This window comes from Furipterus horrens, unplaced genomic scaffold (genome assembly GCF_987537825.1).
Source record: "Furipterus horrens unplaced genomic scaffold, mFurHor1.1.pri manual_scaffold_3, whole genome shotgun sequence".
Classification (NCBI taxonomy): Eukaryota; Metazoa; Chordata; class Mammalia; order Chiroptera; family Furipteridae; genus Furipterus; species Furipterus horrens.
Window position 1 is genome coordinate 11,926,488 of NW_028327173.1, and position 70,898 is coordinate 11,997,385.

Genomic DNA, 70,898 nt, shown 5'->3' on the forward strand with positions numbered 1-70,898 from the left:
TCATTAAAGTTAAGCCACATCCGAGAAACAAGGAGGCAGTGGGAAATGGCTTTTAAGCAGTTTTCTCATCTGGGAACTTGAGGTGGAGCTGCCTCCAACGCCCCTGTTTGGCTGGAAACTACTCTGTCCAGCAGAGGTTTCACGACCACGGCAGAACAGATCTATCCAGGACACTGTATTTTGTCTGGGGGGTAGGGAGGTGGCTGTTCCCTCTCGTGGAGAAAAGCACAAGACCTCCATTCCTCATGCTTTTTATTGAGAAGGATACATATGGGAGATACAAGGTCAAAATTCATAAATCACCAATAGCTTTAGGTGCCTGGATTACAGTTGACAGTTACAGATCACAAGTACCAATATAGAGGGCACAGTGACCAGTCTGTGTCAGGGTCTATTAAACATCTTGATGCCACACTGGCATTAGGTGCATGGTTTCATACATTCCTTGCTAGAGATTGTTTATAGTTAACGGAGAGATAAGAAAAGCAGAGCAGGGTCCAAAGCATAGTAAGCATTCTTTAAACCCAGTTCCCATGGAAACCCTCTGAGTGGCCTTTGGTCTTGTCTCCCACACAGCCTTCCAGTGTTCCATTGAGACTTAAAGACTTCCTGAGGGGTGAGAAGCGTGGCTTATGGCCGGGGTGACAATTCCTGAAACCACAAGGAGCAGTTCCCCACAGGAACTATATTAAGCCACTAAAGAACCAGGTGAATAAGTCTAGTTTGTTATTTCAACCCATTGAGTGATTATGATCTTGGTGGTTGTAGAGTTTCTGGGGCAGATCAAAGTGAGCAGTAGCATAAAAAGTTTAAACATAATATACGTAGCAAAATTCCAATTACAATCATGGATCATGTTTGAAGTCTTGATCTTAACCAAGCACCTGCCCATACATGAAGGAAGCCAACTAAAAGTATCTACAGGGAACCAAAGTGTGTCATTAAAAGACATTGAATGGGAGATGTCCTGTGCTTTTTTTCTATTTTTCTCCAGTTCAAATTCATTTTCATCACAAGTATTGATCCAGGTATAGTAGGAGGTGGCATCGACTTTGCCTTGTTCATCAAGAAGACAAGCAATTGTTATTTAATTATCTAACACAATCCTTGCTAGGGAGCCCAAGAGTCCTTGTTGCTGAGCCAAGGCATAAGCAATGGAGTTTCCAAATGCAGCTATGGTTAGGGATAAATTCTTTGTCAATAGGTCATTATGGCTTGCACCAATCCAAGGAACAAATCTTTTGGCAATGATAATTAATGGAGAGTAGATGTGATGTGAAAAGAGGATTGTCACGTCTTGTTTAAACCTGAGACTGGGGATGTTTTCTTTTTAAACAAAGACTTGAAATAGAATGCTATGGTAGCTCAAAAGACATTGTCCTGCCATACACCAACTATCTAGCCATTTATAAGCATGTGGTTCCCCTTTGTAAATACATGTAATCACAAAGATGTAACCAGAAGGGGCATATAGTACATGATGAAGATAATGTCAGAGTATGGACTTAGGAATATGTTTTAACCAAGGACATGTGCAGTCATTGCAGTTTATTACAGGGCCAGCTGATAATCATCTGGACCTGGTGTGACAAAAAGCTTGACAAAGATGGTTGAGATTACATCCGTTTCAGCTTTGGGTCTGCCATTCATCTGATGCTAGAGGAAAAGAAAAGGGTGAGAGGGTATACAGGGGGTTGGAATGTTAGATGAGTAGATCATTTGAGAAGGTTTTTTGGGGGGGATATTAACCAGAAAATGAGGTGAAGAGACCCAATCAAATAGTCTTATTATGTTGACAGTTTTAAGACTGGACTTGAAATCTGCTCTAGTGTTGGGGACCAGGGCGAGATTGGGATGGGTATAACTAGGGAACATCTTTAGGTGTGGACGATCGTGCTCTTTGGAGATGCACCCAGCATTTGAAGAGATTTTTCCCAGTTGCTATATTTTGGGAATAGTTCACTAGAACATTATTTTCCGATTTGCCAACAGAATTGCCCTCAGAGGAGGAAAAGACTCCAGCTAAGATTAAACAGATTTTTAACAAAGCACTGTCTAGTCACCACTTTGGACATAATACAGGAAGTCGCTAAGGGATACTCCCAAACCACCAGCTAATAAAGTGGACCTTCCTTAGCAACGCAAAAGGCCTAAGAACAGCAATTAACCACAATATTCCAAAAGCCTCATGGACAATAAGCATATCAATCTTGACAATTTGGAAATTGTCAAGAATGTTTAATTTTTAGGTATCTAAGAGGCTCAATAAATTTATCAGCATGATAGAACAGGTGTATCATGAAGAGGACCAGTAATAAGGTTAGGATAGCATACATGGTCCCAAATCTTGGGAAGGCTGTCAACATCAGATGTCATCTGCTTGACTTCCTAGTTAGTTTTAACTTTAACTCTCCAGTCAGTTCAGAGGTCCATCTGGAGTCTTCTTTAAATGAGAAACATGAATCCAAGAATCAACACTGTTAAGTTTTGTGACACGAGGATTAGTTAAGAATACTTGATACGGTCCTTTCCATCAAGGTTGCAAAGAATAATATTGAAGATATCTTTTCCAGGAGACAAAATCACCTGGTGTAGATTGTGATGTTTGTTGCCTTATCTCCTGGGAGCACATTGTAGGAAGAATGTTCTACCAGGGTATGGTTTTTGTCTAAGGCCCTGATTATTAGTTTTCAATAATGAAGCATGTTCCCTTTAATTAGTTGAATACAAAAACAGGGAGGGCCAACGGCATGGGTCAGCTGGTAATTATTTCAAATAGTGACAGTTTGTGTTTCTCAAAGGGAGCAGCTCTCAGGTTCAAAAGGACCAGAGGAGGTGCTTTAGGCCAAGCTAATTTTAAGGTCTTCCCAAATTTTCCCAATTGAGGTTTAATAATGCCATTTGTTCTATCAGTCTAGAGGATTGAGGGTGATAAGCACAATGGAAATGCTATAGAATACGTCAAACCTCACAGACTTGTTTTATAATATGGCTGGTAAAATCCAGGGGTGGGCAAGAGGAGGTTAATAATAATAATAATAATAATAATAATAATAATAATAATAATAATAAACAATGCAAAAAAAAACTAAAATAACTTCCAGCCAAGATGGAGGCCTAGACAGACATGCTGCGTCTCCCTCCACAATTAAAAAGAATACAACTACATACCTCAAAACTAGAGACAACCAGAAGTTCCAGAAAACTGAGCTGCATGGAGTCCAACAAACAAAGATATAAAGAAGAAATACTCATCCAGACAGGTAGGAAGGGAGGAGCCGGCACGGAGAGGATGCGGTGTGGTGGTGGTAGCAGTGGCAGCGCAGTCACACATTTTAAAAAGCAGGGAGGGACACCTGGGGAGCACTCCCAGCACCAGACCGCACAGCTCACGGTCCCAGCGCTGGGGAAAATCAAGACTCATTGCTTCTGACTGCGCAAACCAGTGGGGGTTGGGGTGGAGGAAGAAAATGCCACTCTCTCAGCAGAGTCTACTTGTTTAAAGGGCCCCCATGGTCCTAGAACATCCACAGACCTACGCACTCTGGGAACAACAGCCAGGGCAACAGCTAGAGATGTGTCAGTCCCATATGGAAGTGGGGGAAGTGCCTGGAAAAGGGACGAGTGCTGAGCAAGCAGTATTGTTCACTGCAGCACCCCCCCCACACACACACACAGTGCCACAACGTGGTGAAACGGTTGCCCTGTACTGATGAACACCTATGGCTCCACCCCTTACAACATAACAGGTGGGACAGCTCTACCTAAGACACAGAGGCAAACAAACACAGGAGCCTATCAAAATGAGGAGACAGAAAAGTATGGCCCAAAACGGGGAACAGATCAAGGTTCCAGTGGGAGAACTAAGCGATGAGGAGATAGCCAACTTAACAGATGAGGAGATAGCCAACCTAACAGATGTAGAGTTCAAAGCACTGGTGATAAAGATGCTCACAGGCTTGACAGATATCCTTAAGTATGGCAAACACATACGGGAAGAAGTGAAGGCTATGCTAAATGAAATGAAGGAAAATCCACACAAAACCAATGATGAAGGGAATGAAACCAGGGTTCAAATCAATGATTTGGAACATAAGGAAAAAGAAAATTCAACCAGTACAGAATGAGGAAACAAGAATTGAAAAACATGAGGAGAGACTTAGGAACCTCTGGGACAACTTTAAACGTGTCAACATCTGAACCATAGGGGTGCCAGAGGGAGAAGAGGAAGAGCAAGAAATTGAAAACTTATGTGAGAAAATAATGAAGGAAAACTCCACAAATTTGGTGAAGGAAATAGACATACAAGTCCAGGAAGCACAGAGAGTCCCAAAGTGACCACACCAAGACACATCATAATTAAAATGCCAAAGGTTCAGGATAAAGAGAGAATCTTAAAAGCAGCAAGAGAAAAGCAGAGAGTTACCTACAAAAGGGTGCCTATAAGACTATTCGCTGATTTCTCAAAAGAAACTTTGCAGGCAAGAAGGGGCTGACAAGAAGTATTCAAGGTGATGAAAAGCAAGGGCTTACAACCAAGATTACTCTATCCAGCAAAGCTATCAATTTAGAGTGGAAGGACAGATAAAGTGCTTCCCAGACAAGGTAAAGCTAAAGGAATTCATGTACCAGTCTGGGCCTATGCAGCCTATTGGAGACTTCCAGGGATCTACTGCCTTTGTCTGTCTCCTTTAGTTGTTAATCTATTCAATCTGTGATCAGCCTTCAGGCTTAAACACCAAGGGTGGGGCAGATTAATTCCTGTGGGTGGGGCTTTTGCTTCCCTTCAGGCTGATGCCACTTGGAGGAGAATGGTCTGCCTGTAGTATGGGGAATGCGTCAGCACTGGGACCCGCTTGGCTGCGCCCTCAGTTCTCCCCTCAAAGCCACTGCCCCAAACTCTCCCCAAGCATCTCCAGCCCTCTCTGCCCTCCCTCTGGTTGAGCGGAGGGTAAGTGGGTGCCAAAATACTTTCATACATGATCCCTTTAAGAGCTCTTTGTCTCCAGCTGTTTCTTTCAGGCCAGCAAAAAACCCTGTGGCTTTTTGCTTTTCACAGGTGGATGTTATTTTACTTTCCTCTATGTTGCTGTAGGCTGGGAAGCCCAGCTGGGGGTTTAGACCCTGCCCTTCTCAGGGGGAACCCCCAGCTGCTGAGATGTTTCAGCTGCCACCCATGGGAGCCCAGCCAGCCCTTTCGCATCTCCGCACTTCCCACCAATCACGTTGTGATGAAGTGGCCTTTTCTGTCTCTCCATGGTTATAAGACTTCTCTCCAGCTAGTGTTCAGTTGGTTATTCCAGATGATTTCTTCCCAATGAAGTTGTAATTCCAGATTGGTCCTGGGAGGAGGCTAGTGTAGATTCTACTTACTCCTCCACCATCTTGGATCCCCCTTTGGGAAGTAATTAATGTTGGTTATGAGGGCCTTGGGTATGATAGATTTTAAGAGAGCAGTCCTCACTGTTTGATTAGCCAGATTGTTGCCTTTAGTTTCTTCTAAGTCTAATTGTGAATGTCCAGAACTTTGATAATGGCTAAGGTATATAGAAGTTGGCTTGAGACTAGCAATTTATTAACAAAGAATCCATTCTTAATTTGAGATCCTCCAGAGATTAGAAATCCTCTCTGTTTCTAGATCAAACTAAAATCACGAACGGCCCCAGAGGTGTAAGGACTGTATGTAAATGTTTGCACTTTTACCGTTTGCTAAAGCGTGAGCTCCAGTCAAGGCACAGCGTTCAGCCTGCTCAGCTGCAGTGGCTGTCGGCTGTGGAGCTACTTTGACTACCTAGAAAGAAGTTGTCACAGCTTACCCAGCCCAATATGTTCCTTCATCTTGGCATTCATAATAGGAGTTTCCTATAAGTTAGCTCGAGGTGTCAGTATTCGGTCAAAGCCAAAGTCAAAGTCAAACTGTCATGAGATGTCTCTTCAAAGGCAGAGGGAAGTGAGTTGCAGGGTGGAGATTATTAAAGTGAGAGTATGACGTGGGGAGAAATTAGTAACAGGATTTCGTAAGAAGTCAGCCTGCAGAAAGATGTTGAGTGTAGTGGGAATTTAATAAAATTTCGACTGTGCGAGGGACATAAATGGTGAGGGAAGAGCCTGTGGCTATTTCTTCTGTTATTTGGCAAGAGCTCTTGTGGCTGAAATGGCTGTCATGCAAGGAGAGAATCCTTTGGCTACTGAGTCTAATGAATAAGGGCTGTAATAATAACCACTTTTCAAGAAAAGCAATATGCTTATTACAAGTGCAAGTTAGCTGATAAAGCAGGTCCCCAAAAGAACACTATAGGACTTCAATTTGAAGCAATAGATTTTGTTAGTCCACTAAAATAATTTTATTAATTATATACATAATACACAATTACCTTGCCCGCATTAAAAAGAATTACAAATAAAGATAAGGTCACATGGACTCTTTCCCCTCTCCTCACTCTTACCAATTTGGGTTTTATCTTTCCAGATCATTTTCTACACATTTAAGTGCATATATATATATATACCTGTAGAAAACATACAGCTCTTCTGTTTTACATAAGGGCTACCTGGAATGGCTCTCTGCCAAATGCTTTTCCATTCAATCACGTGTCTAAGGAAGCTACCCATGTGAGCTGACATAGGCCTACCTCATTTCCCCTCCACCTCAGTCTTTTAAACTGTTGTAGACTATTTAATAAGTGGTCGGTTTATAATTTAAGAAGCCGTTTTTCTATTGATGGATATTTGCCTTGTTTTTAATTATTTACTTCTATACACCATTAAGCCTTAAGCATCCTTGGACATACCTCCCAGTGCATGTGTAAAAGTTTTTAGGACAGAAAGTGAGATATATGAGATATGTATTTCTGGGTCATCGGGCTCCTAGAATGTTACCAGAGACTGCCCAAATTGCCCTCCAAAGTGGCCAGACTAGTTTTCCTCCTAAGAGCAGTGTGTGAGAGTTCTCATTTCCCCACACCCCTGATGGTATGTTCTTGCAAGTCCTGAAGCTGCATTTCTTCACTAAAATTCTAGTCACATTTTTTTTATGAATTTGTACTAAATGCCACACAATGAAGTTTAATCATTCTTTTTTTAAAAGATTTTATTTATTTATTTAGAGAGAGGGGAAGGGAGAGAGAAAGAGAGAGAGAGAAACATCAATGTGTGGTTGTCTCCTGTGTGCCCCTAACTGGGGACCTGGCCCGCAACCCAGGCATGTGCCCTGACTGGGAATCAAACCAGGGACCCTTTGGTTTGCAGGCTGGCACTCAACCTGCAGAGCCACACCAGCCAGGGCTGCTGGTTCTTTTAATTAACTCTGGTGAAGTGGGTAGAGCATTCAGTGAATTCACAAGTACTCCTCTGCTTTGGCTTTTAGATCTGATTTACAAGCAATGTTGATTTGCACTCAAAGGGAGACTTGGTCTAATACGCGCTTCTGCTGGGAGAAAACAGCTCATTCAAAATTCCAGACAGAGGCTGGCAGGCCAAGGGCTTAGGCAAGGAAAGATGTCTCCAGGAAGGACAAGCATTTCCAGGTTCTGCATTTCCAGTTTCATGGTGGCAAACCCTTCTCCCCTGGTTTCTGACGTCTGCAGTGGCAGTGTTTACCCCTGAGTTCTCGAACCTTCCACAATCCGTGGAATGATTCGAAGGACTTCATTAAGCTGCTAGTTACTGGGGGCCTGGGACTTTGCATTTTTATTTAATCTTTACAACTCTCCCACCCATTCTTATGCCATCATAGACATTTTGCAGAATTGAAACTGAGGTTCAGAGGTTAAATAACTCATCTAAGGTGAAGTCAGGATGGAAACGCAGGCCTACCAGGCTCTAAATCTTTATGATCTGCTCTAATGTAGAGGAAGCTGAATAGAAAATCAGGCAACAGTGACATGGGACACTAGGGATGGTAGAAAGACTGTATCAGTGACAAATATGGGAAGCATATGAGAGTTAATAATGAAACAAATTCATGTGTAATGTAGAGCTTTTGCAGTTTATAACCGATTACATGTACAGCATAATATAGTGGTCAAGAGGCTATACTCTGGAGCCAGATGGCCTGGCCTCAAACCCTGGTTCTGCCACTTGCTAGCCATGTGACTTTGGGAAAGTTACTTAACCTCTCTGTGCCTCAGTTTCCTCCTCCATAAACTAGAAATTAAAAATAATACATATTTCATTGGGTTGCTGTAATGATTAATATGATAGTATTTGTAAAACAATTAGAATAGTGCCTGGTACATAGTAAACACCATAAAAGTTTGTCATTATTACCTTTACTATTGTATTTGGTCTTCATTGCTGTTAGTCCCATTTTACAGGTGAGGAAGAGGGAACTAGGGAGGTTAAGCCACTAACCCAAGATTATGGAGTCAGTCAGTCATAGACCTGGACCAGAATCTGGGTCTCTGCCATCCTGGGCAGGGCTTTTCCATTACTCATGCTGCCTCCCAACTTCACTGAATCCAAGCAGAAGGGTCAGTGCAGGCCTTGGAACGTCTGTGCAAGAAAAGTCAGAGCCAGGCACAATTCAATCTTTTTCTTCCTGAGAATCAAAGAAGGATCCATAGAGAAAGAATTTCAGGAACTTCAGTGTAGCATGTAAAACATTGCACAACAATTCAGTTCAATTATGTTTCATAAATTTTTACTAACATGTGAATCTACCTTTTCAATCTGCTTCTCCTCCACTTCATCCCAGTCCCCCCCACCCCCAACACCAGCACCATCACCTGGAATTCCACTTTTAAGCCATTCTCCCCTCCAGAGCCCAAGACATATTTCTAAACATAAGCCTGATCACATATGTCAGTTCCCTGTTGAAAAGCCTTCAATGACACCCCATGGCTCTAAGGACTTGGAGTAAAACCTTTCCATATACCCTAGGAGATGGTCCAGAGCTGAGCCTTTCTTCTGCTTCCTGCCTCATGGCTCAAGCCCTGTGCTCCTGTTAGACTGCCCTTCCTTCCGTTCCTCTGAACTGAGCTCTGGTGTTGGAGACTCAATGCCCTTCGCTCTGAAATTTCTTAGTCAGGCCAAGTCCTACTCATCCTTTAAGCTTCTGCTTAGAACTCAGCTCTTCTGGGAAGCCTTCTTGCATTTTTCACTCCATATTTTCTTACAGTCGCCTCCTTCCGGCTAGCCTTTGTCATGGAGTATTATTGCGATTGCCGTGTCCTGGGCCATATGTCCCATTAGAATATGAGCTTCCTGAGGACAACCGCCATGTCTCTTGGGTTCAGTGTTGCACATGGCACCTGGCGCAGGGCCTGAAATGAGAGTTATTTACACATCAAAGATCAATACAAAGGCTAATAGAAACTCAGGAAGTGGAGGCTTTTGCCAAAGAGGAACTTCTAAGTGGAGTGAGAAAATGGGATTATTAAGGGCAGACAACATCAGGAACATCCAGGGATGGTGACAGATTGCTTAGATGGCCAAGAGGACAAGACAGTGGCATCATGATGGGGAGAGACAGTTAAGACAGAGAAGCTGGGATGAGGGAGAAGAGGCCATTACTGATGGAGTCAACTTCTAGAGCAGGTGGGTGTGGAAGAGGGTGACCAACAATCCCGGTATGCCTGCGTCCCAGCAAGACCGTTAGTCCAGGCAAGTCCAGGTTGATCACCCTGGGTAGAATCAAGATGACCAGAGGAGCCAGCAGTTTGGAACGAAGGCTACCTCTCTCTCCCTTGAGTTATGAGGGAAAGTAGAGAGGCCGGGAAGGGCACCTTAAACAAACAGTGTATGGCTTTTGGAACCCGGGCACAAGCTCTGCTTCTAAGCTGTGTGATCTTCCTGAAGTTGGTTAACCTCTCAGATGCCTGTCATTTGGGATAATTAAAGAAGACTATGAAAGCACCTATCCCAACCGTAGGCTCACAGCTAGAGTTAAAACTTTTAGTTTCCACTCTTTCCTCACTTTTGCCGGGGATCCCATCCCACTCTTCCTGATCTGTCTCGCTTGACGTTTTCCTGCTTGGGTCCCCGGAGTCACCGGCTTGTCACTTAGAGTACTACCTACCGCGAGGGGGAAGAGTGGAGCAAACAAAGATGCGTGCGCCTCTAGCTCCCGCAGGCGGATCTCCACGGCGTCCGGCCATCAGGCTGCGCGCAGGGGGCGGGGTTCTGTCACATGACCCGAGAGCCTGGTGTCGGCGCAGCCGTGGTGACAGCGTTGCTGTCGCGGGGCTCTGTCCACCGCTGCGCTTCGCCTTCCGTGCAGCGAGAGTTGGCCGCCCCGCGGTCCTGCAGCTTCTCCTCCCGCCGCTGCGGGCCGCGGGGCCAAGGCCATGTCCCGAAAGCAGGCGGCGAAGAGCCGGCCGGGCAGCGGCGGCAGGAAAGCCGAGGCCGAGCGCAAGCGGGACGAGCGGGCGGCGCGCCGGGCCCTGGCCAAGGAGCGGCGGAACCGGCCCGAGTCCGGCGGCGGCGGCGGCGGCTGCGAGGAGGAGTTCGTGAGCTTCGCCAACCAGCTGCAGGCCCTGGGGCTGAAGCTGCGGGAGGTGCCGGGGGACGGGTGAGGAGGGCCCGGGCGAGCGGGGGGGGCGGCGCCGGGGGACGTGCCGGGGACGTGCCGGGGGATGCGCCGGGCTTGGCCACTGTCCCCTGCTCTCATCCGCCCACTCGTGCAGGCGGCCCCGAGAGCCAGCCTCAAGCCAGCCGCTCCCCACGGCAGGGGGTCCAGCGGCGGGGGAGGCGGCGAGGTCCCTCCCCGCAGACGCTCGAGAAATCTCACGGTCCCCTAATTGTTATGGCAAAGGCCACAAGGAAACTGAAGTGGTGCAGAGAGAGAGAGAGAGAAAGAGTACCGGAGCAGGTGGCCTTTACGTCGGTGTCCAGGAAGGCCTCTTTGAAAGGTGACATTTAAGCTGAGACCTGCAGGGATGAGATGCAGCCAGTCACTTGAAGAGCGGGACAGCACGTAGACCAGACATAATAACGGTCACATAGAGGCGTGGGCCTCGCTTGGGATATAGCCCTTTGCCTCTTTTGAGTCCCTTCTTGGGGTCTGCCCACCCACTTTGGGAAATTAGGTCTGTGAGGGCCTGTTGTTGGCCGAAGGCAACTTCTCTACTTCTTATTTCCATGCGCCTCAGTTTCCCCTCTGTAAGCAAAGGTGCTTACCCAAGCTTCCTTGGGGTTTGGACTGGAATCTAGGTCCAGCCTCCTTAGGGATAAATAAAGGGGTGGGACGGAGAGAAAGGGAGAAAGGAAGGGAAAACGGCTTCAGGAAAGGGGGTGTGGAATGGAGCTGGATGGAAGCAGGAGAAGGTTAGGGGGGAGGGGAGGAGAACAGTTATTAATCGAGACTGTTTTATGAACTGGCCCTGATTTACCTTTCTTATCTTTCCTACCTAGGCTCAGTGCTGTAGGTTCATTGGATTTAGAGTTCGATTATATTTTAATTTACCACCACCTAGCACAGGGCCTAGTGCATAGAGGCATTCAGTGCATTTTTGTTGCATGAATGAATGATAGAAATAATCGTAGAGGAAGGCCAGCTAGACCTTCACCAGCACCTCTCAAAGGGGCCTTTCCTTAGTGGAGTCACTACAGTTAAAGACCTCCTTTGCTGGATCTTGCCTTTCACTTAGTTCTTTGATGTTTTCAAATATAAAGTTTATTAACTATTCAGGGCCTTACTTATTTTAATCAAACTCAAAAGCACAAGACACTGGTATATAAATAAATGCACCGATTAAATACTTTATAGTGGGATGGGGGTGGAGCTGATCCTTGCAGGTGATTGGATTGCTGTGTCTGCTATATGGGGTATCTCAGTGTTAGGAAGCCCAGGACACTGAATACTCAACAGAGGTAGGTTGCTTATGAGCAGGAATCACACCGCAGGCAGTTTAAGATCTCGAGGGAGCTTTCCTAATGCGATGGGAAACTTTGGGGTGGTGCCTCTCCACCCACCCCGCAGAGAGGACATACTTCTTTAGCTAATTCAGCAAACATTGGTTAAGCAAGGAGGCTGGGACTACACTGATGACTGAGATACTTACGGAGTTCGTAGTCTAGTAAGAGAGAAACGTAACAACAGGTCTCAGACATTTTGGTCCTAGGACCCCTTTACACCCTTAAAAATGACTGGGGACTCCAAGGAGCTTTTGTTTATGTGAGTATAGCTAGCAATATTTACTACACTAGAAAGGAAGAGAGAAAAATGTAAAACAAGAGTACGCAGACACATTGCATTAGCTATCAGAGTGATAACCCCATATATCAGCTTCTGGAAAACTCCACTGGTGAGAGAATGAGAGTGAGAAAGATCAATCGCATCTTACTGTTGAATTCGCGGAGCCCTTGAAAGGGTCTCAGAGATACTTTACCCCCACACTGGGCCACACTTTGACAATGGGTTATATACGTAATTAAAATAAAGTTTGGTATCTTCTTAACGATTGATTGCAGTAGTACGGCCAAGAAGGAAGTGGCTGACACTCCCTGAAGTGGTCAGGGCGGCCTTCTCCCCATTCAGCAAATTCTCATCCAAACGGGTACTGTGCTGGGTGCCTCTCAGAGGACGTCACCTGCAGATCGGGTCATGAAGGACCAATAGGACTATGCCAGCAGAGCAGTAGTCCAGGATGAGGAGTAATACATGTAAAGGCACCGGAACACGTTATTTTAAAGAGATCTGCAAGTTGCTAGGGTGACAGGAGAGTAGAGGACAGTGTTAGAAGTCAGTGACAGTGAGGCTGTAGAGGCCGGAGGCCAGCTTGACCGGAATGCTCCTGTTTCGCACTTCCAGGGTCTTTATGCTTTAGACCGTGTTAGATAAAATGATAATTCCTCTTGTGTGGCCTCTGTGAAGCTAACAAACTCTTCCCGTGGTTTCCATGTGATGGACTGTGGCTCAGCCCTCCTCAGCATTGTGGTGCTTTTGGATATGTGGGAGCAGGCTTTACCACTGCAGCGGACGGTGCTTCCCATGTATGTGTGGGCTGGCAGGTGTCAGCATATCCTTTTATTAATATTTATTGAGTACTCTTTGGTGAAATATGATACAGTTATGGTAATGTAAAAAAAAAAAGTTGACAACCTTCACTTTTCTTTCATTCCATTCTGGTCTGATTACAATATCAAGAAGCCCGAGAGAGTGTCTTGCTGTATAGGCATATTCATTGCGAGTGGCGTGGTCCATGTGGCACTCTGGAAGCTCCGGGTGCTTGGGGATAAATTAGCTGGTATCCTCTGCCTCTAGTGTTTCTGTGAGTTGAGTCAGTTTAGCACAGTTTAATCAGGAAGCTATTTATAGGGTTTTGTAATACATTATGGGCCATTTTCATATTTGTTATGTTGTCTGGAAAATGGACTCACGTAAATTGGATTAAATTTCAAAACAAGAAAGATATTTTAACCTTGATGTTGTCCTTAAAAATGGCATCGGCTGTAGTGTAAAAAGAATCTCTAATTGCATTGGGCAATACAAACCACATTAGCATCCTATGGACTATATATCCAGTTGTATCTTACTAAATGTACCCTTAAATTACATAACTAATTAGTAATGTTCTAAAATCTAAACATTACAGAATCACTAATTTTAGCCATTTAGCTATGTCTCGAAACAAGTTGTTTTATTTTTTATTTTGATTTTGTAACTGTAGGATCTTGGTGATGGAAGGGCACTCACACCTCACCTTGCCTCTCTATTAGCTCCCTGCGTCGTCTGTACAGCAGCCCCACCTTGTGTGTCTTGCGCAGTGGTTTGCAACCCTGGTGACACAATAGAATCCCCCGGGGGGCCTTTGGGAGCGATACTGTGCCTGAGCTCTCCCCTAGGTCAGCTACACCAGAATCTCAGGCAGTGGAGCCTGCTTATTGGTAAGTTTTTAAAAGATCCAAAGGTGATTTTTCTGTGTAGCCATAATTGAAAATGATGGATTTATTCGAGTTTCTCTTTTAGACTAGTGTTTCTCTAACTTTAGCATGCAACAGGGTCACCCGGAGGGCTGGTTCAAGCACTTGGAGTGACTAGATTTCTGGTACCCACCCCCAGAGTGTCTGATTCCGTGGGCCTGGGGTGGCTTTGGAATTTTCATTTCGAACAGGTTCTCGGGTGATGCTGGCGTTGCTCGTTTAGGGCCCACACTTTGAGAATCTGTGATCTAGAGCAGCACTGTCCAACAGAAATACAACAGAAGTCATGTATGTAATTAGAAACTTTTTTGGTAGCCACATTAAAAAACTACAAAGGAATAGGTGAAACTATTTCAATATATATTTTAAGCCACTCTAAAATATTGCAACATATAATAAATATAAAAAAGTTTAATGTGAAATTTTACATTAAAAAAAAAAATACTATTCAGCCCTGGCTGGTGTGGCTCAGTGGATTGAGTGCTGGCCTGTGAACCAAAAGGTCGCTGGTTCAATTCCCACTCAGGGCACATGCCTGGGTAGTGAGCCAGATCCCTGGATGGGGTACTCCCTTTAAAAAAAGTATATTCAAAATGCAGTACTTTACACTTATAGCACACCTCAATTTGGACTAACCACATTTCACACGCTCAGTAGTCACATGGGGCTGGTGGCTACCATATTGTACAGCACAGATGTACACAGTTCTTGAGGGTTGGCAATAGAAATTTACAAGATTCTGGGTCCATGAATTTTTCTATGTCCGTAGAGCTGAAGTAAAATTGCCTTTTATTTGCTGAAAGCTATGTCTGTAGCTTCAGTGCTTTGGTTTTATATTATTGTGCATCTGTAACATAGCTTTCATCTAAACATCAGTAGGCCTTTATGTTCTTCCACTCATGCATTTTAAAACCATATTATATCTTCCTGGCTGGTGTGGCTCAGTGGATTAAGCACTGGCCTGCGAACTGAAGGGTCCAATTCCTGGTCAGGGCACGTGCCTGGGTTGTTGGCCATGTTCCTGGTTGGGGGGAGGGTGTGCGAGAGGCAACCAATTAATGTTTCCCTCTCTTTCTCCCTCCCTTCCCCCCTCTCATAAAATAAATAAAATCTTTAAAAAAAAACCAAAAAACCCACATCATTTCATCTGAACACTTCTCTCTTAAAATGCAGTAACCAGAACGGTACCTAGTGCTCTAGCTGTAATCTGACTTCAAAGAATAGACCAGTCCAGTGCCCCCTCCTGTTTGTGCACATGGACTAGTAGTCCTGCAGTCTGTGGGCCCCTGAGTTTTCCTGGTATCTGTATTACAATAGTGGCTCATACTAAATGGTGGAGCCCTGAAAACTCTTGCCTGCTACTTGTGTAATTGGCTGTTTTTGTGAACTCAAATGCAAGACCTTTACATACATCCCAGTAGCACAGCGGTTCTCAAGTGGGGATGACTTTGTTCCCCTGGAGAACGTTTGGCAACGTCTGGGACATTTTTGCTTGTCACAACTGGCATTGGGGGAAGTGGTGGTGGCGTTACTGGTATCTAGTTGGTGGAGGCCAAGGATGTGCCTAAACATTCTGCAGTTAACAGGACAGCCCCCACAACAAGACTTATCCCCACATGTCAATAGCTGGGGTGCTTGAGAAGCCCTGCGGTGTGTAGTGGGTGAGGGTGTGCACTCAGGAAACATCGGGGCCCCTTAGAGGTCCTTTGGGCAATGATTGCTTTGTTCTCAAGAGCGTCCGTGTGCTCGCCGGGCTCCCTAAGGAGCTCAGGCTGGTGAGAGTGACTGGTCACATTTCCTGTGCCGTTACCTTGCCTAAGTCAGAGAAGGGAGTGATTTGCCTGTCTTGGTTTTTCATTTTGACTATTCTTAGCGAGCTCAGGAAAGTTTGATAAATATTGGAAAGTCTATGAAAATAATATGTAATTTAACCTTCTAGTTCTACTACCTGGGAGTAACTATGGCTGACATTTTGGTGCCCGGGTCTGACTCCTGGATCCACCGCCTACTAGTTATGTGACCTTGAGCGAGTTACCCTAAGGGGAGAGTAACAGTACCTCGCTCAGGGTTGTGAGGACTGAGCACACTGAATACATGCAAAGTGTTCACAGCAGTCCCCGGCTCACGGTAAGAGATGTTTAAGTGGGGGTCTCAGTGTTTTCTCTTTGCCTGCATTTGCGTGTGGCGTGCAGGTGAACATGTTTGAGCTCACGCAGTGTAGTTCTGTATGTACTTTTTTGGCTTCCATGGGGAACATTTGCCCATGTTACTAAAAGTTCTTAGTCTGTTGCTTTCTGTGGAACACCATGAATTTTGATATATTAAATGTAAAATAACTAAATACACAATTTTGGACTAAATCACACCTCTTAAGCTAGATTAAAGAAGAGACCTAGTGGTGGCAGATGCTAAAGGTTTAAGAAAAGTTTGAGAGAAAAGCTTAAAATTGAGAATGCTTTATTCATTATCTCTCCCTCTCCCCTGAGGCTGAAAAAATACTGTTAGGTTTTAGTGACAGACACCTCAATCTGGTATAGAACTGCTGTATCCAACCCCTTCTAGAACCTTGCCTCAGACTGATGCAAAGCTTCTTGGTTTCTAGTTTACAGAATCTGTGATCTTTAAACTTTTCCTCCCCCGACCTTGTAAAAAAAAAAAAAAAATCCTTATACATTTGAAGAGACTCCTGCTTCTGTAACTTTCTATTGAAAATTTATTTTTCTGAGTTGAAAAATAAAAATAACAGCTCTCTTTCTCCTATGCATTTCCATTTGAAGTCCTTCTGGATAGTGATAAGTTTACATTTTGGAATTAGAGTATCGTAAATTTTCATTTGGAAGAGGAAACAGTTTGGTGCGAAACTGGGCAACTGCTCGGCTTCAGAACGGCTCGTTTCCTTAGTTGGAAGGACACTGGGTTGTGCGTGTCTCGTTTCACGCTCTGCGTGTCTGGCTCTGTGTTTGTGATACAGTTTGGAATTTTATTGTAGAAGCCTTCCAGGGGTTTGAAAGTAATGATAACTCTTAAAGTTTTATTAGCAGCATTTTGCTTTTAGAAACAAAACAAAATAAAAAGCGCGTTTGAGGTTTTCATTTGGCAGGAGTAACCGTGGCTCCCTGGCTGAGCTGTGAGGAGCTCAGGGGGCGGGCAGGGGGCGTGGCCAGGGCAGCCACATGTCCCCGCACCCCCAGGCCCTCAGGACCTACACGGGATGCCCAGTTCAGCTGTTTGCATTGGGAACTTGACGAACGATCATCCTTTGGGTACTGTCAGGTGAATGATTAGTTAGCTGGGCAGCTGTCCTGAAACTTGTTTCAGGAAAGAGGCAGTAGATACGATTTACCATTTTGCAAGAGCATCTGGGCATCAGAGCCCTTGCGGAATGCCCTACAATGTCTGGACCCCGTCTGCAGGCAGTTAGTTTATCACCGGCTTCACTTGCTGAAGCAGCTGAGGCCCAGGGACGTTCGGTGACCTTCCTGAGTCAGCCAGCTGGTGAGTCGGGAACAGCATTCTAGTTTGTCCCCTCTTACGCAGGTAATGGAGTCGGACCCCTGCCCTAGTGCCCTCCCCTCAGATCCGGGAGGAATCGTGGAGTGTCAGAGTGGAGGCGCCCTCTCTTCTCTGTGTGCAAGGTTTCCACGGGTGGCCTAGCGGGAAGCGTTGTTGTTTTAAATGAACCAGATTCGTTTTGTGAAGATTTTGACCATTTTTGTTTTGATAGCAATTGCCTGTTCAGAGCCCTTGGTGATCAGTTGGAGGGACACTCACGAAATCATCTCAAACACCGACAGGAGACGGTGGACTACATGATAAAGCAGCGGGAAGATTTTGAACCCTTTGTAGAAGATGACATTCCCTTCGAGAAACATGGTAGGTTCACCACGGGACACTGGATCCTCCAGGAGTAATACGTTGGGTAACTAAATCCCTAGCCTCCCCCACCCTCCCAGCCAGGGATTTGGTTACATAAACCATGGCACGTATTCAACAAATACTTACTGGTCTGCTCTGTAGTGGCAGCATGCTAGGCAATTGGGATTCCGTAAGTTTAGATGCGTATGCCCTTCATAAAAAGGATGATGCTAACTGGCTTGAAAAGCTGTTGATGTCTTCCTATTCAGTGGGGACAGGGGACAAGCAGGCTATAAAATAGTGTGTATAGATTGGTCCTATTTTAAAAGGTATACACACAGAGAAACACAGTAGAAAAATTCTGGAAAGATACTAACATTTTATGGTTGTTTATTCTGGGCTCCACTTATTTTTAGAAACTACTTACTCTTTAAGCATCTGTAAAGGGGAGATAATAATAGAACCTATTATAGGCTTTTTTGGTGAAGATTAAATTGAATGATATGATTAAAATAAGTTAACTGGTAGCCATCTGGGGATGATGGGTCTCTGTGCATTTTAAATGATCTGTAGATTTTTCTGATTTTATTTTTATTTTTAAATGTTTATTTCTTGATTATATGAGGGGAAGAAAAGAGGGAAGGAGGGAAGGGGATAGAGAGAGAGAGAGAGAGAGAGAAAGAAAGAGAAAGAGACATCGATTTGCTGTTCTACTTATTTGTGCATTCATTGGCTGCTTCTTGTATGTGCCCTGACTGAAGATTGAATCTGCAACCTTGGTGTCTTGGGGCAACGCTCTAAGCAACTGAGCTACCTGGCCACAGCCATACATTTTTCTGATTTTAAATGATCATGTGTTACTTCTATAATTAGAAAAATCAATAGTCATTTTAATCTCTCACCAAAAACCCAAACACAGCCTGTTTTCTTTGAAGCAAATTGTTTAGTGATTTTAATTAATTCCTTAATAGGCACAAATCTGGTAAGAAAATGCATATGAGCTTTTAAACTTTAATTTGACAAGTATTTACTGAGGATGTACTATCCTAGGTGCTGATATATTTATGTTTTACAATAACATTTTCATCCCAGGGCTCAGTCTTATCTGTCTCTTATCAGGAAAGAGACAGTATTTCCTGCGTCTTAGAGTGCTGCTCTGGGAACCATCTCAGGAAAGAATGGGGAGAGGGACTGAGAAGGGAGAGGAGTTAGTTACAGGGCTCTCCACACTGGCCAGGTGACAGAGGAAGAGGGTCCCCACCAAGGCCACTGCTGGGGGTGATGAGAGGGGCCCAGACCAAGACACAGCTGGCAGTGTGATTGACAGGACTCACTGGGGGTAGAAGGAAGGGAGAAGGAGACAAAGGTGATTGTGAAGATTCTGTTTGAGGAACAGCAGGGGAGCTGTGCTGTTAGCAGTGTAGAGAGGGCAGCTATCAGTGATTCGTAATTCGTCAGGGAAGGACTCGTTCCCTAGACCCCAGCAGCAAAAGACTCGTAGCAGCCGAACTCCCGCGGAGTAGTTGCTGCCAGTCACTGAGGTTGCTGCCTCTCCCTGGGTCCCTTTCTGTCTAGCACACAGGCACAGCTTACCAGATGGTCAGCAGTTTACAACTTAGGTTTGGGTATATGGGGCAAGTTTTGTTGTTTAGCTGTATAAAGTGAACTGTGTCATTGATCCAATGACAGTAATTTGGATGAAGTGAGTTTTTAGTTTGTGACTTGAAATTCCACTTTGAACATCTTCAGTGAAGGTCATGGGGTAGATTTGGGAGTAGGACAGGGCAAGGAACTCGTGTCCAGGGTGACAGTCACTTTAGATGTCAATGGGAAAGCGTTTCCTTGAAATGTCACTGTGCATGCCTGACCGTTGTTTGGTGCTTCACAAAGAATTTGAGCTTCTAAGGAAGCAGTGGCTCTGACTGTCACAGTGCAAGTGAAAGAGACTCAGACGTCTGCACATTCTGTTTGTGTGTCACATCACGACTAGACTTATGTTATCACTCGTATCATAGTTACGTGTTTTTAATGTCTGTCTACCTTGTTACACTGCGATATTCTTCAGGGCAGGGGCTGTGTCTCTTCCCCAACATGGCAGTGCCTGGCACATGGTGGGCACTCGTAAGATGTTTGTTGACTGAATAAATGAATGGCTCATTTAGCTTTTTAGGACCTGGTTACCCTTGCATCTTTCTGTATCTTTTAGGATTATTCTTTGCCTTTAGACTGTGGCTTTGGAGAATCAGCAGCAACATCTTTTTTCCAACTGTACAAATGTTCAGATCAGAATCCTGAATGTTCTTTTTTTTTTAAAGTATTTTACTGATTATGCTGTTACAGTTGTCCCAATTTTCCCCCCTTTGCCCCCCCCGCCACTGGGTACCCCCTTCCCTCCAACATCCCCCACCACCTTAGTTCATGTCCACGGGTCTTACATATAAGTTCTTTGGCTTCTGCATTTCCTATGCTATTCTTAACTTTCCCGTGTCTGTTTTGTACCAACCGATTATGCTTCTTAGTCCCTGCACTATTTACCCTTATTCCCCCTTCCCCCTCCCAGCTGATAACCCTCCGAATGATCTCAATCTCTACGATTCTTTCCTGTTCTGGTTGTTTGTGTAGTGTTTTTTGTTTGTTTCTTTTTTTAGATTCAGTTGTTGATAGTTGTGAGTTTGTCATCATTTTAATGTTCATAGTTTTGATCTTCTTTTTCTTAAGTAAGTCCCTTTGACATTCCATAGAATAATAACTTGGTGATGATGAGCTGCGTTAGCTTTACCTTGTCTGGGAAGCACTTTATCTGCCCTTCCATTCTAAATGATAGCTTTGCTGGATAGAGTAATCTTGGTTGTAGGTCCTTGCTTTTCATCACCTTGAATACTTCTTGTCAGCCCCTTCTTGCCTGCAAAGTGTCTTTTTGAGAAATCAGCATGTAATCTTATGGGAACTCCTTTGTAGGTAACTCTCTGCTTTTCTCTTGCTGCTTTTAAGATCCTCTCTTTATCTTTAGCTTTTGGCATTTTAATTATGATGTGTCTTGGTGTGGCCCTCCTTGGGTCCAACTTGTTTGGGACCATCTGTGCTTCCTGGACTTGTATGTCTATTTCCTTCACCAAATTAGGAAAGTTGTCTCTCATTTTTTCACATACGTTTTTAGTTTCTTGTTCTTCCTCTTCTCCTTCTGGCACCCCTATGATTCAGATGTTGGTATGTTTAAAGTTGTCCCAGAGGTTCTTAAGCCTCTCCTCATTTTTTTGCATTCTTGTTTCTTCTTTCTGTTCTGGTTGAGTGTTTATTTCTTCCTTTTGTTCCAAATTGTTGATTTGAATCCTGGCTTCCTTCCCTTCACTGTTGGTTCCCTGCAGATTTTTCTTTATTTCACTTAGTATGGCCTTCATTTCTTCCCTTATGCTTTTGCTATACTCAATGAGTTCTCTGAGTATCCTGATCACCAGTGTTTTGAACTTTGCATCTGATAACTTGGCTATCTTTTTCTGGAGTTTTGTTCTGTTCTTTCATTTGTGCCATTTTTCTTTGTCTCCTTAATTTGGCAGCCTCCCTGTGTTTGTTTCTGTGTAATAGGTAGAGCTGCTTTGATTCCCTGTGTAGCACGCCTGTTAAGTTGTATGGGGCAGAGCCTTAGGTATTCACCAGGGCAGGGAGACATGCTTCCCTGCTTTGTGGTTCTTTATAGGGGGACGGATTGGAGAGGTGACAATGCCGCTGCCTTGCTTCTGGCGATTTCCCGAGCACTTGCCCTGTTTCCAGTCACTTCACCCACTTCCCATATGTGACTGGCACCCTTCCAGCTGTTGCCCTGGTGCTGGATCCCAAAGGGGTGGGTTTACGTATGTTCTAAGTCCATGTGGGCCCTTTAAACGGACTCTCCTGAGAAACTGGCAGTTTCTTCCGCTGCCCCAACCCCCACTTGTTTTTATAGCCAAAGGTGATGGGACTTGAACTTCCCGACTCTGGAACTCTGGGCTGGGCAGTATCCCTCCTGATGTTTATCTACCACGTGTGAACATGGGACTTCCTATCTGCTGCTGCCACTGCCTCTCCACACTGCACCACGTCTCCTTGACTGTGCCCGACTCCATGTCTCTGCCCCTCCTACCCATCCGGATAAACATGACTTCTTTAAATCCTTGGTTGTTGGACTTCCATACAGTTTGATTTTCTGGTAGTTCTGGGGGTTGCGCGAGGAGGCAAAGCGTGTCTCCCTATGTCCTCCTGAATGTCGTCAGAGCCTCCTCTGCCCCTCCTCACACCCAATCATTCGTTAAGGCTTGTCACGTCTACTGCAATGTTTTTTCTCCCCTGCTAGCGCCCCATAAAATCAGGCTTCTGTGGTCATTTGCCTAGACTTGAACTTCAACACTCTTTCGACTGGTCTCATTGCCACTTGACCCACTCAGTGTATTTTTGCAGAGTAGTGGCCTAAATGTACATCTAACACGCCTTTCCCCTAGCTGCAGCCCCTGGTGGCTCCCTGCTGACCTCGGGGCAAAGTGCAGCCTTGAGCCCTTCTCGATCTGCTGTTTTCTTTTCTCTCTCCTCATTCTCCACCCGCTACCTCAGCACTGTGGGTTCCCGCGGGCTCATCTGTCGGCCCCTCTCATCTCTCCCTCTCTCCTCTCTGCCTGGAATGTCGTTTCTCTTCTGTGTCTCTATCTTCTACTTGTCATTTGGGAATTAGCTTTGTTGTCTAAGTCGGGAAGTTTACCTGATCACACCTTACCCCCTCCTCCCTACTACCACACTGGCTTATGTTCCTGACCTGGTTTAGCAAGCTGCAGGTTTTAGGGCACAGTCTTCCATGACTCCCCTCCCTTCTGACCCCAGCTGCAGGTGGGGGGCTTTCTGAAACTACTCTCAGGTTCCATGATTTGCTACAAGGACTCACAGGACTCACTGAGGGCTATTATACTCACAGTGATAGTTTATTACATGGCAAGGTTATGGGTCAAATTAGCCAAAGGGCAGAGTCTGGAAAGTTCCAAACATGAAGTTTCTGTTGTCCTCAGGATGTATTATCCTCCTGACATCTGTGTGTGATACAGAGAATTGTCAGCCATGAAGGTCCTCCCCTGAACTTCGGTGTCCAGACTTTCGTTATGGGGGCATTACTGACTGATCGCCTAGCTCCCCAGTTCCCAGCTCTGGCTGATATCACGTGGCCAGAGTTGAGGAGCCCACTGTGAATAACTTAGAGATTCCTATTGCTTGGGAAATTTGGAGAGTTCAGAGGTTATCTCCCAGGAGCCAGGAGCAAAGGTCAGGCCTTTCTTTGGGCAAGGCCAAATTCTTTAACATACATCCCTTTCCTGCAGCCTGCTACATATCAGTAGTGCCTATTTTCTTGTTTGCCCCCCCCCCCCCCCCATTGGTTGTAAACGTCTCAAGGTCACTGTGACAGTCTATATAATGGAGTGACCAGAAGCCAGGATTTTGGAGTCAGGCTGCCTGGGATATAATCTCAGCTCTGCTGTGTACTGGCTCTGTGACCTTGGGCATAGTTACAAATTACTTCATGCCTTGGTTTTCTCATCTGTAAAACCATGTGCATGATAATACCTCGCAGAGGATTGTTTGAGGATTAAAAGTGATAATCCATGAGGAGAGCAGTGCTCTACGCAATATGCATTCATTCATGCAAACTATTGTAATCACTGTTTATTGTTACATTCATTTCCTGCGTCTTTTATAAAGGTAGGCACATAGGAAGTATTCAGTAAATCTTTATTGAACGGATAAGTAAATGAATCCTTTTTTCATGAATAATTGATGCACTTTTGAGTAGCAGTCTACATACTGTTCAAACACCTAAATTCCTAGGCTGACAAAGCTAATGAACTTTTTAGATGTATACCCTTGTTTCGTTATTTGGAACTAAATAAATACTAAAGCATGTCTGCATTTGGATTTTTCTGTTATAAAGACTTCATTCTCTCTCTCTCCTATTTCCATGCAGTGGCCAGTTTGGCAAAGCCTGGTACGTTTGCTGGCAATGATGCAATTGTAGCCTTTGCAAGAAATCATCAATTGAATGTGGTGATTCATCAACTTAATGCCCCACTGTGGCAGGTAGGTCATCTATTCAAGAGTTTATCTTAAGCTCTTCTTCATAAGTTAGCTTTGGGGACGTCCTAAGATGACAGGGCATGACCTGTTTTGCTCTTGAGCTGTATATGGTAACTTAAACTGTGAGCCTAACCAAAGACCTGAAGCTTGTGGTGGCTTGGAGTTACTCTGTGCCAGGTTCACTTGGCGTCTGGAGTATAATTCAGAAAACTTTACATGCCAGAAACATTATTCAACATTCAGTTAATTGGGTAGTTTGGGGGCAGAGAGCCTAATGTAGATATTCTGAAAAATACCTAAGCGAGAATTTAAAGGATTAGTGCATACAAATTTAGTTTTGAAGTATACCTAGTCCCACATGTATGTTTGTATTTTTAGGTGGAAGTAAATTGGGTCTAAATTTACTATAGCCATTGCTAAAAAGGATGTTCTGAACAACAAAATGTATTTCCTGACCTAGGATGGCAAGTTCCATTTCTCTGGTTGGCTCTGTTGGATATATGGTTCCCGTGTTTTTTCTGCAGCAGTTAAGATTTTACAACAGATGCTAAGTTTGCGCTGTAGGATGGCAGGGCACACTGTTGAGCCATTTAGTTTTTCCTTTACTCCCCTATTGCGAAGTAGCTGTGGTACCCTAAATTAACCTAATCTTCCTCCTTCAAACCAAGCATTCTGCATGGAGGGCCAAAGGCCGGTGGCAGTGTATACAGGCCGCCCCCTGCCCCCCGCCCCCGCTCTTCCTCCTTGCGTTCAGAGCGCTTCCTGTGCTCGGCAGCTCTACTCATGCAGGCGGGGCATGTGATTTATGTCGATTCTTCCCCTTCCACCACTCCTCCAGTTCTAACTTTATTTTTTAATTAGAAAGGTAAACATATTAGTTGTAGAAAAATTTGAAAATTCAGAAAACCCAATAAAAGCCAATAAAAATCACCCAGATTCACATTCCCCAGAGATGATTACTGTTAACATTTTAGTGTGCATCCCTGTCAATAATACATACTCTTTACTATCAAAACATTCTTATGTAACTGGAAAGATACGTATCATGATGTTTTTTATACACCCTTCAAACACATCTACACACAAATCGACATGTGCATGTATATATAGACATGCACTTATGTCTCCCTATATTATTATTTTAAAGGTAACTGTGGCCTTTTTTCTCACTTTTTTCATATACTACCAACATATATTATTTTCCTTTGTAAGTTGTTTATTCACAACTTATAGAAATACAATTAACATACAGGAAAATTAACCCTTCTCAGGTGTATTTTTTTTTTTTTAGACACCACTGTCAACATATAAAATGTTTCCATTACCCCCCAAAGTTTCCCCAGGCCCCTTCGCAGTCACTAGTCCTCGCCCCGTACCCCCAACACCTGTAATCACTGGTCTCATTTGTCTTTTCAGTTTTGCTTCCCAGAATGTCATCTGAATGGTAGTGGATAGCCCTGTGTCTGGCATAATGCCCTTTTAACTAAAGGACAGCAAAATTAGTCAGTTACTCCAGGGGTTAGTGAGGAATTTTGCCAGGAGGGAAACAAGCCGTGAGCGTGTTCTTTGAGGCCGTGTTGTTGGAGATTCTGACCCCAGGGAGAGCTGTCATTTTTAGTGAGATGCTCTCTTTATAAGGTGGTCTTTGGGCCAAGAATACTGTTACCTTCTTCACTGTCCCAGCCTTTTCTCCTTAAATGATTACTGTTCAGCAGAAGTCACCAAAGTCATTTGAATATACTGCATAATGACCCTATTCTTGCTTGGGTCAGAGAAGTACTCAAGGTCAGCTTAGTAACCATAGCCTGCTTTTTCTCCCATTGATAACATAACTTTATTTTAGTTTCTTAATTATCTAACTCATGGTGGAAGATAATTCTGCATAGTTATAATTTTTTCAAATACATTTTTATAGCATTCTCATTCATGGATTGCTAAACACTGAAAGGACATGTTTTAAAATAGATACATTTGCTGTATAACGGAACTATTCACTAGATCTCCCCCATCTCCCCCCGCCCCAGTGAGCACCTTACGAAATTTAAGAATTGAAACTGCTTTGGTTGCTGCTCTCATGAGTGACAACTCCTGTATTAATAATGAGCAGGCCCATACAGCAATAGAGATACTGAAACCTATATGTTTTTTCTGGTTACAAATGGAGTATACGCTTCTGTGAACTGTATAGACATGTGTAACATAGAAAGTGGGGCGCTAAGCCCCAAAGTCTGCAGGTACCTGTGGGCCTCCCCGCTTGGGAGGGACTAGGGACATGCTGTGCAGGAAGGGAGGTACTAATGCCGAGGACCTTAAGCCAGTTTAACTTCACTGAAATCTGCCCTTGGGTTTGAGCGCATGTTTTCCTGTGGGTTTATTTCCATATAGTTCCATACCGAGCACATCGAAGCTTATATGCATGGGTGGGAGAAAGGGAGGTCAAAGCCGCTCTGGTCACAGCCAGTCATATTCCTGGGCTTCCTGGGCAATCCAGCTGGCATTTCTCCCCAGGAGCTGCCGCCACCCAGGGCCTCGCTGGCATCTCCCTTCTGTTTCCAGATTCGTGGCACGGATAAAAGCAACGTGCGGGAGTTGCACATCGCCTATCGGTACGGAGAGCACTATGACAGCGTGCGGAGGATCAATGACAACTCGGAAGCCCCTGCCCATCTACAGACTGATGTGAGTGAGGCCTGTTTCCTTCTTCAGTCTCAGCTCTGAAGGAGCCAGGTCAAGAGCTGGGTGCCCAGAGCTGAAAGCCAGTGAGGGTCTCATGTACATGTGCCTTTAAGACTCTGTGGGCTTTTTCTTTTTCTTTTTTTTTTAAATGGTTTTATTTATTTATTTTTAGAAAGAGGGGAAGGGTGGGACAAAGAGAGGGAGAGAAACATCTAGCAGCCTTTTGCATGCCCCCAGTTGTCCGCAACTGGGGACCTGGCATGTGCCCTGACCGGGGAATTGAACCCGTGACTTTTCAGCTTGCAGGATGGTGCCCAGCCCACTGACCCACACCAGTTAATGCTTGATTTTATTATTATTATTTTTTACCTTTTTAGCTTGCTTGTCATTCTTTTGCTTTCCCTGATAGCTGATAGCTATGGCTACATGGATAGAATTTATATAAAAATTTAAAATTACTTTTATGTTTTAAAATTAACCCAAGCTTTATATCTAAAGTTTGGAAGCTATAGAAAAAGTAAAGACGAAAATAAAAAGTGCATAAAAATCAACTACTAGAGTGCAGCTCTTGTTGTTGTTCTGGTATTTATAGAGCTTTGTTTTCTGCTTTAAAAAAATTAACATCGTGTAAGCTTTTCTCATGTTATTGCACACGTTTTCTGTAATTTAAAAAATAACTAAAAAATTATTTTTGAGTAGTTACTATTTGCCCACAGGTCAGAATTTAAAGTGTATAACCAGATATATAATGAAAGTCAGTCCCCATGCTCGTCCCCTCCCTGGCTGCACCCAGTGTTCACAGTATATCATACAATGTAGAGGTACCTTATATGTCAAGCAAATAGGAGCGTTAGCACGTGTCCCACTTTCTAGTAGTGGCACCAGTACTCTGCTGTGTGGACGCGTTGTAAGGTGTGTGACCAGTCCCCTACTGGGGGACTGCTGGGAGGCTTTCCGACTTCTGCTTTTATGCACAACATACATCTTTTCACACACGTCTGAGTGTACCTGTGGGAACAATTCCTAGAAGGTCCTCACTGCACCGGAGGACACGGGCATCTGTGATTTTCACAGCCATTGCCAAGTTGCTCTCCAGTGAGGTTTGACCAGTTTATACTTCCTCTTGCATGCGTGTCTCTTCTTGGAGCTCTGCCAGCAGAGCAAATGATCAGATTTTTAAATCTTTGTCAGTGTTAGGGCAAAAATGGTTTTCTTAACACTTTAAAATTTGTATTCCTCTGCTGGGGAGTTTATAGATCTTTTCCGGTGCTTAAGACCTATTTGTATTTCCCTTTTTGTGAATATTCATTTTCTTTGCTATTTTTTTCCTATTTAGTTTTCTCAAGATTTTTCTGGAGATCTTTATATATCAGGAAAATTAGCCTCTGTCTGTGGTATGAGTGGCAAGTATTTTTCACAGTCTGTCTCTTACCCTTCTATTCTTTTTCCTTTGGTCTTTGCTCTAAAGGAATTTTAGACTTTTAGGTGGTTAAATTTATTTATCGTTTTCTGGGTTTTGGGTCGTAATTAGGGATATCTTTCCCACTTTGAAGTTAAAAAGAATTCCCCCATAGTTTATTGTAGTACTTTTATGGTTTCATTCTTTTAAAAATTAAACCTTGTCTTTATTTGGTATTTACATTCACATAAAGGTGTAATGGTATGGATCCAACTTCATATTTTATCTTGTGGTTACCTTGTTGCACCCAAACCATTTAAAATGATACATTTTTTCTTCACTGATTTAAAGTGCCACTTTATCTTTTTTTTTTTTTTTTTTTTTCATATTCTAAAGTCCCATATGTATTTGGGTCTATTTCTAGACAGTTGGGTTTGTTCCACGGGTTTCCCTGCTCATGTGCTAATGTGCTCATTGTTTTGATTATTGTAGTAACTGTATTCTAAAATCTGGTGTAATTTTTCGCTCAACATTACTTGTTTTATAATTTTCTGTATTCCTGCTTTTTTTTTTTTTGGTTTATATATGAATGTTAGAATAAATGTTCATATTTAATTAAAAATAAGTCCAACTCATATTTATTTTTATTGGACTTCAATTAAATCAATAGATTAACTTAAGGAAAAACTGAGATCTCTGTGGTGTTGAATCTTCCGAATCAAGAACCTGGCGAACTTTATTTGCCTATTTTGGGAGCCTTTTCTTCGTATAGATTTTGCCCACTTTTCTCAGGTATTTTGTCTTTTCTGTCCCTGTTGTAAGGAAAAGGTCTTTTTCCCCTTTCATATGTCCTAGCTGGTTATCATTTGTATACGTGAGGGTTGTTAGTAAAATTTTAATTATATATATACCCAGTTACCCTACAAGATTCTCTTTTACTTTTCAATTAATGTAAAATGCACATAACATAAAAGTAACCACTTTAAAGTATGCAGTTCAGTGGCACTCGGTACACCCACAAAGCTGCGAAACCACGTCCTCCAGTTCCAAAACATTTTCATCACCCCGGAAGAAAACCCCAGGCCCGGTAGTCAGACACCTCCTGTCTCTCTTGTACCCCAGCCACCCCCAGGCTACCTTCTGTCTCTGTGGTTTTCCCTATTCTAGATTTCCTATAAATGGGATCATACAACACATGGTCATACTGCTTTCAAGGTTTATCCATGTGTCACCACCTTGTTCCTTTTTGGGGGGCCTCATCACATTTTGTTTACCCCTTTATTTGTGGATGGGCATTTGGGTTGTGTCTACCTGCTAGCTATTGTAAATAGCACGTCTATGAATATTTGTGTATAAGATTGTTTGAGTACCTGTTTTCAGTCTTCTGGGTTTATACCTAGGAGTGGAATTGCTGGGTAATACGATAATTCTGTGGTTAGCATTTTGAGGAACCGTCACACCGTTTTCCACAGTGGCTGCACCAATTTACATTCCCACAAGCAATGTATTGAGGGGTCCACTTTCTCTGCATCTCCACCAATACTTGTTATTTTTCTTTTAAAATTACAGCCATCCTACTAGTTGTGCAGAGGCACCTCATGGTTTTGATTTGCATTTCCATAATGACTTGATGAGGTTGAGCATCTTTTCATGTGCTTCTTGACCATTTATATCTTTGGAGAAATGTCTAATCAAGTCCTTTGCCCATGTTTTAATTGGGTTATTTGTTGTTGAGTTGTAAGAGTTCTTTATATATTCTGGATATTAGATTCTTATCAAATATGTGATTTGCCAGAATTCTTTTTGTTTGTGGTATGTTTTTTCTAGGTATCGAATAATTATCTGCCAGTAATGATAATTTTTCTTTTTTTTAATTTTATACCTCTAATTTTGGGGGTGGGGGGTTAATTGCATTGACTGTTGCCTTCAAAACACTGATAAATAATAATGGTAGTAGTGAAGGTCCTTACTGTTTTCCTTACTTGAGTGGGAAGGAAGCATCATGGTCATTTACCCAAACCCACGCTCTGGAACCTTGAGCCTGTTTCCCATTACTCACCGCTGTTAGCAGTGTGGTGAGCACTTTTATGTAAATCCTTTCTATACTTGACATTATTTTCTTTGGATGAATTTCAAAGACTCTTGATACACATTGTCAAATTGTTAGAACATAATTTTATAATAGGTTGGTTTTTATTAACACTGAAATATGACACATTTCTGGGTTCCACTTACACTTCTACATGCAGAAAATTGAAACGTCCTCACCCATTCCCCCTCTCTCTGCATTAATAGCGAGCGGAAGGAGCAGGTGGCTGAGCAGCTACAGATGGATGATGTTAGCTTCTCTGACTTAGGCATAGGGTGTAAAGGCCAATGGATTCTAAGTGAACTGCACTTTGTGGCCTAGAACTTGGATTAACAGACTCCCTTCAGTGTGGCGGTGCGTACACGTGTAAGGTTGGAGTAGTCATGCTCACTGTGACCGTACAGTTGGAACAGGAGCTTCAACATGTCATAGCTTGCTGATGATCACGCAGGACCTAGGGAGCCAGATGAGAGGGTTGTGTAAGTTTCTTCAGGACGAGCTGTCCTGCGGCAGAGCCCGTCAGGTGCTGAGGTAGAGGATCTTTCTATTGTTAGGGTCAGCCCTCTGGCAGCAGCTGAGACCAATGCATGCCGTCTGCGTCAGCTGCCCAGGCCAGAATGCAGGTATCCAGATACGTAGGAGCTCCAGTGCTGTTCTTACTGAACAGCTGATCCCATTTCTTGGGATCCCATTGTCTTTAATACTTCTGTTGTGGGCCGGAATCTCAGTACCGGGGTGAGATTTAGCCTAGTCATAGCTCTTAAGATTGTTTCTGGAATCTTTTCCCTATATATTTGAACGTTTGTTCATAAGTTGAAGATTCTGAACATAGTTTATGAGTTCCATGATGATTACTCTGAATATTTCTTTCAGTTTCAGATACTTCATCAAGACGAATCAAATAAAAGAGAAAAGATTAAGACAAAGGGCGTCGACTTGGAAGATGACCTGCAAGATGAAGTGGAAGATGCTGTCCAGAAAGTTTGCAATGCAACTGGCTGTTCTGTTAGTATTTCTGCCCTGCAGTGACCCTGGTTTATAAACAAGCATTGCTGTGCCTACTTCAATGCCTGCTAGTTTTATAGCCCCGTGCTAGCAGCTCATGGCCAAATAGGTCCATGGTATTTGTAATTGATGAGGTTGTGTGATATGAATCAATGAGAGCTGTTTACTCATTTCTCTCGTTTTCTGGACTTTACCCAATACTGCTCAAAATCCCAAGGAAGTATGTGGATTTACTTATTTTTTTTCTGATTAGTGATTGTACAAGTAAAAGCATTTTACAAAAGGAATTTATTTATATTAACTGGTTATTCTGGTGACCACCCTTATTGAAAACCAACATTTTCTGAATGGAAAAGGTCTTGAAACTGTCACAATTCTATTACATCATGTTGTTTGTCAAATTGTTGCCATAGAGAGAAGTACAAAAGTATTCCCAGAGTCTTGAAGTGTTTCTTTGTTTCTTGGATAGGATTTTAATTTGATAGTCCAGAACCTGGAGGCTGAAAATTATAATATTGACTCTGCAATAATTGCCATGCTTCAGATGAACCAGGGGAAAAGAAATAGTAAGTCCATGATTGATATTTATAAGTTTTCAAAATGATTGTATTGGTGATCTTTCAAATGTTTACTTTTAATCAAGTCCCAGGTAGTGATTATACTGTCCTTTTACTTACTCACTTTGCAATTGTTTATTGAGTGCTTTCCATGCAGGCTGTTTCCTAGGCTCTAGTCCTGCGTCAGGGAGGGTGTAATGGTGGTGGGGACCGATGAGCGCGCTGGCGCAGGGATACGTAGCGGGGCTGCGGGTCCAGGGTGCGCGGGGAGTGAGCGGAGAGGCTGCCCACCCCAGTTCTGGAGGGATGGAGGCTGCCAGGGCAGACTTCATCCCTTTAGAAATACAATTCCTTTATAAAATCAAAACGGTAACTAAAAGCGAACGGAGAGAAACATGCCTTAGTGTTCTGATGGAAATATTTGGATTACTAGCATCCTTCAACTGGTGATAATTCAGAATTATTTTTACATGAACTGAGCTTAATATGGTGACACAGAGGAAGGAAAAAAGATGTGCTGTCTTTACTGTTTCCTCAAGTCACTTATTTAAAATGATTTCAGTATTTATTGCCAGATAGTATGTGCCGGATGTTGTTCCTGGCGTTGTAGTTTTCTATGTGATGGGGTATTTCATTACTCCCTTTAAATAGTTGCCGTGCCTTCTTAGAAAGCAGTAAATAACTTGGTCTTGTGACTTTCAGGCAGCACTGTCTGTGCTGCCTGGTATGCTGTGGACTTGCCATGTGGCTAAGGGAGGCTGAGGAGCCACAATTTAAATTTCATTTAACTTTGACTAGTCACATGTAACTAGTGGCTGCTGTACTGTATAGCAGAGCTTTAGGGCCTGTTCTTTTTCTGATTTGGGGATGCAAATGAAAGATTTCCCCCTAAATATTCATGTCAAAAATATTCCCATCATCTAATAAAACAAAACAGTCTGCTGTTGGGGGGGGGGGGAGCTGATTGTGAGGCTGGTCAACAGGTCACTTTAAAATTTATCTCCCAAATTTTACCCATATTTTCCCCTATGTTCCCTGCTGTATTGACTTGATATTAGAATTTGCCTCAAGGAAACTTGTTTTCCAAATGACAGTGAACCAGGGACCCTGATAATTTTGGAGTCGTTTAACAGGAATGGATTTGTGTAACTCTCTTAGGTTCTCAATTTTAATACAATATCTTTCTTTGGAAGCTGCAGAGGAGAACCTGGTGTCCAGTGGCCGAGTGCCGGAGCAGACTGGCCCTTTATGGGAGGAGGGTGGCAGTGGCACCAGGATCTTTGGAAATCAGGGCTTAAACGAAGGCAGGACTGACAACAATAAGGTGCGGGCCAGCCCCAGTGAAGAAAACAAGGCCACTAAAAGCCAGCCCCCGAAGGTGCGCAAGACGGGTCTCAGGGGCAAGCGGTGGGCTGCTGTGATCCGGTGGCAGTGGTGGGAACTCGGGGCTCATTCTAAGGCATCATTTTCTTTGGGTTTATAAAGTAGACCCGGTAGAAAATATGGGGAGTGCATAAAGGTACAGCAGGAAGCAGAACGAAGGCCTCACTTGTCCTGTGTGGTGTGTGCAGTGAAGGCCGGAAGGAAGCACCCGCTGAAACTGTACTCTCTGTGTTCACATGCACCCCCTTCCCCCCGACGTTGGCTGCGGGCGCGGCCGCTTTCCATGGTAACTCAGTCTGTGAAATCCCATTTTTAAAAAGAAATTTTAGGAAGACAGGAAAGGAGAAAGAAAGAAAGAAACATTGACCAATTGCCTCCTGTATGCGGGATCAAACCCATACCCTTTTGGTGTGGGGGTCAGTGCTCCAACCAACTGAGCCACCCGGCCAGGGCTATAGAGTTCCATGTTTAAGTAAACACCATCATCCGCAGTGAACACCTACATCATTTATTTGTATAAATCTGTGTATTTTGTGTTACTTTCTTGGCTAAAAGCCCAGAAAAGGACCTGACAGGTTAAAAGACATGGATATTTGAATTGTTTTAAAAGGCTTTTTGGTAAATATTCAGGTGCTTCCCAGAAAGACTGTACATCTCCCTCAGCACGCCCCATGCCTACATGACACTGTTTTAAAAGACATCCTTCCACCAAGAAGTTCTGAGCTCAAAATGCAGCATGATGTAAAAAGCCCCGGGTGGAGGCAGAAATGCAGTAAGCTTCTGAGGGGTTTGTCAGGACCACCCTGGGCGTTAAATTCTATAGAGAAGGGGTCCCGTGGCGGGGCTGAGGGTTGTCTCTTGCTGGATCAGGGTGAACTTTTTTTTAGGTCGTTTTGAATCGGTTTGAGAGGAGAAGAGGATTGATTTTGTTTGCTAGCTCGCAAGGGGATGTACGATACACGTAAACGGAAATTTGAGCAGTAATGGAAACTACACCGTGTTTGCTCTGCAGTGGGGTTTCTCTGTCCGGGGCTTGCTGCAAGGCAGCCTGCGCCCGCTGTGGCCGCCACCGCGAGCCGGGCCTCACCCCCCGTCTGCCCTTCCAGGTCACCAGCAGGCAGCGGAGGGAGCAGCAGCGCCTGGAGAAGAAGAGGCGCCAGGAGGAGAGGCACCGTCACAAAGCCCTGGAGAGCAGGGGCGGCCACAGGGACAGCAGCAGGAGCGAAGCGGAGGCGAACGCGCAGGTCACCTTGGTGAGGACCTTCGCGGCTCTCAACATCTGACTCAGCCCGGCCGGGCGTGGAGAGAAGCGAGTAGAAGACGCGTGCGGGGCCCGGGCTCCCCGGGGAGGCCGTCCTGGGCGACAGACAGCCCGCAGCGCGCACGCAGGAGCTCCCCCTCCGGGCTAGTGTCCTTCAGCCGCCCCTGTATTGTTCCAGATTTTGTTAGTGGTGTGTTTTCTTTACGGAAGTTCAGCGAAGCCATCATGTTCTGTAATTAAAAGGTTGAGTTCTAGGGTGGATCGCTAGATCAGGACAAACATTTTAGGCATGGTTCCATTTGTTCTGAAAATTCTGAAATTCAGAGTCCAGTGACCCTGGGATCTTTACTTAATCTTTGGGGTGAGTTTTGCTGTACTTTGTTCATGAAGTAGTTTAGATTCATTGCTGGAAATTCAGAATGACAAGTTTCCTTTGTTTCTCTTTCATTTTCAAACAGATGTATTAATATACGGGATAGTTTGTAAATGACCTCCAACTCAGGAACATGCTTAGACTTAATTTTCTTTTAATCCAAGTTAATCAGAAAATACTTCAGGAAGTGTCCTCCCAAAGTACTAGGAGACGGGGGTTGTGGCCTGCAGGCAGGGCAGGACGCACCCCACGCTTCTCTCCTTCTGGTTCTGCTGCTATTTCAGACGGGGTGCAGGTGCTGTTAGTTTGTTTACACTCAAGCCATATGATTCCTGCGCCTGACTGTGAGTGAGGCCTGGGCTCTGCTGGAAAATCGAAGGTGGTGTTGAGTTTTTGGTACTTGTGTCTTGACAGTGGGGAGATGGCGTGTTGCTGCTGATGACAGAGGTCTGCGCTTCTGACAGTATGGAGGGTTGCAGCAGGAGAAATCGAGGGATTCTTGAGTGTTTGCCTAGGAAGAGTCTGGACGGCTATTTGAATTTTGTAGGGGAGATTGTTTGGAAGAATATATACAGTTGTTCGTCTTCACATTTGAAGGAACTGTTTTCTTCCTTACTTTTCTAGACTTAGATGCCTTCATAGACATAAAAGGTAACTTGACCTGATGCTAAATATTTTTTTGTGTTAAAACGAAATCCCACAAAATGCTGCATTTATTTCTCTTTCTTTAAACCCTGTTTGGGATTCTGATGTTGGAAAACTCTCTAGCGCTCACCACAAATTGCCAGTGAGTTAGGTTAGCCCAGCGGCAGAGAATGACCGTGGCCGAGGACTTTGGGTGACGCCAAGTTCTGAAATAGGCAGATTTGGGCAGTGGAGGTGTGTCATTCCTAAAACTCAGTTAGGTGCGTGTGAACTTTAAAACTGTGATATCTGAGTGGCCAATCTTGCGTAGTCTTTGCCTTTGGGGGACCTAATATTTAGACACATAAGATACACCGGTCAAAAGGGAGATTGTTACCTCCCCCACCTCAGATTCGAAGTTTGAGGCGAAGGGAAAACTGAAAACGTATTGACAGATGTAGACAGACCTATGTCTTGGCTGGCCCTGGATTCATTGAATTGTGTACCAGTAGGTGATGTGCTTTCTTTGGTTTAATGATGTGTTTTAATCTTTTGTTTTCTTTTCTTTGGGAACTTTTTGGTGTTGGGGTGTCAGTCCCCTCCAGGAATTGCTCCCAGGACATTATGGTTTGGGCACCTTCCTGGCACAGCACGTTGCGCTGGTTAGCAGGTTGAGACACTGCACAGCCTGCTTTCCTTGCGCCTGCAGAGCCCTGAGTCTGGGCCCAAGGGCTCAGTCCAGGCAAGGGGGGGGGGCTCTCTGCTGCCTCATTGTTGCCGCTGGGCAGATGCCGAGCTCCTGCCGAGCTTTTCTGAGTGAACAGTCTTACTTACCTGTTTTGTACTCCGAGAGTGCAGGAAACCAGATTCTCGCAGAAGATCAGCATTGCGTGCCACAAGTTCCGCAGAATTGGAAGTCAGAAATAGCTTAAGGGAGACCCATTGTCAGAAGCGGTAGAATTGCTTTATTTACTTTGTTAATGAAAGTGGCTTTGGGCCCTAGTGAGTTTTAGAAGTTTTAGAAGCTGCTAAAAAGTTAATAAAGAGTGTTGGGCACATTTATATATAAATTACAGGCTTCAGCATTTCTGGGGTAAAAGAACAATGGTTTTAAAAATGAATCAGATGGCTTCAGTAATTTTCTGTGATTACTATTTCATAGCCTTCCAGTTATAATCGGTCTGTGTTTAGTATGTTAATTATTAGGAATGGGGTACACGTATCTAACTTTAGCGCTGTCTTCTAAGGGTTTGAATTTAGTCTTCACTGCCTCAGTTTTGCCTAAGAGTGAGGTGAGTGGAATCTGCACACTTAGTTGCCTTCCTAGTCACTTGAAAATTACTTTATTGGCAGCCCAAAGGGAAGCTGTGTTCAGTCCTGAATGGCTACTGTCAGTAATTGTCACCTAGTACGGTTACCTGTGTGTGCTCCCTGTGAGGTAGGCGTCTTTTTAACCTCTGTGTTCCATCTTGGCTGTTACGTGGGATTTCTCAGTAGCTTGTGGTGAGGCCAGAAGAAAAGGGATGGGGCAGTGATCCATAGCTGCTTATTAGTCTTCTAAACTGTACATAAAGGTTTTATGAACTAAAAAAAAATTTTTTTTTAGAAGTCAAAACAAGACATAAAATCGCAGTGGCAACAGCTTTGTACTAGAGAGGTAGATGTATTCAAAGAACATAGAACCCCAACTTCTAGGTAGTGCCGTTGCCTCCAGGAGATATTAGAGAGATAGAATGCGTGTGCATAATTAGGGTGATGTCTCAATAATATGAACATATGCTTTCAGCGCTGGTTGAGAGGTTGTGGCAGAAGAATTTTAAATGTGAGTTGAAGTTGTCTGTAGTTTCTTTTTTAAGCTCTGACGACACTTCCAACCCGTCTTGGTTCTGATCTCCCTTGTGGGGCACCTAGTGCTGGGCTTGGAGGGTATGCCTGCACAGGTGATTTGAGATGCCCCATTTCCCCGGGAGCTCCTACAGTGCGAACTGATATGGTTTGGGGCGGGGGCGGGGTGGGGGGAACGCCAGGTTGGGGAGGGTGGCTCCCACAGCAAGAGGGCGGCTATCAGATGGACTCAGGCACTGACTGTCCTCCTAGGGAGTCCCTGTCCCCAACGTGCAGTTTCACTGAGTAACTCTAGACGCTGCCAGGGTTTTACTGGGTTAACACAGAACGCTATCACTTTTCCTCTGTGAAATGTCCAACCCATACGTTCAGTCGGTCAGAGGAGACCTGGATTCCTTTTCGGGTTGACTGAGCCACCTGACCGAGGGCCTCTGTGGGCTGGAGGGGAGTGGAGCTGCCTGGTTCAGTCGCCACACCTGGGGCCCTCTCGGGCCCCCCCTGGGTGGACGCATAGCTCTGCCTCTTTACCTCAGGACCCTGGAGCAGGCCCTCAGCCTCGGTGCCCAGCGCAGCCCTCCCTGTGTTTGTCGTCCTCAGTGCCCCCTGCGCTGTCCAGACAGGTGTTGCCCAGACTCGGGGCCCCTGACAGCTGCTCCGGGGGCTTGAATCACAGCGCTTTTTCCAAGGTGTGTGTTCCTGACTCGAAAGCAAATCGTATTTTTCTACTCATGTTGGATTGGAGATCTAGATGGCGCATTTAAATTATAGCAAGTCTTCTGCCATCTCCCATGAGAGGGGGAAACGGACATTCCCTTGGCAGTGCAGACAGTGAGCACCAGTCACAAAGGGCTTGCGCAATGCGGACCCCACAGTGTGCCCCGTGGAGCCGGGCCACGTGAACTGCTTGGCCCTGCTCTGTCCCAAGGTAAAACCCCTGGAAAATCGTTGGGCTCTTAACCATTTCCTCTTAAGGGGCTACCTTCCAGAGTCTTTCTCTCTCTCTCTCTGTCCTCATTAAGATGACTTTGCAGCTCAATTAAAATGTGTAGCACCTTTGCAAAGCTACTTGGGAAGAGGGAAGTACCAGTGAAGAATGTATTTCTGTGAAAGCACGAACTTCTGCATGGTGACCTTGTTTAAGCAGGGCATACCCAGGATCCAGAGCTTCCTCCGCTCACGGTGCTGGTGGGAGGCCTGGGAAGGCAGTGATCTCTGGACAGAACCTCTGTGGTCTGCCCCATCCGCTGGGTGCCGGCGTCCAGTGGGTCGCTGCTGCCAGCTGTCCGTGGCGAGCAGGTGCGCTGTCACAGGCCTCGGCCTGCAGTGTGAGCCCCTGGCGGGTCCCTCGGCCAGAACTCGAGTGCTGGTGTGGGCTCCTCACGTCTTCCCATTCCTCGTTCACCTCCCCTAGATGCTACCCTTCCAGCATCTTCCACCAGCACTGAGCTCAGGGAGAAGAAAAGAGCCAGGACTTCAAACCGACACATTCCTCTTCCTGAGGCCAGCGTGCTGGTGGGCATCAGCCCCCCCGTGAAGGCGGCGCGTGTGTGTGGAGGTCACGGGCCTTCACAGGCTCAGGAGCTGCCGCTCTTCTAATTGCACTGTACTCGTTCTAGCTTCAGTCTGGAGATACATGTAAGACCTCCGTGGGGTCATGACCCATAGTCCAGCAAGCCTTGCCTTACCTACAGAGCTTGGCAGGAGCAGCACGGCCCCTGTCTGGCGTCCACAGCCCGTTTCCTCTAGGCTGCTTCTGTCCACAGACTATGTTAATCCGAACCCTTTTATTTTTTATTCACCAAAGTACTGTACTTGGCTATTTGCAGTGTTTTCAAAACCAAATGTTTCTTTTATTGTGTTTTTAATTTTCAATACTTGGTGCAATAGAAGCTGCAAAGATGTGCCACTTTATCTATGAACGATTTATTGTATACCAATAAATTCTAGTTTAAAGACAAAGTTGCAAGCTGTTTTTGTCTCTCCGACCGTCCCCGTTGGGGTGCGTGAGTCTGAGAGAGCATCCCGCGGAATGTCCTTGCTAGGGACCCAGCATGGCAGGCGTGTCCCCACCGAGCGTGGTCTCGGTGCCCGGGCCTGCGGGGTCTCGCTGAGCTTGAGGCGACAGACTGGAGGCAGTACAGGTGAGTGCACGCTGGCAGGGCCGTCTGGAGGGACTGAACGCCGAGGATTTCTGCTTGGCATCTAGGGCCGTCTGATCGTCTGGAGCACCGAGAGAGGCAGCACCGTCTGTGGCCGCCACCTTGGGGTTTCTCTGGGACTCTGAGGGTCTGACCCCATTCTAGGAGGGGGCACCCTCCGCCAGACACACAGGGACAGCAGTGTCTCGGCTAGGAGAGGGCCTCAGAGAGGGAAGGGGGAGCGCGGTCCAGCCCCCACCAGGGCTCTGGTCTATCTGAGGTCCCCTGTCTCACCAGGCCTCGCCTTGGCTTCGCACCTCGACTCCCACTCCTCATTTTGTCTCATCAAGGGAGCCCTTGAATTGTGATACTTTGGTAACAAAAGTGGTAACAAAAGTGTCCAGCACCAGAGGAGGTTCTTCCCCAGTCACTCGTAACCAAGACTTCTGGATGCACAAACGCTATCCAGTGCCTCAGCCCTTGGGGCCCCGCTTCTGGACCCTGTCAACCCAACAGAGATTCTTTTTGAAAGGTCCTGCCTAAGACGACTTTAGTGGCCTCCTTAATTCTATCTCTTCAACAAGTCCGCTGGGGCTGAGCACGTCAGGCCTGCGTCCAGGTGAGCTGTAAGTCTCTGAGACTGGACGTCTGTAAGGACACAGGACTGTTCTCAGGCCAGGAGGGGAATAATCAGAGGAGACAAGGTTTGTTATTTGTGTTTTCCTCTATCCTACAGCACTGCTGATGCTGGATGAGTGACAATTTATGAAACCAAAGGTGGAAATATTCTAAGGGGTGGAAATGTGTCAGTCACTGCTCATGGCTGCCTAGGAGAAAGCTGGGCTGGGAATCCAGGTTTAGGTACCCGTTCCCCAGACACACCACAAAGCCCTTCCCTGTAACACATGGAGGTGTGTGTGCGTCTTGAGGTACAATCCAAATGTATCACCAAATGCTTTGCTCCAGGACGGCACTGGATGGACCGCGGGACAAAGCAGGCACTCGGATGACTGTGAGGCAGACACTTGCCCTTCTTTGGTTGTAAGGGTCAGGACCAGTCCTGCCACTTCATCCATTCTGGCTCAGCAGAAGGCAACATTGTCCACTTTGGAGAGACTTGTCTGGCTTCCCTGTGACTGAGGGACTTGGGTATTTCAAGATGATACTCCATCTGTATTCAGTGTATTCCCCCACCCAGACATCCGGGAACCTACCCACATCTACTGAGCCTGTACTGCATGGGTCCTCTTTTCTGAGCATTGATCAGCCGGGCCTCGGAAGTGTCTGGTCCTGGAGTGAAAGTGCAGTGACCACGGGCCCTGCAGAAGGTGCTGATGGGGGGGCTGTGGTTCAGAAGGGGACTCAAGGAAGGCCTGAGGTGGCCGTGGCGCTGGGGCCAAGCATGGGAGGGGGCAGGATGTGGAAGTAGGGAGCAAAGGCATTTTGGACTGAAGGACTAGCACAAAGAAGACCCTGGAATGGGCTGCCCCGCGTGTTTTGGTTTGGATTTAGGATGTGCAACTCATTCGGGGAGAGGCTGCACCACCAATGCCAGTCCTGTGCCTTTTGCTACTGGAGACTGATGCTTTTCCTGCTGAGCGGATCCCCAAGGTCAGGCCTACTTCATCCATCCTGACTGTGTCTCAGTGTCAGGAGTGGGCCCGCGTGTGCCTTTTGCCCTTGGCACACATCACGGGTAGAAGCCCTCTGGGAAAAATGCTGCGCACCCTCCCCAGCCGGTTTTGCCCCTGCCTCTCTGGGACATCAGCTCAGGGTGCTGAAGGTGAATGATTTTCAAACATGTGTCCCCTTAAGAGAAATGAGCGCTCAGAGTAGTGCCCATTCAAATAAATTAGCACACTAGTTATCATGTGTATGATGCCACATCCCTAAAATAATTCCAGTTGCGTGTCCATGGATTCGATGGGACAGATTTTTTTTAGCATTTACTGTGTAATGAATACAACAGGGGAGGCAAAAACAAGTCAAGCAACCTAGTCTGGATGGAGCTTCTATATACACCCCAGGAACTTTGAATAAGTTCTTTCATTTAAACCTTAAAACCATCCTAGAGGCTGATGGTTCTATTCCCATTTTACATGTGAGGGAATAAAGAACTCGTCCAAGATCAGAGATTTGAGCCCAGGGCAATCTTCCTCCCCTGTACAGGAAGCTAAAACAGGAACCCAGATGAGTGGGGTATAAACATGATGCTCCGCAGTTCAGAGGAGGGCGAAACCTCCAGGGGGAAATGTGTTATGGAAAAGGTGGCATCTGAGATGTGCCTACCCCGTGTGACTTGAACATGGCTGCGAGGAGCCCACAGATAGGGCAGCTTCTAGGTGGAAGGAAGCTCTGTACAGAGCTGTGAAGGCAGGAGGGCAGTGGGCACATCCGGGGGTGGGGGTGGGGGGTGGTAAGGAGCACAGAGAAATCACTGGGTAAACCAGGCTGGACGAGCAGATGACACCAAGCTTGAATGACGGATTGACAGACAACGGGAAGTCAGCAATGGCGCAGGGGGCGGAGGAGTGACGTGATGGAAATCAGGCTGTGGGCAGATGACAGTGGCATCGGTTGACTGGATGGAGACTGGAGGGCTGAAGAGCCTTTGGTTCCGAAACTCCAGTGTGGCCTGCGTGGGTAATGGGGGGCCTGTCTGCTGGTTGGACACGTCCGATTTGTCTCTACCTCAGCCTTCAGCAAGGAGCCGAGAGCACAGTTTGTAGAAAAGCCCACTGAAGGAAAGAAGGAACTTGGGTACAGGATTTATTCTCCAGCAGTGACACTGCAGAGGACCCCGGAGTAAGGTCCACGAGGTCACATTTGGACTCCTGTGGCGTTAACTTGGGAATGCCAGTGTGATTTCTCATTTATTCAGCAAGTTATTTGACTGAGTACTTTGTTGATAGTGGCTAAATGGGGGGGTGGGGGGTGGGAGCAAAACCAATCCAGATCCCATTATCAAAATCAGAGGGGCAAGCTATGAACCATTCAGGCAACCAAGTCCCTTCCCCAGCATTGCTGTAACCCCTGTGTCCCTCCCTCCCGCCCGCCGTCCTTCCTTCTTTCTTTCATTGAATGAAAAAATTCTTAGAACAGTGCCTGGTAAACTCCACATGCTTAATAAATGTTAGCTAATACCGTTATTATGACATTCATTTACTTGTAGGCCGCGAATGCTTATTATGTGCTGGGCGCTATTTTGTGGAGTTCCACACATGCTACCTTATTTAAGGCTTGCCGCAGTCATCCTGCTGGGAAACATCATTGTTGCATTTTATAAAAGCAGAAGCTCAGGGTATGTTCCTATGCCCATGATTTTTAGATTTAGTGTGTTCATGAATCACCCTGGGGGTCTTGTTAACCTATAGATTCTGACTCGGTGGGTTTGGGATCAGGTCTGAGATGCTGCATTTCTAACAAACCTAATGCTGCTGCTGCTGCTGCTGCCACCGTCAGTGGCCACACAGCAGCGAGGCTCAAGAACAGATGCATTGCTGCTGAGTGGCAGAGCAGAGGGTCTGTCCCTGGACCCTCTGACCTCAAGTTCAGACTTCCGTTTCATTTTTTTTTTCAGTCCTTTCTACAAGTCTGCAACAGGAAATCAAGTGTGTGTACTATAGACACACACACACACACACACACACACACACACACAGAATTTACACAGACCCATTGATTCATTCACCAAACATTTATTGATCCCTGAGAAAGCACAGGTTATGTACGACCTGGTCTGTGGTCAGAAGGTCATAACAGGTGTACTGGAGTCTTGCTTCCAAGTTCCATCTTCACTTCGTTGGAAGGTTACACAGCTACTAGATCACCCATTGCTACCTTAAACTCATTCCACTTGGAACATAACATTTCTCCATGTCCCCCAAGTCAGTTCCTTCTTCCCAAGTTTCTCATTTATGCAGCAGCAGCAGCATTCTCAGATGTCTGTAAGGACTTACTTTGTTATTTCTTAGCCTGTTTATTACTGAAAATGCAGGGGGGCTAATTTCACTAGCTCAGAAGCACACTTTGCCAGCATTCCTATGAAGGGAAATCAAAGTTCAAAGGAAGCCTAGGTTTCCTCTTCGTAGCCTGAAAAAAATGGCCACCAGAGGGCGCCTAAGGACCACTTTTTCCAACAAATGCTGCTCTTCCCCAGCAACCCATTTTTGCTTTAGACCTGATTTGGTGATTCTTTACTAAGCAAAGCCCGCACACCTGCCCCCTCCTTTTGCTAGCACAGAACTTCATCACCTTTTAAAGTTTATAACGACCATCCTTTTTATTTCTTCACTTTATTGCTGTCCATGGTGAACTTTGCCCTGGGAAATGCCTTTCTGCATCCTTTATCTCATTGAATAGGCTCCCCCCAATACTGAAGATTTTGTCAGCGTGTTATAGATACTGGAGATCTTCTCTCCATATCTAGGAGTAGAATCTTCCAAAGCACATCGCTTCCAGGATAGGCTACCTGGTGGGAATCCTTTGATGCATTAAATTCTTCATGCCACCAGAGTCAGCCCCATGATGTTCAAATCTTTTCTTCTTCCTTTCCTTTATCAGGAACCTGACCTGGCCAGGCACCCTGGTCCATCCAATATGATAACCAGAGAGTCATGTGTCAGGGGCTGATACTGACCCATGAAGAATTAGAAAGCATACTGGTCTGGGAGTGAGGACCCCTCAGCTAGAACTTGCCCTCTTTGGCCCCTGGATGCCTGTCTGTCAAAAGATGAATTTGGATAAGATGATTCAAAAGCTCCTTTTTTAGTCTTAGCCTGTCTACTAATGGGAGGGATTTGGATGAAGCCTGATGACCTCTAATGGGGACAATATTTTTAGGTTGGTACTTTTCATGCTTCTATGTCCCACCACATGACCAGAGATTGCCATTACAGTCTTGGATAAGATTGCAGAATATTAGAAAACCGATCACAAAAACTTACTGTAATGGAAAACCGAAAGGACAGACTGTTGGAATCTCATGCAGGGGCTACCCATGTCTGATTTGTTCCTGCTGTTTCCAGTGCTTAGCTTCTTGCCAGTGGCACATGGGATGTGCTCAACAAGAAATGAATGGGGGGAGGGGTGTCAGGGCAGTGGAGAGCAATGGGGAAAAATTGGGACAACTGTAATATAATGTAATATAACAATAATTTAAAAAATGAATGCATGAACAAGAATGAAACTATAGATTAATCAATGATAGAATCTGAGAATCAGAGAATATTAGAATCATGGGAAACAGTAGTCAGAAGAGGGAACTGAGAATCCAGGGGTGGGTTACAGAGTCTTCTGGGTGCTGAAGGGTCCAGGGTGTGGCTCTTCCTAAGGGAGATGTGGCCTGAGGGGCCCACGGAGGTGCAGGTCACAGTCTGGGTGTTTTCAGGGAGGGACAGCTTGCAGGAAAGACATTTTCCAGGACTGGTCTTTGGTACCAATGTTCCCCAGGCCTGGGGCTATAGCAGCTGGAAGTGGCTGCCGGAAGGCCACAGGGAGGAGGCGGTGGGCGTGGTTTTAGCAGGGCGGGGTGGGCCCTGTGCACAGCTTGTTGGGGTAATGGGCGTACTTGTAGCTGTAGGTGCCCAGGTTTTGGCGAAAGCAGAGTGCAGCCGTCCTGTCACACTCGCAGGTCTGTCGCTGGCAGGCAGTTCTCCCGGCTGCTGGGACATGGCCAGTCAGGGGCCAGAGGCTCTGCCTCCTGCACTCACCCGCACGGGACTGATCAGGGTCCCCACTCTCACCCCTGCCTTTCTGCTGGAAGCTCGTTCTCATACGGGGCGTGTCTCAGGGATGAGAGAGGACAGAGCGGGACTCAGGAGGGCCTGCTGGGGCCAGGACACTGGAAGGCTGTGTCTCCCTCCTCCCCGCAGTCCGCTCCTCTGTCCTCAGCTGTCCACACCCTCCTTCCTCACTTCCCCCGCCCTGGGAAATGGGGGCAGCCTGGGAGGGTCTCTAGGCAGCTCCTGCCCCCACGTGAAGCATTGCTGACGGATTGCAGCCATCAGGCGAGGAGGAAAATCATGAGACAGCGACCCAACCCCAGCTGGCCTGTGTGGGCCCAGAGCAGCCTGTGCCCACTGCAGACTGTTGGGTCTGAAGCTGGGGACCCTGTGCTCTCTCCACGAGTGCGGACAGAGCCCATTTCCTGGCATTTATCTTAACCATCCCCCTCCCACGTGTGTGCCCACACCCAGCCAGGGGATCAGATCTGGCGTCAGCTTCTGGGGCCCAAAGCCTCCTCTTCTCTCACTGTCCCTGTTTGCCCAAGTGGCCCTGGCTCCTTTCTGTCCTCAGGCAGACATCTCACAGCTCAGAAATGTCCAGGCTCATCTCCTCCCTCAAAGGCCAGTCTCCTTTCCCATCAGGGTTCAGCCCACGCTGTTGTCTCAGCAGAACTCAGAGGTGGGAGGGACTCAGCGGCCCTGTCAGTCCTTAGGGTGGTTCTTGCTGGGAGCTGGACTACAGCTGGCAAGTGAGAGTGGTTATCTGCCCGTTAAAGACGAGGAGGCAGAGTTTCTGAGGGGTCCCATCACGCCCCCCAAGTCACACAGTGGGCAGGTGAAGCCCCAAGCCTGTGTCCATAACCTGCTTGTCACCTCCCAGCACTGTCCTAATAGGTGGCCATCCTGGCCTTGCATGAACCCCAGTGACGGGGGGCTCACTCTCTGACAAAGCTGCCTTGTTGAGTAGATGGCTGCAGGTGCAAGAAACTGAACCAAATCTACCTCCAGTGGTTCCGGTCGCAGCTCCGCCCACCCCCCAGGACAGACCTTAGAGACCTGAGTCATCTTCTCTGATTCCCCACCCCCACCTGAATCCTCCCCCGGGCCCCATGCTGGGCCTACTCTCCTTCCAGGCTGCCCCTGGCTCTGCAGCAGGAAGATGGCTTGGTCATCTGGTCTGGGCTCCCCCGGGGACACGGCTGCGTGGCGCTCTGCCCACTCTCACCTGCTGCAGGCCGCTTCCCTGGGCCAGGACCAGGGGAAAGCTAGTTGGTCTGAGTGGGCACTGAACCTGGCAAAGCTGAGCAAATGGGCCCAGCCTGGCAGCCTCATGGTGGGGGCGGGGCTGCAGGAGGCAGCCTTTGGAAATGGGGTCTGCTGTCCCAAATCAAAGCTCCAGCCCACTGTGTGGGATGATGCCCTTGAGGCTCTGTCCTGGGATTGCACCTGCAGTCGCCGCCCAGGGCCAAGGAAGGTACATTAGTACAGGTCCTCCTGCGCCTGGCTCAGCCCTGCCCCTTTGTTCTTCTCTCCAGAGGCTGGAGCTGGGAGGCCTCTGGGTGAGGGGAAGCACCTGGGGCCGGGGCAGGAGCGATAGGTCATGGGCTCTTTAGATTGGGTGCCAGGTGATGGACATGCCTTTCCCCTATTCTGTGATGATGGAAGACTCCACCCCTCTAGCCCAGGGTCTGGCTCCAGGGCTACCCTCAAGAGGGGGTTCCTGTCGACACTAGCCACCCTCCCCAGTGTCTGGCATGCCTAGGGCTATTCACTTACCACAGACGATGTTGTGCCTGCTGGCAGAGAAGCGGTACCTCTCTAGTTTGGGTTCACAGCCCTGCTTCTCCAGGCGTCCGTAGCAACAGTCGTGGGCATGGCAGCACCTGGGAGGGTCACCCAGGACTGTCCAGGGGCCCAGGGCCCAAAGGGGCTCAAAGAAAAGGTGGCCCCCACTTTGCAGATGGCCTTAGCTCCTCCCTCCTCCCAGGGTGCTCCCCCAGCTCCCCCCCACCCCCAGGGAGGAATCCGCCTGCCCCTGCGCACCAGTCCGTGGGGTCCATCGGCCAGTGGGAGCCGCCAATGCCGCAGTAGCAGCCGTAGTCATTGTACTGCAGAGCCGACTTCCCAGTCACCCTCTCAATCATCACCCCAAACTGGACCAGGTTCCCACCAGCCAGGGCCACTGTAGGGGGGGAAGGGGAACCATCAGATCCCTGAGGGTCCCCTGAGATCCCCTCCAGCCTTAGTCCAGACATGTCTCTCTTGCCCAGTTAACCTCACCTCTCCATGTACCTCGCTCCCAATACCATGACGCTGGTCAGTAATGCTGTCTCTGTGGCACCCATTGCGCCCGGATCCCCCTATCCGCCCCCCCACATTAGTGCACCCGATCTTCCTCCCCCTCTCCTGCACCATCTCGCAGAATACCCCCCACTATTCCCCAAATGTTCCCAGGGGGTCCTGATCATCTCCTCAGGTGTCAGCCCTGTGCCCTAGAAGCATCCTGTTCCCACCAAGTCTCGTAAACAACCTGGACTTCCCCCAATTCCTCCAGATCCTCCCCAAAGGGAAGCTAGGGTGGGGGATGGAGTGTGGGTGGCAGGAGCCCTGTGTGTGCTGCTGGGGTCCCCACCAGCCCCTTTCTCTGACCCCAGACCCCTAGGCTGCATCCTTCTCCCCAACACCCCCACCACCACCACCGATGGTAAGTGACGCTCAGGCAGAACTGGGATCAGATGACCCACCACCTCCCACCCCAGGACCAGGCTCAGGGGCTCCCAGCTGGGTCAGGGGAGAGGTGAAGGTCACAAAGGTCACTTACCCAGGAGGCAAAGAACAGTAAGAAGAGGGGGAGCCTTCATCCTGGGGGAGGGAAGGGGAGCAGGGGCAGAGGAGCTGGGCTGCAGGAGAAAGAAGTGAACAGGGCCCCCTCTGATCTCAGGGCACCTCCTCAATTAGTTAAATACCTGGGTCCTGTCCACTCCCTGTCATTAACCCCTGAATGCCCAGTGATGCAATGATACTTCCAGGTCTGACACTTCAGCCAAGTCTCCACGGGAGGGGCCCATCCAGGGCGTGAGCTCTGCTTCCAGGCAGTTGGCCGGGGTGGGGGTGGGGCAGTCTGTGGCTCTTTGTTCTCAGGGCCCTTCCCATCCCCCACCCCTTTCCCCAATTTCTTGCTAGCTCCTGCTGATGGGCTCTGAGCCGGGGCAGTGACAGGTGCTCCTCATTCTTGGTATTTTTGTCTCGCCCCCATTTCACTGATGCGGTGACTGAGGCCCAGAGAGGCTGAGAAGCTTAAGTTCACATGGTCTGGGAGGGCAGAACCTGCCCCTGTCTGCAGGCAACTGGCTACTCCAGCATGGCCGGGGCAGCTCCTGCCCCTCGCCTCCAGCCCAGCCTCCGTGCCACCCAGAGGGCAACCACGGGCAGGACACCAGGGTTGCGGGGGTTGGCTGGGGGGCCATTTGCTCCGGAGCCTACAGGCCAGCCAAGCTTAGGGATTTTTCTTTAATGTTCTTTCCTGGGAAGGCTCCTGCTTGTTCAACAAGCAGTGAAAACGAAATGCTCCGAGATGTGAATTCTATCTCCCAAATTCTCACGCAGCAGGGTAGTGAGGCTACAGCGGAAGTAGGCTCCGTCTCAGTCAGCTGGGAAACCCACATTCCAGCTTCCTGGTGTCATCCTAGGGGCCGGATCAGGGAGACAGTAGCCCCTAGCCCAGCTTGTGCCACAGGGAGAGCTGCTGTGCCTATGATCAGAGGGATGGAGGAGAGAGGGGCTCTGTCATGGTCAGAAATTTCAAAGGCCCACTGGCCTTGGACTCCCAGGGACTCGTTTGCCGACTGTTGCCCTCTCCCTTGAGTCCAGGCAGAACTGGAGGCAAGACACCCCTGTCCTGGCCTGCGTCTTCCTCCTGTCCCTGCCCTCCCTGTTCCTGGTCTGGGACTGGGATAACTTGACTGTCTACTTCCATCAACGTCCGGGCCTGGGAGCTGCCTGATCTATGGCCTTGGAGTCCTGTTTCCACCGTTTATCACGTGGCCTTGGGCAGGTCCTTTCCCTGAGGACAGAAGGCATCCCACCCTTGCCTTCTTCACGAAAAGCTCAAGTGCAGCTAAGCAGGTGCCTCGCATAGAGTACTTGCCCTGTGCCGGCACTGCGCCAGCCCCTTCAGGTGGGATCATCCCCCCCACGTAACAGAGAGGCAAACACCTAAGTCCTTGGTGAGCCGGAATTTGGGGCAGGCAGTTCAGAGAGCTTAACTCATCGCTGCCAGTAGGCCCAGTGCATAGCACCCACAATACAATTAAGCGTCTCAAAATGGTTTCATTTCTTTAAAATCAGAAGAGAAGAATGACTATAATCCAGGCTGGGTTATATTTGTCTCCACACCAATGAGGTCCTAACATTTGCTTTTTACTTTCCCCACCCCCCCAAATGCAGGAAAAGGCTCATGAAAGCAAAAGCGCCCAGGGACCATGACAAAAGTCACACTGTGGCCCTGAGCTCAGGGGCCAGGAGCGTCCCCTTGCCGGCGTTGACTTGGGGCCTGGCCGTGGCCTCCTTTCGAGAGGAGAGGCCAGGTTTCACACTGCAGACAGGAAGGAGTCCCCACCCCTTCAGGGATAGAATCCCTGGGGAGGTGTCACCTTGGAGAGGGAGAGGAAAGCAGGTGGCAGGGATCCCTGGCAGTGACTTGGAATGAAAGGTTTTTGACACAATCAAGTTGGTGAGCACTGATGAACACCAGGCAGTGGCCCTGCCTCCTGCCCCTCCCAGCCCTTGCTAAAACTCCTCCTGGAAATCTTCGTGCTGGGCTCTCTTACACATACAGAGCAGACTTGCAGAGATGGGCCAGAGAGGTGAGCCCCCACCCCCGGCCAGGAGCACCCTGTTGCGGGGAGTCATGGTCTCCAGAGAGGGGCACCCCAATGCTCACCATCTATCGCCTTTTGATTTTAATGAGAGCACTTCTGGCAGCCCCTGGCTCCTGGCCTGGGTCACAGGAGCCCAAACGGTGAGTCACTGAGGAGCTGCCTCCTAAACAACCAAGAATGAGCTTTGATTCCTGGGGAGGTCTGACCCACAGCCCTTCCTGCAGCAGCATCAGGGCGTTTCCCAGCGAGGCCTGAGTTTCTGAGACAATCCCTTTGTGAGCCATTTCGAATCTGGGCTTGGCCAGGATGGGGCCCCTGCAAGCTCCTGCCAGCAGGTACCTGTGACAGAAAACCGAGGACGGCAGGGCCAGAGCTAGGCAGGGAAATCCTGGCAGGGAAATCCAGGAGGGCTTCCAGGTGGCTGTGTCCCCAGTTGACATTTGAAGTGAGGGCGTTGGGAGGGCTTCAGTTTGGAGTAGAGTTTCAAGCATTCAGGAAATGTGGTTGGTTTTATGGTTTTCTCACCAGTGGTACAATGTGGTTGAATCGTCTCTGCATCAACAAGAATAGGACTTGAGTGTTAGTTAGCTCTGCCACTTAAGAGCTATGTGACCTTGGCCAGTCCTGTCCCCTCTCTGAACCCAGCTTCATCATCCATACTCTGTGGATAATTAGACCTACCTTTCAGAGCTTTGGACCGGATGGGAAGGAAAGGAAATGTGTAAATCCCTTTGCAAGATGCCATGCCCATAGAAGGAGCCCAGAAATACTGGGTCTCTCTCTCCCTCCTCACCCGCTGCTGTCCCAGGAGCTCAAAGCACTGCCCCCTGCTGGGCCAGGGCCCCCAGCATTTCAGTGGGATTATTGTTGGGGTGGAGGTGAGTAAAGTTGCCCCTTGTAGTTTAGAAGTCCTCATCATCCTCATCATCATCCTAACAATAAAAATGGCAAAACAACTACCAGTGTACCAGGCACTGGGCTGGGGCACGTAATCTGCCTGATCTCATCACTTCTGTTGCTTCCCTGAGGAATCCCATAAAAGTGGGATGACCTGAAGGATTCTTTGTCCGTTCAGTCATTATACTATACTGAGGACTCACTATGTGCTGGGGATACACGGGAGAATCAAACTAGGTGTGATTCCTGCCCTTGCAGGGCTGACAGCGCAGTAGGCAGGCGTTCGTAATTGCCTACTGAATAGAAACTTAAAAAGAGAGGTAAGTACCTCGACAGAATGTTCCATGGGGCTCTGGGAGCATTTAATGGGGTGTCTGTCTGGGCAGGGGATTGGTGAGGGCTTCTCTGTGGGAGAAATAACTTAGCAGGGATCTCAAGAAGTTAACTGGGTGAAGATGGAAGTGGAGAAAGTTTAAATAAAGAAACAGCCTATGCAAAGGCCCAGTGGGCTGAGGGACACAGCACCCAGGAGGGGCTGAAAAGAGGCTGGGGTAGCTGGGCTGGTGATGACCAGCCTCAGAGGGTAGCTGATCCTGGGACCTTGACCTTCCATTCACCCCACAGGAAGCCTTTTGCTTGAGCCTGATGGGGAGGTGGCCTAGAGCCTGCAGAATGCTGGGAGGGCCTGGGAGTCCCCCACAAGGATGACACAGCCCTCTGAAAGACCCTGGGATATTTTCATCCTGGGCACCCGAAGGTCAGGGAGGCAGGTCCCTCCAGTGGGAACAGGCTTTGTGCAGGATCGTCCCGCAGTTGGGTTCTCCATTTGTGATGGAGAGTAAAGAACAAGAAGGCTTGATGTGGGTCTGTTGTCATCTTTCACAAGGTGGCCATCGTCCTTGTAAAATGATACAGCTGCGCCTTGTTGGTTTTTGTCTAGGGAACAATGGACGCCAGTGAGGCCCAGAAGCGAGGAGGTGTCATGCTCACGCCTGTGTTTGGACCACATGCTTCTGGCTGCCAAGAGGACAGTGCATAGGAGGGGCACCAGCAAGGAGGAGAAGACCAGTAAGCAGGGTACAGTACACTCTGGGATGGCACGGGCCCCAAGCGTCACGTGACAGGGCCGGGCTGTGCCGGGATGCACCTGGTGGGTGATGGAACCTGAGGAGGGGTGAGAGTGCATGGGGCCACCACCCGCTTCACTGAGCCTTCATGGGTCCAGTGGTCTTGGGAGGGAAAGGAAGCAGCGGACCCTCATACCACAAAAGCTTCACTGCTGACCCAAGAGGGCAGAGGGAGGTGGGGACTCTGGGGAGCGGGGCTGCCCCCGCAGGTGCAGGCAGGTGCCGTGCGTTTTGCTGGCATGCATGTGTCTGTAAGTGCCTATGGGGTGGGGATTGGAGGGATGTGTAGGCCCCGCCCACTGTGAGGGGCCCTTTACGTTGAGGCGGGGCTATGGGCTGCTTTGGGCAAGACCTCACTTTCCACCGTCTCCATTTTCTCATCTGTCCGGCGGGGTGTATAATAAGAGCATCTGTCTTGCCATATTGTTGGGAGAGAGACTAAAACAATACTTGGAACCTGCAAGTTCGGTAGTTATGACTATGATTGTTGCTGGTAGTAGCAGTAGTCCTTGTTAGCGCAGATTTGGGGGCCTCCCCTACAAAGCCCCTTCCTGCCGGGGACCTTCCCCCTTCTCTGGAGACCTCAAGAACCTACCTACCTGTCCTGGTTGGTAGTGGTCGGACTCACCCCTAACATTTTAACGTTAGTGGAGTCTGGGGGTTCTCATGCCTGTGTCTAAATGTTTAAGACTGGAGAGTAAAGTGTTCAATCTTTCTGTCCAAATATAACTTCCCAACAATAAATTAAAGAATATGTGGAAAGCCAGTCTTCATGTGACTGAAAGTCAGAAATATGTCCAAATTGATTGGGTTGAATTATAATTGTGTGTATCTGGGTGTTCTGTTGATGGACTGGACATGTTTGAATGACTTATAAAATATAGGCATACATACTTGATAAATTATTATACATTTATTTCTTAAAACTTGTTTATCATGCTTTCATTTCAGCCAAAGCAAAATCTCTAATTATGCTGTAATCGAGTTTTTATAATTTGCATTCCTCTGACAGTAATGACCTAAAAGATTTAAAAAATGTAACCATATTTGAAGTGCATAAAATATAATTATGTTTCATAAAAACACAAATTAGAGTAAATGTAGAGGAAAAAAAAATATTTTAATATGTTTCCAAAAGGATTTTTCTTCTAAAATACTCTAAATTCTCTATTAGAATAAAAAGGCAAAATGTAAATTATAGCTAATGAATATAAAACATTTCTTAAATAAAATTATTTGAGTAAATTGGCTTTTAAAGAGTGTTTTCATTGAAATTTAGTTACATCTTGCCAACTATCTAAATGAAAATAAAACCATTTGCAGTTTTAGTATTCATGACATTTAGTTGCCGATGTAAAGAATTGCTCTCAGGACACAGGTTATGTGTAGACCGGCTTGTATATAAATTTATGAGCAAGATGCATTTTGTTTGACACCACCAGGTGTTCCAGATCACCTGTGACACTGGTGAAGAGCCCACTAATCATGAACATCCCCAGACCCCTGAACTGGAAGTGAAGAGGCACAAGAGAAGGATGTTTAGAACTAATGGGAAGTGACACCTTATTATGCAAGACCTTGTGTGTTCATGCCGCTGAGAGGGCGGGTCTGACGAGAGGCTCGTCCCTGCGCGCTCCTGCTGCTCACGCCTCCCTTTGAAGCAGCGTCCCGCGTCCCTCCATCGCCATGTGACAGCAGCATGATGCTGTTGCCTTTTGTCTCCTGGACACAGGGCAAGAAACACGAAGACATGTTTCACTAGGACCTGAAGGGTGTGTGTAAATGTAGTGTGTGTGTCTCTGTGTGTATGCATATGTGTGTATGTGTCTGTGTATGCATGCACATGTCAGTGTCTGTGCATGTATGCACCTGTATCTGTGTGTGTATGTGTGCCTCTGTGTATTCATGCATGTGTATATCTGTATGTCTCTGTGTATGTATGTGTGTCTGTGTGATCTGTATGTGTGTTATTTAGTGCCTGGGGCCCAGGGCAGGGCCTCCTTTGATCTTCATCGCAGGTGTGTGCTGGTGGTAGTGATCACCACCTCCTAGGCTGTTCTTTACGTTAACTTCCACCACAACGCTGTGAAGAGAGTATGATTCCGTTTTAGAAATGATACCACTTAGGCTCAATGTCTTCCCCAGGAAGTAACCAGCCGAGGGCACAGGACTACCCAATTCACAGGATGGGGCAGAACCCCAGTCCGATGCTGTTGCTCCATGCTGCCTCCCAGTGGTGAGTTTAGGCACAGGCCTGACTTTGCTTTCTCACTCCTGTCCTGAGGCTGGGGGGTCCTGGAAGTTGGTTTCTGGTTCCATGGATGCACTGAGGCTGCCCTCAGCTGCTTCCTCTGATTATTTGTGCTTTAATCTTCCAGAGCCTGCTGCCGCGCCCTCCCTGGAGGGACGCAGGTGCCCTAGGAGCCTCTTTGTTCTGTGATCCAGATTTCCCAAAACTCTGAGACCCTCCTCTCTCCTGTGATATCACCAGTGCGCCAGTGCTCAGGGTTGCTGCTCCTCCAGGGCTTAAGGAGCCCAAGGCATAGACTGGAGGGAAGAATCCCAAACGGGGAGGTGGGAGATCAGGCTTCGGACTCTGCCACTAACCAACCCACTGCAGCTCGTGGGCCTCTCTTTTCTCAATTAAACTGTGAGATGATTGTATGAGAATCTTCGAGAGGTCTTGCAGTTCTAAATGACACTTGGGCCATGGCCCTGGACCTGGCAGGATTCTTAGCAAGGGATTCCAGATGCAAAAAGATCTGGGCTCCAGTTTTCTATTGTTGGTGACAAACCACCCCAATCACAGTGTTTCTCACACTTCTGGTGAAGGGGGGTAGAGTGTTTCCTCTGCTGATTTCACGTGGGCTCGCTTGGGGGGCTGTCCTCAGCTGGAGGGTCCACTGGGCTGGAAGGTCCAAGATGGCGGCACCGCCATGTCTGGTGGTTGGTCCTGGCTGTCCGCTGGGCACCTGGATTCTTTTCCTCCACCAGGATGAGAGATGTGACAACTCATTCTTCATTTGACTTGATCAGTTCTCTCACACGGGGGTCTTGGCATTTCAAGAGGGCAGAGGCAGAAGCTACCTCTTGAGTCTCTGGCCCTGAAACCCACCCATAGCAGCCACAGTTGCTACTGGTCAGCACAAATCACAAAGCCATTCCAGATGCAAGGAGGTGGAGAAACAGATTCTACCTCTGGAAGGGGTAGATTCATGTTACAAAGGAACCTATATACTGGGAGGGGAGGAATTTGTGGGCATTAGACAATTTATCACAGACTGATAGAAAGGGGATATCCTCAGGGACAGCTTCAAATTAACGTATGCCGGGCTGTGGCAAACTTTTTCTACCAGAGAAAATATAGCACCTATTTTAAACTGTGTGTAATATATGGTCGATCGTGCTACTTCATTCTGCCTCGGTAGCTCAAAAGCAGCCATAGGCAACAAGCAGACAAAAGAACATGACTGTGTTTCAATAAAGCTTTATTTACAAAACCAGGTAGCAGACTGGATTTGGCCCGTGGGCTGTTTGTTTGCCAACCGTGATTTCCACCCATGTTGGCCCTGGAAGCACCTTGAGGGCAGAACCAACATTTCATAAGAGTAGCCACTGCTTTCAGACACAATGAGTTCCTAAAACTCACATCCTTACTAGTATCAATCCAGTCACTTTCAGCTTGTTTATCTATTTAGTAAATATAATTGAGTTCCTACCGTGTGAAAGTACTGTTCTAGGCATTGGGTAAACAAGACAGACAGTCCACTTGCTTTGTTGGAACTTACATTCTACTGATTGGAAGAAACAGAATAAAAAATGACTTAAACATTACAAGAAATTTTGGCTCTAGTAAGTGAGGAGTCCATTGGTAGATTCCTCCCCGCCCCCGCCCAAGGCAAGGCTTGATCAGACTTGGGTTCAGTTCTCTGTGATCATCCACGTGCCTCCTCTCTCTCCCGTGTGTTGGATTCAGCCTCTTTATTCTCAGTCTGGTTTTACTCCTGGTAGTGATGTGAGCACCAGCCAGTGTCTTTCTGGGGCTACCTGCTTCCTTGGTGCCATTCAAGAGAGAGACTTCTCCCTTAACTATCAACAAGAACCCTGATTGGTTTATCTTAGATCATGTACTGAATGAGCCAATTCCTGTGCCCGGGAAAATGGCAGGTGATGATTGGCTTAGATCTGGGTTACCAGGGCCAATTACTTATGGTCAAGAGGACGGCAAGCCCCTGATGGCTTACACCGATCAGAACCCACTTCCTGGGACTGGATCTGGTGTCATCGCATCCCCTGCTGCTACACGTGGGTGAGGGGTAGGGTGGATGTTAGAGAGGCCATTACACTGAAAAGGAATCATCACGAAGCAGAAGTCACAATGTTTCTTCCTGTCATTTTGTAGGAATCAGTGAATGAGGTGACAGAGCAGGAAGCATCAGTGGAGCAGGGCAGTGAAACACCAAGGTCAAGTGGGAACTGGGGGGTTCTTATAGACCTTGGGTGCATCAGGCCGGAAGAGGCCTTAGAGATCACCTCACCTGAGTCCCTCGTGGTACATATGGAGAAACTGAGGCCTAGAGAAGAGCAAGGGTTTGCTGAAGGTGACTTGAAGTTAGTGACCATGTTGGAATAGAAATTGGGTCTCTCTCCTCCCTTTCTATTTCTTTGTTTCTCCGTCACATTGAGCACAGAGCTTCACAATGCACAGGCACAGAGAAAATGTGTTGATTTGATTAGCTTCTAATGATGGCAAATGGACCTCTGGTGGGTATATTCACAGGGACGTATTGCAAGACCTTCATACAGCCTCAAATTTGCAAACAGCCAACAGCAGGAAGTGATAGCCATTTATTAACATACAACAATGATGTGCACAGACTTTGGACAAACAGACCTGATCTGAAGTCCCAGTTCTACTGCTTAGAAGTCCTGTGATCGTGTGTAAGTTACTCAACCTCTTTGAGATTAATGCACATTCAGTGCCTGGCACGTTGTATCCACAAAAGGTATAACTGAACCAAGGAAGCAACTCCTTAGGCCCTCAAGGAGAGGAAGTGCCCGGGTGAAAAGACAGGTTGACAAGGACGCTATTGCATTGCAGTATAGAGCCCAGGGACCGGCTTGGTGACTTGCCTGGCACAGGGCATGACGGGTGCTAGCGATACGCACCAGCTTTCGTTTAAACCCTTTTATGTACCAGACTCTGTCCTGCCCTGGGGCACTTACCTGGACCGCCGTGCCTCACATGACCCTCCTTACCCAGTGAGCTCCTTCCCATCTCAGCATTATTGTCACTTTGTCAAAGAAGCTATGTTAGTTAAGCTAACACTAGTGGCTATAACACAAATCCCCACATTTCAGTGACTCAGCAAACAAGTTCATTTCTCTCTCATATAATGGACCAGTGCTAGTGGGCAAGAGTAAGGATGGGCTAGAGGGCAGGGGCTCTGTCTCACCTAGCCTTTGAGGAATCCAGGTTGATGAAGACTCCCTTTCCCAACATGTGGCTTCCAAAGTCACCCTGAGCATTGACATCAGCCAACAGACAGAAGAAGAAGGAGGTGGGGAAGACACACCCGTTCCTTAATGTTTTAGCCTGGAAGTGATACACATCACTGCTGCTCACATTCCACTGGTGATAACTAATCATGTGACCTCACTCAGCTGCAAAGAGTACCTGGGAGTTGTAGTCCCTGACTGGGCTGCCACATTCATTCCAGTAATAATCTCCCTACAACTAAGGAAGCCTGACTCTTTGGTGTCTCTGCCACAGAAGTCTATTCCATGCTTTTCAGGCATCATGTTCTTTTCCCTCAAAGCACTCATCACAGTTTATTAGCATTTTTAAAGATTTTGATGACAATTTTATTATCTCCTTTTGCAGGCTAAGCTCCACGAGAGTAGGAGAGTCCTCAGTGCTTAGCACATGTGTTCAATAATAGTTTATCGAATGAATAAAGAAAAAAATCTATAGCTATATCATATATATTTTTTACTTTTAATATGACAACATATATTTATGTATTGGTGCTTTTCATTGCAAGTAACAAAATAATCAATTTTCCATGTTAAATAATAACACGGGTTATTGACTCAAGTCAGTGAAGGTTCCAGAGGCATGGTAACTTTCGGGCGTGGTTGGATCATGGCTCTTGTTCTGTTTCCTTTGCCATTCTGATAATATAGAAGTTGACTGGCCATCCTCTGGGCCCATCCTTGGATCTAAGAGGCAGGATTATTTAAATACCTTCATGGTTGCTATGCAACAGGGAAGGAGTGGATCCCCAAAGGAAAACCAGGGTTCTGTTAGGAAGGTGTCAAGAGGGCAAATGGATGTTGCAGAAATGCAGAGCATGTCCCTTTTACTAGAATATTTCTTCTAGATCCGCTTACAGTAAATACAGAAATGCCTATTAAATTAAAGGTGGGGTGGAAAGAAATACCAAATTCAAACTAAGTCAGTAAGATTGTGAAGCTGAAACTACTCACAGAGAAAAATCCAGAAGAACTCCAACTGGATTTGGGTAATTCTGGAGATGGCATTTGCCCTAAGCCTCAGTCTTCAGCTAGGGTTGTGAAACTTGCCGTGGTATGCTGCTGGAAGAGAGAGAAGTGATACCCAGGAAGTCAGCATGCTGAGAGCCTACCTGCCAGTCAGAACACAAAACAAACAGAACACAGAAACAAACAACTGGATGTCCTTAAACAAAGAAGCCAGCAAGATAAAATGCAAGAACAAAAAGCCCATCTGAGAAACAAAACAAAGCAGGCTGGTACTCCCAGCAAGTCTTAGCACACAATTAGAGGGGCTGCCAGAAGTTAGAGAGGAAGTGCAGAGCGGCAGCTAACACCTTGGTGTTGCCTGGAGGTACCCCAAACAGGTGCAAATTAAGGGCCATCAAGTCCTACAGAGAGAGAAAAGAATTTAACACATGCAATTGAGTAAACGTGGAGGGCTCTAACACTGTGTTGATTGCCAAGATGAAAATACTGTGCTGTCTTCCTGGACAGATAAACAAATGTGTGAGCAATATGGCAGGTATGTATAAAGCATTGGCAGCCACAGAGGAGGGACAACTCATTTTGCCTGTATGGCCTTCAAGGAGAGCCGCAGCGAGGGACTGTCACCTGAGCTGGGGCCCTGAAGGGTGAACAAGGTTCAGCTGATGAGCACTCCAAGAAGGGAAACACAATAGGAACTGTCGTATTCCTCCCCTCCCTTGATATCACCCCATTTTTCCTTCTCTTATTCTATATGATCCTGGTAAAACTGCCAATCACAATGAGGCTCCACCCCCAAAAGGCAGGCACATGACCCAAGCCAGCCAATCAGACTCTCTCCTGGGACTCAGCATGTTCAACAGAAGGATACACCAGTTTAAGACAGATGGAGCACAGCATCCTGTCCTTTATGTCGTACAAAGACTATTCATGAGGTCTTGCTACTGAGACAGACTCCTTGCGTCTTGTCCCTTCTCAGGCCTGCTGGATCAGCTCATCTTTAATTTTCATGAGTCGCCGGCATCCTCTCACCAACTTCCTTTGGGTTTGGTTAGATAGAATAAGTTTCTGTAGCTTGCCAACAAGTATCTTTAATTGATATGGAAATTGTACCAGGAAGAAGGTTGTAGGCAGTAGGCCCTGAAGGAAATAGGAGATCTGGGATAAGTTACTAGTTAGAGATGGTACCATGATTTGGCACACTAGCTGCCATGGTATCCACGGTCACAAAACAGTCACCTGCTCACCAAGGGCCAAGCTCGGCAGACTGGGTGGTTGCTGACATTGACAATTTAAAGGGGATGAGGAATGGGGAGGCCTCATGGTGAAATCGTTGCTTTGACTGAATTAGGTTAATTCAAGAGAGATTTATCATACCAGCACCAGCCAACATATTATATGTTTCTTGTCAATTTCTTTTCTTTTTCGCTAATAAAACATAAGTTCCTTGAGGGCAGGCACTGTCTTGTGCACTGCTCTATCCCCAGTGCCTATAACAACACCTGGCACACAGTAGGCACTTCAGTATTTGATAAACAAATGCCAACAAACAGCAAGCTCAAGTTTAGAATTTCCAGAGTAAGAAACAGAGGGGTTATTCCAGAAAGAATAAAAGGAATCTACTAATTCCTATGATCAAAAATCTGGGGAGAAACTGTGAGAATAGATATTGAGGTTCCTCCACCAAGAATAAAATATTGGGTCGGGTTGGCTCTATGACTTGGGGCGCCAGCCCAAGGTTTGGCAGTTCAATGTGCTGATCTGGGCAGCTCTGCGGGTCTCATGCAGCCTGGGTTGGTGGGCTCAGATACTGGTCCACATCCCATGATGGGGAAAGTCAGACTCATTGTCTCAACATGGAAGGAGGAATGAAACAAGGTGGAAGAGACATGAATTCCCGCGCACCCTGCCTCCCATGAGCCCCTGAATTATCTCTGTTTCTTCTGAGTCATCCTCCTCCCCCTTGTTTGATTATGTTGGCCACCTTCATTTTGCAGTGTTTCTTCACATTTTTGAATGGTCCTTGATTGTTCATATTTACCAACAAGACATTAAACATCTCCAAATATGTGGGCGGGGCTTGTCATTCAGTGGGTTCTGCTTTCGAATGAATGGGCAGGGACCCAGTCTTTGGGCCAGCATGAAGAGTTCTTTTATCTTGGGCATTAAAGTCCACGCTAATTGCTTTAATTATTAGTTGAAATAGGGAAAAGTCCTCTGATGGTTTTGCTGGGAGTGTTTTGCTGTTCGGGGGTGGTTGGTAGAGATTGGATGCCCAGGTACTAGGCATTCTATGTGCATATGTGTGTTTATATGAGTGTAAGTGTGTGTGTGTGTGTGTGTGTGTGTGGTGTAATGGAAAGGGTTTGTGTCAACACTTCTCCATTTTGTTGTAATAACCACTTTTTACTTTGATCAGCAAGACCATCTCCTCCTCCCTCCCATGTGATCTGGTGGACTTAATTGCCGTGGTGCCCAGTACTTTCCACCACAGGGCTGACTTATGACCCAAGCTGTCTAAGCACAGCTTTTCATTTCTCCTGGCCACAGGGCTGTCTCCAGGAGCAGGCTCAGAATCTGGACCAATCAGAATCTTTCATTAGACTTGATTATGGGTCTCCCGTTTCCCTGGAGAGAGAGAGAGAGAGAGAGAGAGAGAGAGAGAGAGAGAGAGAGAGAGAGAGAGAGAGAGAGAGAGAGAGAGAGAGAGAGAGAGGGAGGAATCCTTTGGTCCAACATTATTTGACTTCCACTCTGAACTTTTAAATTATGTAAGCCAAGAAATTCTCTGGCATTTATGCTACTTTGACTTGGGTTCTGTCATTGGAAACTGAGAAGGGTCCAGGCTAATCCAGGAGGTTTCCATGGGTGGCAGAAACATGTTCCTACTTACACTCAGGAGACTCCTGGATGGGGGTGTCTGGGGTGGGGCATGTGGAGGTGAAGATGAATACCAGGTGCTGTGGACGGAAACCTCAACAAAGACCCATGGGCTCCAGGCTTTCACATGGGCCAGTGACGGCTAGGAAGTATGGCCAGGTGTACTGAGACTCTCTCCCAAATGTTCTGGGCTGGACCAGTCCTCAGGACTACCATACAGCTTCAAGGCAGAGGAAGGCATTTCCCCTGAAACTTCCCTTAAACTGCCCTCCGACCTGGGTTAAGTGAACCAATATTCAAATCTGATGTCAGCTAAGAACTTAGGAAATAAAGAAGTTGAACTAGGGAAGCGAAATGCAAGTGGCATTTGAGACAAGCTGCTGTTACTACAGGCAAAGCTTCAGGTCAGGATCTTAGCTGGTTCATGGGGAGAGACTTAGCATAAGCAAGGGCCACACAGGCCTTAGTATGTAGGCTACTTCAACTTGACCTTGACCTACCAAGGGCTGCTCAGTGAAAGAGATAGCAGGGATTTTTAGCAGATATCAGAGAGCCAGTGGGAGCTTCAGGCAGCACAAGACAAGGATTCATTATGGGGAGAAGAGGATCCCCAGGCAAGTCCTCCAGACTCTGGGGCCAGAATAATGACTTGCTGCATTTCCTGTGTTTCTTCAGCCAAGTCTGCAGGCCAGGACTTTAGCTTCAGCTAAATTCTAGTGTGTTCTTATAGGGCAGTGTTTCTCAAACGTTAACGTGCGTATGAATGACCCGGAGAGTCTGACTCAGTCTGAGTTGGACCTTGGAGTATCAGAGTAGGTACCACCCCAAACCTCCTGAGGCAGGATCTGCATTTTAACACGATTTTCTGGGTAATTTTCAGGCAGGTTGCTTTTTGAAAACTGCTGCTGTAAAGCGCGAGGCCTTTAGTTTTTAGTAGCAAAGGCCTGTACTGTAGTTGCCATAAATGAATGGCCCAAATTCTTTTCCGTTCATGTTGTTTTGAGTGGCCTCTGAGCGAAGGGCAATGAATGTCTGGAGATTTCTTCAGTTGTCACAACTGGGAGGATGCTCCTGGGATCCACGGGGGTGCAGGCCAGACACGCTGCTAAACACCCTACAGTGCCCTGGACAGCCCCCTGGTGGAGAATCACCTGCTCCAAACCATCGAGAGTGCTGAGGTTAAAAGAGCCTCCTGTAAAGGGATCAGCTGCCTTGAATTTAGATGGCTTGTCCCCCGTGGCCAATCGCACTTGAAGTCTCCAGTTAGCTTTGATTACTTATGGGTTATTAATTACAGAAGTCACACGGTGGCCAAATACTGGATTCGCCCATGGAAAATGATGAATTTTATAACAGAGAAAAAAATGGAAGAGAGTGGGCACTTTTATTATAAATGTAACGTGCTGTCTACCTGTAGCAAGGCATAGAAATGATGTAACTAAATTTGTGCCAACTTGAGGGTTAAGAAGGCAATTAAAGTGGGCTGCATTTGTAGTGCCTTGTCTCTGGGGATCAAGATTGCTCAGGAAATTAAAAACAGGAGCCAGAGTAATTGGAGAAGTTTTTTTGTCTGTTTGCTTGGTTTTCATCTGAATAGGGACCATTAAAGAAGGAAAACAATTCGAAGGAAGATAAGGAAGGTTGATTTGGGAGAGAGATTTCCTTGGAATTGTGGCAAATTCTCAGGCCCCACCCCAGACAGTCAGAGCCAGAAACTCTAGGGGTAGAAACCCTGAAACTAATTTTTACAAGCCCTTCGGGTAATTCTGACGCTCCCTTCAGTGGGAGCACCACCGCCTTAGGAGAAAGGCTGAGATATTAGGGGACTGCCTAGAAACATAAAAGGGAAAATGAGGTCTTGAATCCTTTGAGCTGAGACTGAGTCAATGAGGAGCTGAGGAGGATCCATTGTGAACTGTAATTCCCTGAGATTTTAGCTTGCAAAGTAAAATCACATCCTCTTTAATCTAAGACGCTTTGATGCTGGCTCCTCTGTGATCTTATCTGAAGTGGTCAATGGAAGCTTTTTATACACTTAGGTCAAGGAGGCCACCAGCCCGATAATTGGAAAATGACACTAATTTTAAGATGCATCTGGATAACATCAAATCTGGATGCATTAAAATGAGAGGCTAAAACTTGTGCATTTTAGAATAAACAAATTGGGGTAATTTTCAGACTTTACAGTTAGCCTTCTGTATTCAACCATGACTCAGAAATACTTGAAAAAAAGTTACCTTGTTGCTGACATGTACCATGTATTTAAGCTTACAATGGTTGTGTCTCTACTGGACATGTACAGGCTTTTTTTCTTGTCATTGTTCCCTAAACAATACAGCATAACAACTATTTATCTAGCATTGACATTGTAGTAGGTATTACATATGATCTAGAGATTATTTAAAGTATTGGGGAGGATGTGCGTGGGTTATATGCAAATATGTCATTTTAAACCAGGGACTTGAGTCCTCAGGGGCTCCTAGGACCAATCCCCCACAGGTACAAAGGGCAAGGATGCTTTCTTCCTGGGAATTTGAATGGGAGAGGATTCCTATGCAATTGAGGGCACTGTATTGTTGAAATTTGTTACTGGAGTATCATTTGAACACATTGGAGAACCTCTAATAGGCTGTCCTGGACAACGAGGCTGAACATGAAATGGGAAACAATGTGGAATGGATTTTCAGTTTTGGGTTTGGGGCAGTATGCTAGGATTAGGTTCACCCACTGTGAATGATATAAACCCAATGTAATGATGGCTTAAACAAGATGGGAATTTCTCTCTCTCACACAGAAAAGAAGTCTGGAAGTAGGCAGCCTTGAGTGTAAAAATGAGTCCATAATTATCAAGGGCTGGGTGTCCTCTGTCTGGCTGCTCTGCTATTCTAGGTGTACTACCTCGTGGTTCAATATGGTTGCTTGAGTGCCAGCCGCTGTGTTCACATTCCACTTTGGAAGAAGGCCCAGGGCCCATCCCAGAGGAGCTCTGGTCAAGTAAAGGAAGAGACCTGCAATGGAGATGGAAAAGAAGTAGCCTGGTGCGGTGAGAGAGAAACCAGAAGAGTGTGAATTGAAAGGGAGGAGAGAGTTTGAGGAAGTGAAACTGGAAACGCTGGCATTCGTGCTGCCTGTCACTACCAGACCCAATAAGCAGAGACAGGGATTGAATCTTTATGGGCGCTTTACTCAGATGGTCGACCATCTGAGAAGATGGTGGGTTTGCACCCTAGCAGACCATCTTAAGTTCCATTTTAAACTGATCCTTTTTTATAAGGAGAAGAAAGTGTAGGTAAGGGGTTTGGAACTCAGGGAAAACATTTATCAGATAAAAGCTGCAGCATTCTTTCATCTGTGGTGTGGGTGGTGGTCTTTGTCTGTGTACCATGTGGTAGACACATCACCCTGGAGTCCAGTGGCTCAGTTACAATCTGGTTTGCTTGCCGTCCTCCTGAGCATAAAGGTGGAACTGCTTATGGCCTCCTGGAGTCAAGGTGGGTCATACCTTCAGTTCCTGGAACAATAGCTTTCTACATGCATTGATTACTAAGCTTATTAGTTATTATCTACACTAAAATTTTCCAACTCTTGAGTCCCCCATCAGAAGTAGGAAAGGGGCCTCTCTTTCTGGTTAGGGCCACTGCGTTCTCTTTTTGCATAATTTGCTCTGTTCTTCAGAAACATTCTGTTGAAAACAGTCACATGGGGCTAGTGGCTGCCATACCAGACGGCACAGTTAGAGAATGTGTCTACCCTGCAGAAAGTTCTGCTGGGCTGTGCTGGACCAACTCCATGGCAGGATTGGGTGGGGAGAGCGCTGGGGACGCAGGGTTGGCCGGGGAAAGCAGTAACAGCTGGAGCTCTTCACGTAGGTGCCGCTTCAAGCGTGACTGTTGCTATGGCCACCTGGAAGAAAGTGGGTGCCAGCCCCAAATCCTGAAACCCCACTTTTGCTACAATTCAAGCTTTCTCATGTGTGGTAAGGAAAAGCCCACCCCACCCCTCCATTTATCTGGTGCCCTTTGGCCAAGCCCCTACTTACGTACTTGCTCTTTTGCTCACGACTGGGTGGAGAGAGGTAAGCTAAACACAGCTTGTGTCCTGGAGGAACTCCCGCTAGTGCTGGGTTCTACACTCACCCAAAGATAAATTATAATGAGCTGAGTGGACATGGGGAAAAAGCCACGATTCTGTGGGAGAAGAGAGAGGAAATTCAAACCCTGTTTGGGGACATCCAGGAAGGCTTTTAGGAGTTGGGGGTGGCCCCTGAAAACTGAGTCTACAGGGTTGATAGTGGCAGCCTAGAGGGAGAAGAGGAGGGTTGGGATTTCCAGGCAGGGGAGACAGCGTGAGCAAAGGCCAGGAGGTTAGAATGAACAAGCCTCTTGGCTGGAGTGATGAGTATAAGGCAGAAGGTACGTGCACAGATCTGCTCAAGAGAAGGCCAAGTTATAGGCCTTGGATGTCCCCAGAAGAGGGTTAGCTTTCATCCTTGGAGCACTGGAGAATCCCTAAAGGGTTTTAAGCAAGGAATGACCTGGAAGTAAGTCTGGAAGTAGGAGGATGTTTAGAGGAGGCGAAGGAATAAAGAAGCTGATGCAAATATCTAGGGGAGAGTGAAGGTGGGCAGGGGAAGGGCGATGGTGACAGAAATGGAAGGGGCTGGACCTGGCAGACACTTAGCAGGTGGAACTATCAGTACCTGTGACAACTGGCTGTGGAGGAGAGTGGGAGGGGTTGTCAAGGCGAAAAGCTCATTTCCAGCTTGGGTGGCGGGATGGGGATGGGGTGGATGGTGGTACTTCTGGCTGAGATAAGGACCATGGGAGGAAGTCTTAGATGGAGCTGTGGGAAGAAGAGGTGTTCAGGTTGGGACATGTTGAATGTAAGGGGCTCATGGGACACCTTGGGGGAGATGTTCAGGGACAGCTGGAGGTGTGCACCGGCAGCTCAGGGGAGGGTCTGAGCTGGGGACCTAGATTGGAGAGTCATCACTGAGATTTGAGAGATATTTCCCATGGGATGTTTAAGGGTTCAGAGAGGAACGGAGAAAAAACAATTTGGATGGTGGGAGTAAAACAAGAGAGAGCAGTGGCGTAGAAGTCAACCAGGAGAAGATTTTAAGGAGCAGGGGGTGGTGACTGATGTTGGAGAGTATTGTTAGCAGACTGACCCCGTGGGATAATGACTGAAGTTAGAGACCGGGAGGCCAGTGGGAACCTTGGTGAGTGCAGTTTTCAGGGAGGGAGAAGGAACTTTCTAGAAAACAGAAATGTTCAATATTGTGAAGGAATGTGGGTTGCATGGGTGTATCCATTTGTCACAGTTGTCCAGCTGACATTTGTGCATTTCAATATGAGCATACTTTACCTCTAAGAAAGAACTGTAAATAATAGTGATGATGGTGACAGGTGGGTGGAGGTGCAGAGTCGGAGGAGATACAGGTGATAAAAGAAGGCAGAATGTTGATGAATGTAGATGTTGGACCATGAATACAGAGGAGTTTATTATATCATTTTTGTTAACTTTGTATATGTTAGAAATGATCAAAAATCAAGTTTGAAATAAAAGGGTTAAGTGCGTGGGAGTGATGCTCTCTTTTCTCTCTTCTTGGCTGGTGGTAGGCTTCCTGGCTCTCTTCTGTCCTTCCGCGTGAGTGGCTGGGGTTGTGGGAAGATTCTGAGATTTGGTCTGAGTGGAAGACCTGTTGCCATGGTTTCGCAGAGGTGATGTAGTGCAGGAATTAGGTGCTCAGTGTTTGGAGCTCTGAGTTGGAATCCCAACTGCCATTAACTAAGAATTTATGTTAATCATTTGACCTTTTCCATTCTCTGTTTCTCATGTATGCAGTCGAGTTAATATTGCTACTTTATCAGGGAAGTTGAAAAATATTATAAAGAATGTATACAAATCATTTAGTATGTTTCTAATGCAAAATAAAAGAAAATACAACCCAAACTAGTTAAAACAATAAAATAAATCTATTGACTTATGCAAAAAAAAAAAAGACTAATAGGTTTTCAGGTATGGTTTGATCCAGAGACACAAGTTGCTTTTTCTTTATTATTATTATTATTAATATTATTTTCCAAAGTCTCCACATAGATATACACATTTTTCCATATTTTATTCTAGATGCCTAGGACTTTTCTTCCTTTTTTTTTTTTCTTTCTTATTGCTTATCTGCCTGAGAAGAGATTTCACACATGGATAAGATCAAGCAGATTTCATTCCCTCTGCTCTCCTGCCTGCTAACCGCACTTTCTTTTGGTTTTTTCTGTTTTTGTTGTGCACCACAATTTCCTCCTTTGTGTCCTCCAAAGTGCCAAGCTCGGTCCTGCCTCTGTGCTCTGGCCTTGGCTGTTCCCTGTGCCTGAACTGATTTTCCCTCGATCACCTCAGGATTGACTTCTCCACATCACTTCAAATGCAGCAGCTTTCCTGGCCACTCTCTCAAATACACACTCCGCCCTCCCTCTAACCTCTCCTACTCTCCTGTTTATTTTTTTCTTTATGTTACTTACTGCTCTCTTTTTCCCTCCTTGTAACTTGTTTATTTGTTGCATCCATCTCCTCCCAGGGACTTATAAGTGTCAAGAGGCAGGGACCTTGCCTGTCTGGCTTTTGCTGGATCCTTAGTGCCTGGTTCTGTGCCTGGAACATTACAAGCGCTCAATAAGTATCCTGGGGAATGAATGAATGGAAAGTGGGAAAACAGTATCATCTACCTCATGGGATCACTGAGAGAATTGAATGAGAAAATGCATCTAAGATGCTTGGCCTGGGGCCTGCCACAGACAGTGGTTGGGGACTCCTTGAAACCTCTTGGTTTTGCGCTGGTCGGCACCCTCCCGGCTTCTGAGTGCCTCATGCTGTCATTGGGATGGAAATGACTTCCGGGTCATGACCCCAGTTGAAAAGTCAGGAAGTCCCTTGGTCAGCCAGCTGGATCTTTTATTGCCTCTGTATTGCAGAAAGCCATCCACGTGATTTATTTGCCTCGGGGGATGGAAATCATCAGTGACTTTGCCCTTGAACAGTCTCCTGGGTGAGGTTTGAACTAAATGTGAGGAGCTCAGATGATCTGGATTTGATTTTCAAGGTCTCCAGAGACCAGTAAAAGCCTCATCACTTCGCTGGCCAAATGAAAACACTGGAAATCATAGCAAAGATGTGCTTTTGGAACGGTGATTAACAAAAAGGCTGTATTCTGCGCCCCCCCCCCCCTAAAAATTTAGTTTCTCCTGAAAGTCTTTTCTTCTGGAGAGCTCCTTCTCTCCAAGAGTCTTCTCAGAGTTTCTTGTGCTAAGATGAGTAGCAGTTCCACCCTTAGACCTGGGTCTCCAGGGGCCTGCCCTGGGTGGGACCCTGCAGGCCAAAGGATGTGCCTGCGGCTCTGTGATTTCCTTGTCCAAACAGCTCTGAGTCCCCTCCAGGACCTGTGTAGGTCACTTGCCCGGGTTCGTCCTCTTGAGTGAAGGTGACATAGGCCACATGAACAAGAAACAAGCCCAGGTCCTGGCTGAGAATGAAGGAGATCTGACATGGGTGTGTGAGGGAGGGGACGATGAATCAATAAAGAACGTGGGAACAGCAGGGACTGCTGCATTTATCTTCTTGACTGAAGTCCTTTAGGAAGCCTGCACTGGATCTTGAAGGGGGCTGTGACCCATCCGCCTTGCACTTCCCTTCCAGTGTAGCAGAGAGCGCGTCTTCGTACCTATCACAGTGTAACAGAGGCCCGTGTTGCAGTGTGGAAGCTGGGTATAGCAGAGGGTGTGAGTGGCTGTGAGTGGCCCAAAGGGTCAACTGTGTTAGGTGCCATTTATGTGTCTCCCCAGATTCTCACAGCCTCGCCTGTGTCCTAGACCCTCCGCATTGGCTGCCTGCAAGCCAGACCCCAAGCTAACAGTGAACCAGGTGTGGTTTCCATCCTTGAGGAGCTCCCAGGCCATCATTCATTCATTTTGTTAATTAATTAATATCCCATTATGTCATGTACAGAAGATTTTTAGGCTCTGATGGTCACCTTTCCACCACTCAGCATGAACCTTACCTTATTCCACTCACTATCAGGTAGGATGCATCAGTTTAACTTCATCTTCAAACTGAGGACAAAAGCAAAATAGAAATGATTTTAGAAGATGTATGATCTCTGTTACTATAGCCCAGAGATGGCAATAATTGAGAAATGGGTACAGTAGTCCCTCTCTATATCGCAGTTCACTTATTGCGGTCTCACTGTATTGCGGGGTCTTTAAAAATATTATATTTAATTATTTATCATGGATTTTTCGCTATAAGGTTAGTAAGGGACTAGGAACGGTTTATAAGTGTATGGGAAGGGTTTATAAAGCCTTAAAATATATATAAATACTAAAAGAAATGTAAGGTTCCTACTTTGCGGATTTTCACCTATCGTGGCGGGGTGAGTGGGTGGTCTAGAATGTAATACCCGGGATAAGTGAGGGAATACTGTATTTCATTCTGGCCAGAGGGTGTCAACCAGGACCAAGAGGCTCAGCTGTGGCCGCTAGATTCGCACTGACTGACCTCTCAGTCAAGCTTTCCAGCATCTGGGCAGTAGAACCAAACAGACTTTGGATCAAGGCAGTTCTGGGTCTGAATTCTCTCTCTGTCAATCACGTACTGCTCATTCATCACTGTGTGTGCTTATGCATGCACATTTACAGGGTAAATTCCCACAAGTGGGGTTGCTAAGCCGAAGGATAAGTGTGTTTATAATTGTCCAATTGCTTGACCGATTACACCCCAGTCCCTCTTCATAACACACCATCGTCATTATTTAGTGCAAGACTCTGGTTTTGTTTTACTTAATTCATGTTTTCCCTTTATCTTCCATCTCCACTGCCAATTTATGCTTCATCTGTTTATTTGGGTGTATGGTTTCTTAAAAAATATTTGGTGTTGGGGGAAAAACTGGGACAAATGTAATAGAATAATATTAAAGTAAAGAAAATTTTTAAAAGGAATAAAAAAATAAAACTGACCTATTCACTAAAATATAAAAAAAGTATTTATTGTCTATTCATGTGTGCTTATAAATTATACACAAGATAATGGCACTATGCAAGGGTGGGCAAAAGTAGGTTTACAGTTGTTCATATGGACAATAATACAATAATTAATAAATAATAATACAAGAATAAATGCTGTGTTTTGTGTACATACAACTGTAAACCTAATTTTGCCCATCCCTGTATAATTTCCCTTTTGCAAACTGGCGTAGGCTCTTGGTTCCCTTTGCCAAAACCAATAGAACAAAACTACAGATCTGAGAGAGAAGCTTGGATGTGAAGAACTAACAAAAGAACCCATGCAGAGTCCTTCAAGGAAGAACGAAGCTAATCTCCACTGCTGGGAGTGGCTGTCAAGGAGAAGGGGCGGCTGTGCAGAGACAGGGGCTGGAGAGATGGGGAGAAAGCTTTTTACATTCTCTTCTTCCTCTTCCTTTGCCTCTCTGCCCCTGAAGCCAGAGCTGAGATGCTCAAGCTCTAGGGCTGTCCATAAACCCTGCAGGGTGAAGAGTTTTTCAAGACAATGCAGGCTGCTCAGCTACCCTCAGGCATTCATTCTTTCTTCTGTCCTTCACTACATCCTCCTCTACCACACCCCAAACTCAAGGGATGGCTGACTTCAACCTCAGGACGTGGCTTTCTGCCAGGGCAGCTGCTTCCCAGGTGTTCCATGATGAAATCCTGGCCAGACCACCTGCCC

The 70,898-nt window shown here is 46.6% G+C and overlaps 2 protein-coding genes across 2 annotated transcripts; one reads left to right on the plus strand and one right to left on the minus strand.

Moving 5' to 3' along the window:
* Positions 1-10,146: 10,146 nt before the first annotated feature.
* OTUD3 (OTU deubiquitinase 3) lies at positions 10,147-36,407 on the plus strand. The gene is made up of 8 exons (XM_090268712.1): positions 10,147-10,510; positions 17,588-17,736; positions 23,693-23,805; positions 26,359-26,481; positions 30,840-30,971; positions 31,441-31,537; positions 32,722-32,906; positions 34,018-36,407. Exons 1-8 carry the CDS (start codon positions 10,287-10,289, stop codon positions 34,192-34,194), a joined length of 1,200 nt encoding a protein of 399 aa, XP_090124838.1. The 5' UTR covers positions 10,147-10,286; the 3' UTR covers positions 34,195-36,407.
* A 7,990-nt stretch (positions 36,408-44,397) lies between these two features.
* PLA2G2E (phospholipase A2 group IIE) lies at positions 44,398-47,789 on the minus strand. The gene is made up of 4 exons (XM_090271471.1): positions 47,700-47,789; positions 46,922-47,060; positions 46,655-46,761; positions 44,398-44,812 (listed from the first exon to the last, which is right to left on the minus strand). Exons 1-4 carry the CDS (start codon positions 47,737-47,739, stop codon positions 44,670-44,672), a joined length of 429 nt encoding a protein of 142 aa, XP_090127597.1. The 5' UTR covers positions 47,740-47,789; the 3' UTR covers positions 44,398-44,669.
* Between the last annotated feature and the right edge of the window lie 23,109 nt (positions 47,790-70,898).

Coding starts and splice junctions, on each gene's coding strand:
- OTUD3 (XM_090268712.1), top strand. CDS start 10,287: ATGTCCCGAAAGCAGGCGGCGAAGAGCCGGCCGGGCAGCGGCGGCAGG. Junction 26,482..30,839: donor CTGCCCATCTACAGACTGAT/GTGAGTGAGGCC, acceptor TATTTCTTTCAG/TTTCAGATACTTCATCAAGA. Junction 31,538..32,721: donor GAACCAGGGGAAAAGAAATA/GTAAGTCCATGA, acceptor TTTCTTTGGAAG/CTGCAGAGGAGAACCTGGTG.
- PLA2G2E (XM_090271471.1), bottom strand. CDS start 47,739: ATGAAGGCTCCCCCTCTTCTTACTGTTCTTTGCCTCCTGG. Junction 47,061..47,699: donor TACTGTTCTTTGCCTCCTGG/GTAAGTGACCTT, acceptor CCCCCCCTACAG/TGGCCCTGGCTGGTGGGAAC. Junction 44,813..46,654: donor CAGGCACAACATCGTCTGTG/GTAAGTGAATAG, acceptor ATGTCCCAGCAG/CCGGGAGAACTGCCTGCCAG.